The sequence below is a fragment of the Perna viridis genome, chromosome 10 (genome assembly GCF_037379345.1).
Source record: "Perna viridis isolate PV_CMFRI_1.1 ecotype Kerala chromosome 10, ASM3737934v1, whole genome shotgun sequence".
In the NCBI taxonomy this organism is placed as follows: domain Eukaryota; kingdom Metazoa; phylum Mollusca; class Bivalvia; order Mytilida; family Mytilidae; genus Perna; species Perna viridis.
This window is the reverse complement of record NC_142454.1, coordinates 4,563,449-4,635,537: the sequence shown is the minus strand read 5'-3', so window position 1 is coordinate 4,635,537 and position 72,089 is coordinate 4,563,449. Positions and strand designations below refer to the sequence as shown.

Here is a 72,089-nt window from a genome sequence, read left to right as displayed (position 1 = left end):
TAATAGGTCTCTGTGAGGTACATTGTATATTTGCCAATCTGTCTATAATTACCTATAATAAATCCATCATATTAAACTCATAAACAGTACTATGATATAAATTTTATCAAAACTTATGCGTACAAGATTTGAAACGCGCGCACAAAAGTTTGTATCTCGTGCGCACAAGATGCATTTTTTATGTATAAAAGGCACGTAAGGGCTTCCGTAAAATTGTTTGCTTAAAGTTACTTCAATTATGCATGTATGTATTTTTTTTTATGAGATGGTGTAGCTATACGCTTATAATTTTTTTATTCTCAAACAAATTTGCGTCATGAAAAAGGATTTAATGGTTATAATCATATTTTACCTCTTCTATAAATGTTTTATCTTAAAATTACTAAGATTACTAAGTAATGAAATGAATTTCTCTATAGAAGCGATCCAAGTTCCAATAATTATATCCGTTCTGCATTTTTATTAAGAGTCATGAACAAGAATAGAAAATAATCCATTACTTGATTTTTTTAGAAGATGTAATGTTTAAGTGCATGTTATCAAAGATGAATGACATTATCGTAGAAATTACAAGCGTAAGAAAATGTTATATATTATCAATTGCAAATTGAATGCCAAAGGAATTTCCGTTAGTGATAATAGTTACATCACTTTGGAAAGTACAGTATTATTTGGCATATTTAAGGCCCGAGATGTGGTGTACATAGTTGTACATTGTTTCACTGGAAAATCCAACTTCCAACATAAAACATACCACCATATAAGTCCTAGAAATACAACGCGTTATGCCTAAAGGGCGGAGGGTGGTGACTCAGTCATATCAATGTTTTATAAAATGGCATAGTGTTCTTTACTAAATTAAGAATGGGAACTATACACTTGTTAAGCAATGCCATCTCATTTTCATTAGCAATGTTTTGTAACTTTGTATCGCCAATATATGTTCATCGAATATGTAATAAGCATAAAATGTAAGCAAAAGCATTACTTTTTGTTTCAGATATAATATACATGTACTTGCAAAAACCATGATAATACCTTTAGTATCGAGGGAACAACGGAAATAAAAAAAAAATATTATACTGTCAGATTTTTTTTATTTTATTAAAAATATTATCAATATCACGATACTTTCTGTCGTAAGACCAGATATAAAATACGTAATTACAATGTAAGTTATATGTATTTCCTCTTAGTCTTTATCATCATTATAAACTAGCTATGTAAGAAATTTATTGTACCGTTAGGGCGAATAACGTACTTCATGTGTATTCATATTAAACAAGTTATGTTACTCCAGTGGTCTATCATTTAGTCAATAGTAGTATGTCATTAATTAATGAGGAGAACACAACATCTGGGAAAGCTGTGTATCTTTTGTTACCTGCTTTAAACAAATAAACAATACTTTTTTATATTAGGTTCAGAGATTTTTGCCGTAAACGAATGGCTAAATCTATTCCAGCAGTGCTATTTATGCACGAGCAAAATGTGTAAGACATAATTTAACTGCAACGCTGAAACAATATTGAAAAAGCAATGAAAGCGAACTTCAACCCAACTTACTTTTGACTATAATATTATTATAATTAAAGTTTCTTTTTTCGCTATGTTTATTTAAAAGTACAACACGTACATAATAGTAGCTGATACTGCATTCAAAGGTATGAGAAGCATACATTGCACTAGTTGACTTTTTTCTCACATAAACGTCTCTATGAAATACGTCATATCAGGCTTTATAACATTTGACATCAAATGTAATGTTTTCTTGCTTAGCTAATGTTTACGAATGAGATTCACGTATGATGGTGTGGTTATCATTTTACAGATATATGTGGGGGCAAACTTTACAGAAATGATAAGAACACTTTTCTGACCTATTTTCTTTTTAATGTTAACCAAGAATACGACTATAACAAGACAATTAAACTTTCTGTCTGTAAGATAAATAGTTACATGGTACTGAACGACATAATTGACAATACATTTAGACAGGAAATCAACGAATATTCCATTTTGCAATATTGTCATATAAAATTCATTTCTTGCGATTTACTATTCACAAACTGAAAGAAGCATTGTAATTTCTTTTTATACATAAAAGAAACTGCATATTCTACTGATAGAATAATAAAAACAAGAATTATTTGGCCAAAATATAAAAATATATTGCCAAATGATGAACATATGTTCATTGATATTCCCTTTGAAATGCAGGTATGAAACTAATAAACTTTCATTAAATTGAAATATTAGACTCTTTTAAGATTTAGTTCAAATGTTTTTGCTCTGCTCTGTGAGATGATTCAACTAAACCAAATATCCATGTCTTACCAAGACTTTTTCGTCGAGAACTTCTTTTAATATTATCAATGCAGTCAAAATGTTTCTTTTCTTTGCCTTTAATGTAGCATACGCAATAACAAATTGAGAATTTCTGTTTTCGATCTTTGGATTTTCTTGAAAGGTTGATGGATCAACTTAAGACAATACCAGTAATCTGCTAACACTTGCACACCGGGAAACAATAAAGAAATATCTGGTCGTAAATCGTTTAAGATAACTGTGATGTATTATACATAATTGATTCATCTTATCTAGAACCATTTCCTGTTAATTAAAACTTGCCCCATTTTTTTTCTGAATTTCCAACAATGACGTTGACAGATACAGGAAAAGTAAACGTTGTAACGTCGTAACATTAACGTAAACTCATGATCTAAAAATATGGTATCGTTCTAATAACAAGGATGGATATAACAAAAAAGTAAATCATGCATAACATAGAAATGAGCATCTACTTGGTCTGATTGGATTTTTATTTTAACCTAGTTTATTCAATAGTATTGGAAAAAAAGTTAGTTTTGAGATGCAAGTCTACATGGCAAAACGGCAAAGGGTGATTGAATTGCAAATCTGAGAAAAACGACTCTCAAGAGTTTTGAAACGAGATTTGAATCATCGTTATCATAAAAAAAAAACTTAAATAAAATAAGTAAAATGCACCGTGATGCCACAGACGATGGGTTACATCGTTGGAAAAGAAGTATCAAGGAACTTATGCACTATTAGTGAACTTTATTTCTCTTCAAGTTAACAACACAGTTTTGTTTTTTTATTTTCCGAATTGGATATAAAAAGGGTATACTTAACTACTCTAGTTCAAATAAGTGCTTACTTCGAAAATACATGTAATAATAACATAATGAATGAGACGAAAACATTCTGATATAATAAACACGCAATTCATATTGATTTGATATCAATATAAATTGATCTTCATGTTTTTGTCATCTACATTTCACATATAGCTCGTGTTATTTCTATATGATACAAAATGTAATTTTGCAAGAAGTTATTGTGAAGAAAAGAAAATATATATATTATTGTGGAACCCATGAAATATTAATTTTACTCATTATAAACCCTTTGTATATCCTAAGAAAAATAAAACTGCAAATGCTTTCATTTCTATAATAGATTTAAAGTTTAATAATGCTGGGCTATAAACACTAATGAACGAATAATAAAATTTCATTTTTAATTGAAAGGATATTAGGAGAAAAAAATGAACAAAAGACGAATGTTTTCCAAATTAAAGGAAAGTTATTACAAGGTTGAAAACAAAACAACCATATTACCTGTTTATTAAGTTCCTAAAGTGCATCGACTATACAATGATATAAATAGAAAAGTTCTGACCATTCTAATCATCCGTGAAAAATGTATTATGCCTTCCCTGTTCTACGTATTTCCTTTGTATCTAAAGTGTAAACTAGGCTTAAACGTTTACAATTAGTGTTTTATCTTTCTATACCAGTCGTATAAGATATACGTAAAAAAAGACAACAGAAATGACAACAAGTTGAATATGTATTTGATATTAACTAGGACACAAAACACTTTATCTTCTCAACTTGTGGGATAAAAAAATCACGAACCCATTTAAGTTGACTGTTATTCTTTACCATTGTACTGATAGTGATAGTAATGATATCAACCTTTAGAGACTTCAAAGAAAACGACTTGTTTTCAAACACATTACGTAATACTATACTTTTTGTCCCTCTCAGTAGAATCATTATAGTACAAATATGCGTCAGGAATCGTCATTATCGCAGTAGCACATTGCATGTTAAAATCTTGCAGACATAGAATTATACCTTTGATCATTTCCAAATGTCTTGCATTGTCCGATAAGAAGTACATTGTGCATTGTTATACTAATTCGTCGTCTCATTTTGTACATGACTAAATGCCTCACACCATTAGGCTCTGAATAATGATTGACTGACACACCGGGGCTGATTTCAATGTGCTTCAAAATTTCGACAGCCAATTGGAAGGCGTGTTGTTCATACCTATGTCACTTCTACGGGGTATACAATTGGGTTCATATATGTCAAAACATTTCATTTTTGTTATTTTGTGTGTATTAGTTTGGTCATTTTATGCTCTTTATTGTGTGTCTGTTTTCCATATCTATTCTTTGTCCCTGGATTACAGTCTTTTGATTTCCTTAAGAACCTTGGTTCCCTTGATTCCTTCTAAACTATCTTTAAATTTTATGATACAGGTGGTTTATTCTCGAATTTAGATCAACTTCCGACGCAGCACTTTCCATGTCATTTTTATGATTCATTTAAGAACTGTATATTACCATATGAATGCTTTGTCTAATAGGAAGAAGTAACCGAGAATTAAAGGTAAAAACGACGTAGGACAATCTTCGCATAAACAACGTGGAAACTTAAAATAAACAATTTACAAATAATAAATCTTTTAACACAAAAACAACTACAGTGAATGCGAACACATTAACCAAGCGCCACGGACTTCATTAACAACCTGGATGAACGCAGGTGTTGTAGGAGAGTACATCATTTGTAATTCTTGCCAAACATCAATTGAGAGTATTATTCATCATCCCGAATGGCATTTTGTTTTACTGTATTATTGAATAACGTTTTGTATTCAAATGCTGAAGAGATAAATAAATCTATGAAAAGTCATATACCTTGAATGTTTGTTAGAAATTATTTCTAAAATGTTTGATATCTGGCCTAAAGGTACATTCATGATGTTGAAGTAATGTCTTTATTTCCTATTGCGCGTCTGAAAATCTTGCATAAAAAACCAATAAAATATGAAGTATGTGTTTGTAAATGTTTTTGAGGTATAAATTATTCTAGCTTTAACAACTTTTACGGCTTTAAGGAATGCTTCCATATATTTCATAAAACAACTTTGATGTTTCAATATAAATTAAAATGCATTTAATTGCATATGGTTTCCAAATCAATTTCAATTTAATTTCAAATAATGCTGACACAATTAATATATTGGATGTACAATACGAACTCTTAAGTTGTTTTGTCTTGATACGTATGTCTGTAACGAGTCTTTGAAATCCAAAGCACTACTTGATGTTATTAATGTTTTATGTAAAATCGTATAACTTCATGTATTTTTACTAGAATCAATTAACCTACATAAAACAAGATATTTATTTATATATTCAAAATGGACTAATACATATATAAATAAAGACGAATTAATATATAGTAATATGCCAGTACTGTTACTTACACAAAATGCTTAAAGGATATGATTCGTAATGTTAAGATAATTTTGGATTTTTATATTATTTCAAAGGTTTATCACAAAGAGCAAATAACACATTAATAGATATTTGTGTATTGCTTAAGTGCGTGTCGTTGATTAGGAATGTTTTACCTTCGCTTTGGGAAATGGTTTTATGGAGGCATAAGCATCAGTGCAATACAAATATTTATATTTGATGTGTACTGGAAAATACAACATTTTCTATGTATCTATCTTAGTCACGTACGCAAACTGGCAAACCCCAATATCAAGGACCGTTGCTAATTAGATGTTTAATGAAGTGGTCAGTTTAGGTATTTCAGATTTAAAGGTTGCTATAAACCACACGACCTTAAACATAGTTGCTGCTCTGTTTAACATACTATCCCCTTATATAATGAGTTGATTGTTTTTTTAATGTTTCTGGTTTAATTTATATTATTTGAACTAATGGACAACAGTCAACCACATGAATATTTTGTAAATAAAAAGATTTGTACATGTTAATTTGTATAAGATAAATAAGTTTGACTTCTAGCCTGTAGTCTGTAGCCTGTATGTATTAAATAGTGTTGGCGAAATCCTTTACATATTATTGAAACTTAAAATGATTTGTCATCTATTTATTTTTTATTTAATTTATTTTATTTTATGCATATTAGTTCCTAATTACAATTGCTAACGTTCTTGTATTTCAGTTTATCAATAACATGTGAAAAAAATATATCGTTTCAAAGACTTATTTTGTTTAACATTGCATCAACTATCCTACTCTAGCGGCATTGATGTGGAAGTAAAGTAGTGTACATTTCATGACATGATGTGAACATTACAAGTGGAATCGCTTTACAAGGTTTGTCAACTAAAGACAAACTCATTGCCTTGTAAGAGGACTCTGATAATCAGTAAGGTAAACAAGAGTATGTCCAATTTCAAGTATGCATTATTGTAAAACATGTTTGTCCCTGATTTAATTACATGAAAATTAGGTAGGGAAAAACATTTCTATTATTACAAGTACTCATGTAAGGTCAGTACTGCATAGGTTCAATCAACAACTGAAATTCTATATTAAGCACAAACCGGTCGACAACCACTTTTAAACAATTAGGCCTAGTCATCATTTTTTTTTATTTCTTTATTAAAGAACAAAGATGGATCACTCTAAAGTATAATGAGAATACCTATAGAAAGTATATTGTAACATTACTGTAAAACATCAATGGTATCAAATATAAACATTCATTACACAATTCAACAATAACCTGAAATGCTTAAATTATGAAATCTAATTTCACAAACGGAATCAAATTAAATTTGATAATTGTTTGGCACGTAATAGGAATTTATTTCCAATTATTGTTTTGTTTCTTGTGTTAGATTTCCTGATTTTTTGCCTTCAGAAATATTATAACAGAGCCTTCAATATTTGCTTGATTAGTAGATCGAACCGTACTTGGGGATGTCCCCTGCTTATGTTCAGACATTTTTGTCAGATTCTTGGTCTCTCTGGTTTAATCAATTTCATTTCATATCATTGATATGTTTTCGCCCAGTGAGACACCCGCTTTTCTTTTTATAATTTAGTTTAACACATCAAACCGGTGTACTTGATCCATGTTCCCAGTGGAGTCCATTTACTTTTGTTTCTTTGTACGTATTATTTTGGCCCATCAATTATTTCAAACACAAAAATTCTTAAAAGAATTCAGAACCCTTTGAAATCCTTATTTGTCTTAAAAAGAGCAGTGAACACACTTACATGTATATAATGAAGAATGTGCAAATCTATTGGTTGTGTCGAACATTTTATTAAATGGTAATAATATTTAATAAATGTATCATTAAATATTGCATTTGTCAAATGAAGGTATGATAGTTATTCAGTTTAGAATTTTAGATTGTACGTCAAATACAGACAACAAGATTGTTATAGTTTGAGGTCGAAGTTCAGAAAAGTTATACATTATAATGTTCGAGAAAGGTTTGGTTAACGTTTTAAATGACAGTAGTATCATTATTATGATATATAACCAGTCTGTAATGGTTTCTGATTAGGAATTCGCAAATGCAATAATCATGTTTCAGAAACAAAAATTATCAGGAGTCTATAATTGGTTGTTCCAGAGAATACTTTGTGTTTATCTGTCTAACATACGAATTACCTGCCTAACACAGAAAAGAAATAAAATACTCGAATAATGTAAGAAGAAAAGCATATTGTTTAGGGTATTTTTTCTCAATACTTGTATTGATCAATATCTGATCAGAAAGAAAGAATATCGTTTGGCTAGATCCTTTAATCTCAGTTTCCGCTATATAGATGACGTATTATCTTTAAACAATCCTAATTTCGGGGATTTGATACATCGCATCTACCCAAAAGAACTTGAGATAAAGGATACTACAGACACTGTGAAGTCAGCCTCGTATCTTGACCTACACTTAGAAATCGATGGTAAAAGTAAAACTATTGACCAAACTTTACGACAAACGTGATGACTTTTCATTCAGAATTGTCAACGTTCCTTTCATCTTTGGCAACATCCCTTCGGCTCCTGCGTATGGAGTGTTCATATCACAACTCATACGTTATGCCAGAGCTTGCCCAAACTACGCACTTTTTGTATCGCGCTAGAACTCTAACGAATAGGCTTCTGGAACAGAGTTATGTTACTACATGATTGAAGTCATCACTACAGAAGTTTTATGGTCGTCATCATGAACTCGTGGATCGTTATGGTGTATCCATCAGCACCATGAAAACTGATTTATTCAACGGGTCATAGTTTTCCTTTCCTCGTTTGTCTACCCCGGACTTGACTTTTTATGAGCAACTCGGCGGGTGTTTCTAGAAAAGCAGAGGACGCTTACCCTACCGGTGCACCTGGTCCATGCTCCTAGTTTTGAGTGGAGTCCGAGTCGCTCATTTACTTCTGTTACTTTGTATGTATGATTTTAGTTACTTTATGTTCTTTGTTGTTTATGTCTGGTCTTTGTCCCTGGAATACATTCTTTTGATTACCGCTATAACCTTGGTTCCCTTAATTACTCTTTGTACATACGTAATTTGACTTCTACAAAATTATTACAGTTCGTACACTCTTTTGGATGCTTATTGTAATATATTGCTTTATTACGGTTACGTTGTTCATTATGATCAGAATAAACAGTTTTTCGGAACACGACGATTTCATTTGCAATGCATTAGAATCGACCTACAGTACCTGAACCGATTCACGAAACTAAAATTGCGATCGGTCATGGATCACCGATCACTTTCCGATCAGCCATCAATCAGTCAAACTGATTCATTAAACTGGTGATCGCCTCACGTGACCCTAGAGCGGTCAATGTATTTTACGGATTCCGTTGTTCCGTGTGTGAATTTTTACACATATTTACATACTGCAATAGATTTACACATCAATTAATTATTTTTATTTTTATATTTGTGTTATTTTTAACAAAATACAATATGTGGATTTAATGTCTTAAATTTAAGAGAAATTCAATATAGTTGTACATTGGATTCAACGGAAACTCTTAAACATGAACCGATCATTGGTCATCGTTAATCCATCCGTCAGTGATCAATCGGTCATCGATCTGTCAAATAGTTGCCTGGATAGGTTCAGGGACTATTTGTATACATAAATAAAAACTATCGTTACCATCACTCGCACTGTACGTAGAAACTATAATATTTCTATTACATATCAGACGTATTAATGATGTCATTTTTATTCACGGAACCAAAACAAACTTGTGCGTCCTCTTACATAATTAGTTATCTTTGTGGGCGCGTTATCGAGCATTTAATCTTGCACAGATAACTGATGTAGCCAAATTATGAAACTAAGATATATCATTCTCCTCGAAATTAATATTGAGTGGATATTCATGGTACATAAAATTCTAGGTTTACTTTAAGACATCATTTATGTAAATTTGAGCTATGAACAAATTTCGTTAGGCTATATTTAATGTCAGTGCTTCTAATCTCAAAACAAAGGACTCGATGGATGTACTCGACAACTTATATGAAATGTACATAAAGGCTAAAAATGTCTTAGAATTTGACAAAGTAATATCATAGATATGTAAGATAATCTTTTTTTTTTATTCGATGCGCATATTTTCGTCACTTCCGGTTTTATCCAAACGACATACAAAATGTTATATATACACTCATATGCGTATGAATAAATGATGTTGAAATTTAAAATACCGAGGAAAATTGCGAAACAAATAATAGTAACCAAAACAAAACTGGAGTTAAATTTTTCAGTATGACAAATTAAAAAATGTCAAAATCACTGAGGCTTCATCCCTTGTCCTGCACTTGGCAGAGCCTCTTGTTGATGGATTTGGTTTCCAATTTCGAAAGTTTCGATTTTGTGTGCTTCTTGAATGCAATTAAATTTATGATTAAAATCTAACTATTTACTTGATTTAAAGGCTGATGATGAGAGATTACTCCTTAAAACACATGTATAGTAAATTGAAATTTGCAATACATACGATTTGTATTGTTGTATATAAAACAAATAATGAGAATCTGGGGATTTCAAACGTTTCAAAAATGTCAAATTTTTCAAAAATTTCAAACCATAAAAATGGCTGTTTTTTATTTATTTGCATGTTTTGAAGTTATGTTTTTGTAGCATTGTGATATGAGTATTGAACTATGGTATATAGTATCTCAATAAATGATCATATTCACTATAGGTTGTATACTTTTCACAACCTGCGAAATGTTTGTAAAATCTACTATGAAAATGGTAAATCAACTGGTAAGCAATTCAGAGATTTGCCTAGTTGCTTTATTTGTTAGTAAGTGGAAGGAGAAAACATTGTGGGTTTCTATTATGTTGTTAAATGAACATGATGCATCAAATCAATTTATATCTTCAAATTGGCTTAAAGAATCGCTTTCTAATAAAATAAGATGGTGGGGTAAGTTTACTCTGCCAAGAAAAGTATCGATTGTATGGTTAATTTGATAACAATTTATACTTCCATAATCATGAAGAACATTCGTTATTAACCGCTAAAATAAATGAAGCAATACAATTATTATGTAATTGATGATTTTTGCTTTTTCCATAATTCTTTAAAAGTCAAAATGTATGCAGTGTCTCATTTTTGATAGATACTCTTCTTTTTGTACATATACACATTTTTGAATACATACTCAACTGCAATAAATCATGTATTTCGTAATCCTGATTCTCAGCATTCGGTACATTTCTGCATTGACTGAACCGTAATGTAAGCTATGAAAAAACTGGTTTCACCCACCTTTTATTTTGAAATGCCGTTAAAAAGTCAAGACAATATCAGTGGTTTCCAACTTTACGGTTTTAACACTGATATTGCCTAATTTTTAACAAGGATTGAATATTTTGAGTTAAGTTATTCAAACAAGTGACGATGCCTTAATTTCTTGTGATTGTGGAATCCAAATACTGACTTTGAGATTCTATATGACATATGATATGACTCTTGAAATTTTCATTTTTTATTTATTTATTTTATTTATTTTTTTGTTGTTTTATTTTTAATTTTTGTCTCTGATGTGGTTGAAAGAGAAACATGCAATAGTAAACCATATTAATGATGTGAAAGTTTTCCAATGACTCAATGTAGTATGCTTAGAAGTGTATTGTATTTTCAAATATTCATCAGATTGTTACTTTCCATAATTCTGATTCTAAGACTTTTTCTACATTGACTGAACCATCATGCAAGCTATAAAAGCAGGTTTCACCAACGTATTTTTGTAATGCCTGTCAGGACAATTGCAGTGGTTTCCAACCTTCCGGTTTTAACCCTCATATTGCCATTTGTTATACAACTTTTCTTTTGACTCTTCTTTTGAGTTCTGCCAATATTGCATCAGTTAAGTAATTTTGTTATTACCCTTCTTTCTATAGTTAGCTTGGTATTTCAAAACAAAATAAATTTAACATTATCAAATTGATTGTAACAAATTGGCCAATAAATGCGAACGTGGAAATTAGTCTTGAACTATAAATGGCCACTTTCTTTCATTTTTTTAATATGAAATCATCATGTTTTATGCTGTCGTGTTGTCTAGAGTAGAATGGTGTTTAGAGTAATGAACCAACAATCTGTTTCTCATTCTTAAGTTTTTTTGGGGGGTAATTTATTCTTTTCCATATATTAAGATTTTATATTTAACTGGGGTTTTTATTATTATTTAGTTTGTCACATTGTGTATATGGAAAGTGTTTCTCATGTTTCAGCGATCAGACCATATCTCTTGATATAGATGAGTACCCCATACACTTCGGTATTTTTAGCCGATATTCATATTCATATGCCTTAAATTATTATTTTGACTTTTGACTATAGAAGTGACAGCACACTATACTGGAATCACCAACAATGATGCTTTGATAGCTCTGAAACATTTCCTAGTCAGAAGAACTAACGCTTACATCAAAACTGACATCGCTGGATGTATTCTAGACTCGATCCTAAAGATGAACTGTATAGCTTATTCGTTAATTGATCTCTACCAGTTATAGTTGGTGAAATAAATTATCATTAGTGATTTCTATTCCGACATCCGTTTCACCATGTATCGAATCGTGTGTCTGGCGCTACATAGATTACACCCTATACTGATGATAATTGTATGTGGTTTGTGTTATAAAAGTGCATTATTTATTTAAGCTCGATTATCGACATATTTCGTTTTCTGTATCCTTAAAGCTTTATTTACTCTTACCTTTTCACAAAATGATACTGTAATTACTATCAGATGATTTTGAACTCTTTGAATAAATGACTGATATACTCATGATAAAAATGGCATTCATACGTGTATTTTGTATTGACTCCTTCCATCTCTAAAATCCTTATTAGTATATTAATGTGAAGACCTCATATCGTCTGTGACTCTGTATGTGCTTACTTTATTATTATTTCATTTCACTTTTTTCTTTTATATCCGTGTACCGACTTGTTTTAAATTTTTGTTAATATGGATAATGTTAATTCAAAGATTTGAAAACAGCATAATGCACCAAAAAAGCGTATTTTCGTATTTTAAAATGTATGCTTATATTTCTACCAATTGCACAAAATGACGATAAAGGACATAAGAAATATCGGATAAAGCTCAAATTCTGCAAACGTGAATTAGGATTTCTCTTTATTTTTTGATACTTTTTTTCGTGAGAATTATTATAGTCTCACAGAAAATGCTTTTCATTTTTAATTTAAGTTGTAAATCAATTACAAAACTCATATCAAGGTTGTTAATATTTCATTCATAATGGGTTTTTCTTAAGAAACCTGTCAGGCTTGAGTAATTTATTCTCCTTTCAATGTACGTTCTTAACAAATAGACAATAAAGATTCTGAGAAAATAAAAGGAGTTTTACAATTATCTCGAAAGAAGCGTCTGATATCGTCACATCAACAAGGATACCTAATGTTCAAAAGATGTTTTTGTATTTATAAAATTATTATTTAATATGACGTGCATTGTAGTCTCTAGCACAAACAGCCCAGCAAACATATGACTAACGTCAACGATATATATTGCAATTTTATTGCCGCTCATATAGATTAGTTTACCCAATTTGAATGACAACGCAGAAGAATTTTGCTTTTGATCTGCAGTGGTCAACATTTCATGCAACAAATAAATTGCATCTTTTCATAAACATGACGAAACTTCAAAATGAACTTATTAAAGAAAACTTCAAGGCATGGTTAAACATGGAGCCACTGCAATTTTTTTTTTTTTTTTTTTTTTTTTTTTTTTTTTTGAATAATAAATTTATGACAAACATCAAAGACAGCAATCAGTCCTATATAAAAACGTTATACATGTAGGTCAGCTTCATAGAATGTGCTTTTCTTGGCAACGAATGTTCGTACTAAAGGGACAATATTTGTAAATTTTCAAATTATTTTTAATATCATATCGTTTTACATGAAAGTATTTACCGAACTGATAAAAAATCTAGACAGCAGTCAAAAGAAAAAGTTTAAAGGAAATTCCGTACAACAAATGGTAATTTCATAACAAAACAACGGGCAGTTGGACACCACCGCAAATATCTACACGATCATTTTAATCACCATTTGCTCACTAAGGATACAAATAAACGCACTTCTGCATGATTTTGCTAGATGACAAACACATTTTCCGTGCAAAATTATGTCATTCCTTAATTATGCCTTGAAAGGCGGCTTGGGGTTATTCTTGCTCTTCTTTGATAAATACACTATTTCGTTCGTTGCGGTAATCTAAAAATACTATAATAAAAAAGAAAATGTAAATGATGTCAAAATACAATCAATAGTTAGAAAATTGAAAAAATTCAAACACTATGTAGGCAACATAATATTATATAATTATTATTGACAAATAAAGGAAACGACAGCATACACAAAACTAAAGCATCCCACAAGAAATAGTGGAGGTCATCAGATGCTCCGGTAAGCATATCCTGCTACGCCAGCTGCATAGTCACATTGCAAGTGAGTAAAAACCGGTAAGCATCAATATTCTGGTCAGACGTGAAATCTGAATGATGGATATTTTTGCCATCGAAGAGGCAGAAACGTCTTCATTTCGATTAATCAAATTGTGATGACAACCATAAAACTTCTGAAGTGATAAAATCAGCAAAGGAAGATTACAAGTATTACATATTGTGAAGATATAAAAGGTATCATCACTCGCATGTATAAAACGATTGGCTGGTGTAAAATGAATATCTAGGGAATATCAAAGGATTTTGTCCACTAGTTATTATAAGCATAGCCAGACAGCAAACATAATATTTAAGACACTTAATAAGAAATAAAACTATTAAAAACTGAAATATCACATGTATCGTAGTATATGGCACTACAAAGTAATCTGATAAATGGAATGGTGTAATGTTAATTAAATGTCATAGAAACAAATACTTCAAATTCATGATAACAGGTAGAAAAGCCAAAATACTAAATTAAATAAGATAAAACATGCAGGGAAAATAATCCTTGATAGCTTGTCGATTCTTCTTGCTCTTGTTTTACTGTCAATCAATTGGCCAACTCTGGGGCAAAGCTGCAAAATAATAATGTAGTCATTACTTCATAAATGTATATAAATGATTGTATTTCATATTATACAAATCATATTGTTGACACATTGAATAGGCTAAGTTTAAGTTTGATAAGACTGGATCATGCATGAATGATTATGAACTACTAAAACATACATGTATCTTTTCATCCACAATTTCAACTGTTCATTACCTCACTATCAAATGGGTTTTATTGATAAAAATGTCAATATCATGCTATATTTCATTCTCTACAATACAAACTGTTTTGAATAGATTTATGCCATTGGTGTTTGTTCTACTTCTTTCGATTTCGTCAATCGCAATTTCATTATTAGTTTATATTGCGTTAACCCTGGTTACCCTTGATTTTACCTTTACGTTTGTGCACAATATTTTGTTAAAAGATACACGCATATGTTGAAAACTAATTTGGAAACCAGAAGTTTAAATTAAGTCTGTAATCTGAGATTAGTGTCACAGAAATGAAATTTAAGTTGAAAAATATATTTAAAGAAGTCGATTAAAATATATTACAATCGAAGTGTTTAAAAAACCTAACTTACAGTTTTTGATAACTTTCCTTTATCTTCCTCTTTACCCTTTTTCCTGGCCTGAACATTTACGTAGGCGAATTCAAGTAGTGAAGCGAACACAAACACCAAACACACAGACATCCAAACGTCAATGGCCTTAACATATGACACTTTTGGCAGGGATGAACGTGCCCCTGCGCTTTGCGTTGTCATGGTGAGGACTGTTAAAACGCCCAATGATATTCTTGCCGGGATGGCATGTAGATCTAGCCAAAATGATACCCACGATAACACGACTATCATTATACTTGGTATAAAGACTTGAATAACGTAATACCCTCTATTTCTCTCAAGAAATAACTCAGCTTTCAGGCAACTGAACTGACCCGCTAAAATCAGAAGTTGAAGATTGTTTATCATACTTACAAATGCAATGCATGCTTCGTTATGTTTACATTTCCTAATTAAAACCTTTTTTAAGCATGGAAATGAGATGAAAGGTTTTGGTTCATTTAATTCTTTTTTTTTATTTCATATTACGGTCGAGTGAAGCCCGACTATTACATCTTGTCTCTTTGTTTCTGCCTGAAATGTAATTTCCAATTTCATCTTCATTTCCAGATCTTTAATATTCCTTTATTAAAACTGAATTGATTGGAATTAATTTTCAACGGGATGAACAAAACGAATGTATAGGAAATAAGCGTAAAGAATATGTATTGTCCTTTTTTCACCTTGTATGATAGGTTCAGTATGTACAAAAACAACATAAATATACATTCACGTTTAGTTAGTATGCAAACCATGTACCGCAACACACAAAAACATGTACCTTAACTGGCACACACAGAAACATGTACCGTAATTGACACACACACACATATTTTATTGTAATTAAAAGAAGTCATTTACTCACTTGAATTACTTTTTCGGACACAACTTGATACAACAGGTTTTTTTGACAATGTAAATTGAGCTAGCTCCATTTCGTTGAATTCAGTAGGTCTGTTCTGATCCCATTTGAAAATGACGTTATCTGTTGTGTAACCATCTGCAACATAATCATTTTACAATTGAAAAAAAGATTATTCAAACAGCAAAGCTAAGATATGGTTTAAATATAAAGAGTAAACTTCAGAAAATGAGTATCTCTTTATTTCTTACATTTCATTATATTGCTTTAAATTCTAGAATGTTACAATACGTCATCATCATTTTATATAGGTATTAACTTGGATTCTGTTACCATGGTAACATTTTGTACAGTAGAGGCCATGGAAATATTAGTTTTATTACAAGATAAATCATAATGTATTCAGGGTAACACTAACTTAACTATTCTAATTTCCATATTGTAATGATTTGGTTATAATTACATAATACTAACTGAATGGATATCAAGGATTAATACTATGACACATGTAAACCCTTTTCTGTATAATTACCCACTGGTTGTTGTTAATTTACACCTAATTTATGTAATTACTTGTTTTTCAAAGATTGACTTGCCAAGATTTATACCTGATTGTATCCTGATAGTAATTACTAGAATGAGTTTTGTTGTGGTTTATTTCTTTGAGAATTCGCATCCTTCATTGTAATTATTATTCAATTCGTTTCCGATTTAAATTTTGTCTAAAAATTTCGTAACTATTTTCCGAAATTTAAGAAAGGAGATGATGTTATTGCAGTTTTATAATATGGACTCCATTCAATCCCATGTAATGAATTCACGCAAGTTCCATAGATACGCAAGATAAAATACAAGTCTAAAATTACAAATTGCATTGTTATTTGAGCTGTTAGAAGTCTGCAATAATATATGCTACTGAAAATTAATACATTTAGCACAACACTTGATTAATGAATCGTTTTGTTTCGGTCTTACTATTTTCATACATACAACTTTCAATGATAATAGGACATGTTTGGGAGTCCAATGGGTACTTTGTCAAATCCATCTTACAACTTAGTGTAAGTCCTAATCTAAAAAGGAAAGAAAAAACTATCAATTAGTATTTTGATCTTATTACAGCAGTTTATTTATAAGGAATCTAAGTTGGTTTTTTTTTTGTCTAAAGTAAAAAGTGAGTTAGGGAAAAGAAGAGTAGAAACGAAAAAAGGATTATATTGCTACTAAAACAAATCAGTAGTGTTGGTTCAAAAAGGATGTATTCTAAATAAAAAATAATGTTAATCACTTTACATCAAATGGGTAAAAAGGGTAGGTCTTAACTTTCGGCCTAACGGCCTTTAACGGCCTTCATTAGCGAATATCAATCAAAGAGATGTAGAGGAGAGGAGAACAACAACAGAAGAAAAAAGTCGACTGGCCTTTGGTAATATTTAAAAAATCCAAGTGTACTTTATATACTACGGAAATGAATATAATCTGCTAAGAGTTAATTATACTTTACCTTAAACTGTAGAAAACAGTTCCATTTCTAAATAAGTGCATCATTTTATTTGGAACTGTAATATCGTGGAATAATCCTCGCTTCTCATTAGAGAAAAAAGTATCTGGTACCCATATCTTATTCATGATTTTCGGGTCCAACTCTAATGACGAATCATTAGTTAGATGGGCAAATGATAGCCTCCTATCTATCCATTTTTGCCTCAAGAAAAGGTCAATTGAAAAATCCTATAACAGAAGTTCATAATAAGAAAAAATACGAATGACGATATAAAACAACAATTCAATCTGTACTGTCAAAACAATAAAAGGGTACTTCTAAAATATTGTCAAAGTGCTAGTAAGTGCTTAAACAATGATTCAACTTTTTCTTAAAAGGTGTTTTTGTTTGCTGTTATTATTCAGTTAGTGACATTGAAACAAGCTTTATTGCATTGAAATTCGATGGCAAATCTTACACCATAGTTAGCACTGTTAACGTCATATTAAACAGAAATAAAAAAATAAAATCGTGACATATCATTTAAGTTTGTAAAACATTAGTGTTTTCTTTACCATTCCCATCTCACTAACTGAATGCAGATTTGATAGCATGATCTGGATTGTGACTGTTGTGGGGTAGTCTGAAATGTAAATGGATTTCGAATGTTGATATATAAATAACAAATCTTTATATGCATTAAAGCATTTTCCAAAACAGGGATGATCAATTTAACCATGACATCATTTTTCGACCAAGTTTATTTCTGGTCCTTTTCACCTTTTGCTGCTCAGGCGTTAAACCCCAGCAATCAATCAAGCAATCAATCTATTTAAACTTGACAGATTAGCGGGAGGTATATTGAATTGTCTTGTCCAATTTATACGAATATCGATATTTAAATATTATAGAACAATTCATTATGCATTTACTTCATAGCCATATTACATTCAGTGTATGATTAAAAGACATAAACTGTAGAAAATGTGCCAAGACAAACGCTCGTTTATCGAAGTTGAACCGATTGGGCAAATTTTCATTTAAACTTTGGTTTAGAACGCCTGCGTTTAGTATAAAAGTAATAAGAGTAACTTGTCCTGACAATAACATTGATATAAATGGAAGTCCCTTATTATCTCCATGTCTCAGATTTATCTAAAGATCGGCTTTATATCTTTTACTTAAGTGAAAATAGGGTCATTTTTATTTACATCTCAATTTACCAAAGGCCCGTGTTTCAGTGCAAACCGGACTCTGTTAAATTTTAGTTTTAATGTTTTAAAAGTAAAACAAAATATAACAAATATGGGCAAACCATAACTGATCAAGAATTGGAATCATAAGAATTTTTTCTTAGCCTCATTTTTCATTTTACTACTTGTGTTTTCAATGAATGGAAAAACTTACCATGTTCAAAATCTGGAGATATAGTTGAATCGTAGGTTTCGTTATACAACAGATACTTTACAACTTCTTGTCTAAAAATAAACAAATTTTCAGAATATGATAATTACTAACATATATATATCACATATGATTATGATTTAGAATATCACCGGTGAAGCAATGTATTGGCACATATCATTATTAAAAGTTAACACCTAAGACTTTACAATATACAGAATAACCTTATGTACCTTTGATACGGTATTTCTGAGATTTTATGGCTAAATGTTTCTGAATTCTGTCGGTACAGACAAAATATCAAGCAAAATTTTTTTTCAAAAATATGCACTTCATTTCTTGAGAATATAAGTGTTATATCAATTAATATAACAATAATGATGTAATTAAGTTTTTGCTCAACAGAGATTACATAATTTACAGACTCGTTAGCGAATGCTTCTGATTTTTGCTATGCATTTTCTCGTATCTTCACAATGCATCAAATTAACAATAGTCATAGCATGAAAAAGTTTCGACAGCAGTGTATTAACGATATGTGATTGCAGTAAAGAATACGGCGTGGTGGTGCATCGGCTATTATTTCCAATAAGAAGAGTACAGTTATGTCTTAGCAGTCAATATGAATTCTTAACGTAATAACTAAATATCAAATCTTAATCGAAGGGTAATTAGTTTCTTTCTTGCTATTTGTATGGACGTTTTATAGAATAATTTGCGATTACATCGTAGTAAAGAATGGGATTTATTCAAGCCAATGTCCTATGACATTAAAAAGCATAAACAGGTAATACTCCATCCAAGGAAAGCTTTAAAGTGTTTCGTGGCGATAACAGCTTATCAATTGGTAAAAGGAAATGCGAAGAGAAAACTGGTCTTTTGAAGCAGGGTGTACATTTGTTTTTTCATTTAAAAAATAACTGATTGTGACAATTATTTTCATTATTTTGAATTATAACGATCTCCACAAAGTAAGTTTGTGAATAAATGAATCGTTCTGTCTGCCTTTTTCAAAAGTTTAACAATTTCACATAAAGAGTGACGACGAGTCGGCTCAGAGCCATTAAAATCTGTCCAAGCGGTGTGACATATACCTTCGAGCTATATTGCTTATGTGAGATACTATGATAAATACTTGACTCAGCAAGTCGGACAAGAACAAACCAGGGATTAATGAATTTATCCAAAAGTATTCAGCAAGTCGGACTAGAACAAACCAGGGATTAATGGATTTATCCAAACGTTCATGTCTCGAAATGAATCAAAGTTCAAACACAATCATTCAATCAATTGTAGAAAAATTGTGATCAACTGTTCGCAAATATATATATACAGACTGTGGTGTCAGCAATCACACAAACACTTACCGCATAAATAAAATACAGGGCGTATTTTTCTTTGTTTGTTTCGTTTTTTTTAAATTAATGTCTCCGTAGCAAATTACCATCGTCGTGGCTTTTCATTTCACATCAGTATCAAGCTTGCTATAATGTTTGTTTAATGTAAGAAGTTAAATGAATTGTACAACTTAAGTTATTAGTATTAATTATTTCTAATTACGATGTAGTTGCTTAATTTGAAGCAATAATCATATACAGATAGGAATTTATAAGATGCGGGACGTCTTGTGTCTCTTTGATCATGAATTTCAATTGATGACGATAACTGACGTTTTCAATAAAAAAAAATATTTCATCTTACTATATTATACTCAATAAAAGTACATCTATTTTCACTCTAATTCAATATGTATTGATTTGATTCATTACCGTCTACAAGTCAAAGTAAAATCAAAGGAAGCAGTATCAGAACGTTTATGAAAACGACGACAATCTAGGAACAACTACCAAGTATGGAAAATAGACACAATTAAGGAACAATGACCAAGCAGGAAAAAGACACACAATCCATGTATAATGACCAAGCAGGAAATAAACACAATTCATACACAATGACCAAACAGGGAGAACAACAAAAACATGAAATAACTAAAAACAATACGCATATAGAAACAAAAGTACAACGCGGGCTCAACCAAAACCATGAAGCATTGACCAGATGCACCGGTATGGTACACTTCTTGAGACGTGTATGTTTCTCGCACTCACCGTACACAAATGCACGATAAACGCACGCTTCTATCATGCATTTACACAAATGCTCCTATCGTGCGTTTAAACGCACGATAAACGAACGCTCCTAACGTGCGCTTAAACGCACGATAGACAAACGCTCATATCGTGCGTTTAAAAATAATAATTTTAACAAATAATGAAGAAAGAAAATAGGAAATAAAAAGAAAATAAAACTGATTAAATTATACAAATAATAGCAAAAATATATAAAAAATAACAGTTGAATCAAGGAAATAATCAGAGTATAAAAACAAATGAACGCTTTTTGATTTTTGTTGTTTTTTTTTTTTCTTGAATCTTGACTTGTCTTCTAGGTAACTGTTTATTTGTTTGTTTGTTGGGGTTTAAGGTCCGAGCAGAAATATTTCAGATATATTCAGACGATGAACATGAAATTTGGAGAGGTGGGTAGGGTCGGACAATTTAGCCTCTTGTGGCGGAGCTCTATGGTTCCTATTCCGGGAGAATACCACAGTAGGGTTCTTTAACGTGCGAGGAACATGGCATCTTTCCCAACACGGTGCACCAGTATGGTTTGCGGTCAGGTTTTCCGTATTATAGCCTGACAACCCCAGCATGTAACACGCCAGGGATACCCCATTCCACCTCCTGGGGAACACATCCCAGTTGCTCTGTGGGCTGAGCGCCCTAGCCCCCGGCTAGGGTTCTGAGCACTATTTTGTCGCCTTTTACGACAAGCTTAGCGCTGCTGCAGGCCTATTCTTTTGACACCCGGACCAGCACGGGGCGTCTTCTAGGTAACAAATCACAGTTAATGTGACGTAATTAAAAGTTAAATCTTGGTGAGGATTCAATAGTACAACTCCTATGAACGAAATGTTATACAACAAATATTGTTTTGTTTGAAAACTTAAACTGAATGCGTTCCCGATATTGATTTTTTATAATTTATACAATCTTGTATTAATTTTGCGGACAAATTATTATTGGCTGTGTTAATATTCTGTTTAATGTCAGTGAAAAAAAATCTCAATTTCTAAGTCTAAGTTTATTAAATTTTACTGCATCGATCAGTTTTACTGTTAATATTCAAAACAATCTTTATTGATTCTAACGAGAATATTCCACGTGTAACTTTTTATCAAAATGAAAGGTATTGATAAATCAAATGTTTTCCTTATTTGCAACTTGAGAAGTAATGGCACATTTGTAGGTAAAGCAGTAAGGTGAAGACACAAATGTTCTAAATGAAAACACTTCCAAAGACTATTACGTTGAATGTATTCCCTTTTTTGATTAGGGAAAATGAAAAACAAATATAGATATATTAGCAAATCATTTTGTCAAAATATAAAAGAAACAAAGAAACCTTAATCTGTTGGAAAGTTAGAATCACTTAATCAACCACAAGCACAGCGTACACATAGACAGAATAGAAAGAGTGGTCAAGGGAACCGAAGTTATAGCGGTAATCAAAAGAAAGTAATCCAGGGACAAAGACTAGACATGGAAAACAGACATACACAACAAAAAACATCAAGTAAATAAAATCATGCATACAAAGTAACAAAAGCAAATGAGCAATTCGGACTCCACTAAAAACTTGGAACATGGACCAGGTGCACCAAAGCTATTCTGTCCTGACATAATTATGTCTAACAATGGATTTGTTATCACGATATTTGTAGTGCAAACAGTTTCTATAATAGTCTTTATGTTGTTTGTTATTTTTGTTAATTATTAATTCATTTCAGCATTAATTTAGTTTATCTGCACTGTTGATTTCTATTTTATTTTGTTACAGTTGCAGAAATAGATTTCTCCCTAGAATAAAAGAACGTGTTAATGTTGCATTTAATTAAACATTGATAAAAGAAGGTAATCAAGGCCTAATAAACATGGAATAAATGTAGAGGTTTCGTGTAATATTATCTCGTGCCGTGCGGAAGACGTTAAAATTAAATCAATTTTTCTTGATTTAAAAAAAAACATATAACACGTAAATGGTACAAGAAATATTAGTTATTAGCGATTCAAACTTTATGAAAGTTACTCTTATAATGCATTTAAGTTATTACATGTGTATACCATGATTATAAAACGGAACCCTTCAGATTTCATACTTTTATGAATGCATCGTGCAACGTTTATTGTTAGGTCGCGATTTGTTTTTAATATATTTTACACCATTTGAAACAAATACTCAGTCAGCCTGGCTATATTTTCTGCTTGCAAAACTCGTTAAATAATTCCCATACGATGACATTACCAACAGAAAACTTCTGTTATTCATGAATTACGGTTTAGGTTTTGAATCTGGCCTTTGGTGGAATAAAATGTGTCAGTAATATCTTGGTGTATAACGACATATTTTTAAATTTTAATTTATATCACCATTGTAATGAGGAAATAACACTTGATATAAAAAGACTCATGGATAAGTCTTCGTATTAAACCCTGGTTGGTTATTTTTTTCAAACTGCTAAAACAAATATTCACGTGTCATCAGTAAAACAATGCCACGATTGTTAATGAATCTAGAAAACCAATTAATAAAATTGGAAGTAATAAATGAGTATAAATGGCTATTACGAGTGCGAGTCGATTATGAAAATGTAATTAAACATGAGAATTGGAAAGAGCAGTTCCATGTCATGTGTAGCAACAGTTATAATGTTTAACCAATTGTTGATTATTAGATATTTGAAGCATCTTAACATTAATTTTTAATTAAAAAAGCTATTACCAGTATTCAAAACCTGTGACCTCAATAGTGGAGTCGCAAGTACTAGAACATGTAGAGGCTGCAACCAAACCTTTGCTTGAACAAATTGTATCAATAAACTCCAACAAAACATGGGTTTAAATGACAACGGCAGGTCGCACGTCATTGGAAAGGTCAGAAATGGTAAATCGTGGATCATAGTCAGGTTCCGTGGTTCCTTTGATTACTCCTTCCTTTCGTACAGAACTCCTCAAGCAATTTTCACCAGCAAGAAGGCACTAAAATGGCGTGGATGGGACATTTATTACAGAAAACCTTAGAAAATTTAGAACAGACTTAGTCAAGAGCCTAGCGAATTTAAAAAAAGACAAGCTGATTGAGCCATACTGGACTTCTGATGGTCGCATTTTTACCAAAGTCACTACTGAGGGGCGGAAGATTTTAATAAACATTTTTGATGACCTCAACGACCTTATAAATAGTGTCAGTAGTTCCCAAACAATCGAAAGCCGAGTCGAGGTGGAATTGTCTGGTGTTTAAGACAAATTACTTTTACAGAAAATTCAGTTTTTTTTAACTGAAAAGTTTTATTTGTTCGTATTGCATGCTTATTATATTTTCTTCTTCAGATTGTCCACTTATATACCTTCATGTAAGCCAATGGTGATTATGTTATCCAAACCACCCGTGTACAAATTTCACTAAGTTGGGAAATCCGCTTCAGTTAATTAGTAGGCATCAATTACAAAAAATGATTTTTTCCCTTAATGATGTTAATTACAGATCAATGTTGAATTAAAATTTGTATTAGACATGCATGATCGAGTAAGTAGAATTCATGTCCTATCTTAATACTTGCAAATTTGCTATTCCCTTTTTTTCTCATTTCCACATACACATAATTTAAAAGTGTCTTATAATTCCTTTTAAATCAAATGGTTACCCATATGAGTATCGAATAATTAGATATGCAAGCCACGCTATTAAACACATGTAATTGACATTTCTAGCATACAAGCAATAATTTATATAAAGTTATCTATCTATTTATATAAATGTATTTAATTGATCCTATTATTTTAATTCTGTTTATTTCAACAGTACCATTACTTTGCTGTTGTTTACTATTTGAACCCTGATTAAGCCTTAATTTACGAGTTTAAATTCTGAAAGGGAACTTCATTGAGTATGTACACGCAAAGCACAATGCAATAACTTCAGCTTTGTTGTTGTTATTATTATCATAGTTTTCTATTTTGCTCTTCTATTTTATTTTAGAATATTGAAATTAATACAAAGCACATTTCATATTACTATAAAAATTGTAAATCCCAAGTACACAATGCAGTTAGCAATTTCCAAAATCATATCCTCGATGTTTTTTTAATAGATGTAACAGTATGTTTTCTTTTGTTATTTTCCTTTTTATTCTCAGTTATTTTTTTTTTTTATTTTGTTGTGGGAGCGATTATTTAACACATGTAAGATCTTTTTATAAGATCTGCAGACCTGGCGCTTATGGCTCACATGTCCACACCAAACTTGAATTCCTGAACACATTTTGTGAAAAATTTGATATATGAACAGTCACCGAAACTCACTTAGATCCCAGTGTAAAAGATGAAGACATTAATCTTGAATCTTTTTCAAACACTATAATTCGCCGTGATCGCAATAGCTTTGGTGGTGGGTTAGTTATCTATGTAAAAGAGCATATCCGTGTACAAAGAGTAAATATTTTAGAAAACCAAACTGACGAAACGCTTTGGGTTAAAATCAGTGCCAAGGGAAAAACATTTCTAATTTGTAATATATACCGTCCACCCGGAACGGAGTCTGATTTCTGTACACGATTAAATTATGCATTAAGGACGAGCTATCTGTTTGAATGAAAACATCGTAATTACGGGCGATCTAAATTCTGACTTATTGGTGTCCAATAATAACTATACTCGGCGTCACATAAATAATATACTGTTAAAATTTAAATAAAAATATTTTCTACGACTTTATTGACACCTACCGTCGTTTAAATTGTCTTAAATGACTTGCTCATTCGTTTAGCCAAACGGCTTCTCCCTAAACAAGTCGCTTATTAGCTTAAATCATGCGTAACAAATCCTTACAGGAAAATCCCATACTAATATCCGCCATGTTGGTTTCTACGGGACGATTTGTTTACAAACGAAGTTCGTAAGTTCCCGTCGAACTCCGGTGACAATCGTCTGCTTGGTCAACTTCTCGGTATTGTACGTTGTTCGCGTAATATAAATCCGAGATATCCGAAATAACGCCGAAATGCATTCTGGGTTCTTCGGTTTTTGGACAAACCATTTAAACGTAAACAACATCTAGCAACCCGATCACTGTAAACATGGCCGACTTTTTACAATGTAAATATTGGCACCGAGAATTCAAATCTGAGCGGAATTTAACGATTCAATGTTTAGGGAGAAGTCGTTTGGCTAAACGAATGAGCAAGTCATTTAAGACAATTAAAACAGCGGTAGGTGTCAATAAAGTCGTAGAAAATATTTTTATTCAAATTTTAACAGTATGTTATTTATGTGACGCCGAGTATAGCTTGTTGATGTAATTAATATGTTCAACTTGAACAATATTATAAGTAAACCAACGCGTGTAACGGCAGCGAGTAGCACTTTACTTGACCCGATTATACTGAGCGATACAATGAACTGTAGTTTTTTCTGATGTATTAGATATACCTCGCGATATTAGTGACCACAAAGCGTCTGCTGTTTTTATAGAATGCCCGTTAAAGGGCTCAGGTCCTGTTCAGAGAACTGTTTGGTTATATGACAAAACGGACAAAGATAAAAGGTACATTTTCATCAAAAAGGGATGATTTAGATTGGAATGCACTCCTCATAGACGAAGTAGATGTTGATGACATGTGTCGTGTATTTAATTATATTTTCTCTCCGTTGCAAGAGAGTGTATTCCAACAAAAGTTGTAACAGTTCGGAAAAACGACAAACCCTGGTTAACAATGACTTAAGAAGAGAAATACGAGTACGCGACCATTTACGAAGGAAGGCAATTAAATCGAAGTTAGAGAAAGATGTTCTAAGTTACAAGCGACAGAGAAATAAAGTTAATAATAAAAAGAAATAGCAAAAGAGAATTTGAAAGTAATCTTGACAATTTTATTTTGGAAAATGCAGGAAACCCCAAACCCTATTGGAAAATAATGAAAATGCTACTGACATCAGGTAAAGCTACTAATAACATACCCCAATTACAAAATATAATAAATGATAGCAATCTAAGTGAAATGGCATATTCAGATGAAGAGAAATGTACGCTTCTGAATAAATATTTTTGTTCTATTTCAAAATTGAATGACGAAAATCTTTAGTTGCCAGACTTTGTCAGTAGAACAAATAATCATATTTTTGGTATCAGGGTTGAAGAGCAAGAAATTATTGATATTATTCAAATTCTAAAACCGAATAAAGCATCGGGTCCCGATACCATTAGCCACAAAATGCTTAAACTATGTCCTGAAAAAAATGCAATCCCACTGAAAATTATTTTTAACAAATCATTGGCGCTCTTCAAATTTCCATCTTGTTGGAAAATGACTAATGTGATAGCAATATTTAAAAAGGATAAATCCTCGTTACCGTCTAACTACAGGCCTATTTCATTAATTAGCTGTGTTGGTGAAGTAATGGAGAGGGTTGTGTTCAAAAATTTCTATAAGCATCTTCATAAGAACAAGTTAATTTACAGTTATCAATCTGGATTTATACAGTTATCAATCTGGATTTATGCCAAAACATTCCACCGTCCACCAGTTGTTAGAAATGTATAACTGCATTCTAAATTCTTTAGGGAAAAAAGATATTAACTGCTTTGTTTTCTGTGATTTTTCAAAAGCTTTCGACAAAGTATGGCACAAAGGATTAATATATAAACTAAAATCTTATGGAATTCGAGAAGATATTCTGAAATGGTTACAAAGCTACCTGAGTGATAGGAAACAAAAAAGTTGTTCTAAATACATCAGTCTTGTCAGAAAACAATCTCACATCAGGTGTGCCTCAAGATTCAGTACTTGGACCTCTCTTATGATATTGCTGAAAATCTTACCTCTTTATGCAGACTTTTTTGCAGATGACACATCATTTAATTACTCAGATCGCGATAGTGAGCAAACAAGAAGGTCATTAGTCGTGATTTAAACGAGTTGGAAAAAATGGGCAAAAACTTGGTTCATGACTTTTAATGGTAAAAAATTGAGATTATGTTATTCTGAAATATCGAAATACCGATGTTTAATTTTTCTTTAAATGGAGTTGAAATTCTAATAAAAAAATCATCATAAAAACGTAGGCATAACATTTACTAGTGATGCAAAATGGTTATTGCATAATGAAAAGATAATAGCTAGTGCAAAAAAGCATCTTAACGTATAACGAAAATTAAAATTTCAGGTGAATCGTAACATTTTAGAAAAAACTATATTTATCTTATATTCGACCATTATTAGAATATGACCATGAAGTATGGGACAATTGTAATGCTTCACTCATTGGAAAATAAGAGCAAATTCAAACGGAGGCAGCAAAAATTGTAACTGGATTACCAGTGTTTACAAAAATTGAAAACATATATAAAAAAGTGAAATGGGAGACACTACAAGAACGTCGAAAACGTAGACAATTACAAATGCTCTATGATATCGAACAAAAGCATGCCCCACCCCCCGAATATTTGTGTAATCTTGTTCCACCTAAGGTACAATCTATTTCTAACTATCCATTGCCGTATTGTAGATTGTCTGTTACGAGGGAATCCTTCCTTCCAGCTACTATTAAGGAATGGAACAATCTCGACATTAAGAAAGATTGATTCAATATCCAAATTTAAGTCGGTTTTAACTAGGAATAAGGACCGATCCATTGTACCAAAATGTTTCTCATACGGGCCTAGAAAGCTAAACATACTGATAACCCAACTAAGATATTCTGCATCGTTTCTGAATTATGACGTGCACCGAGTAAATATCATTACAGATCCGCTATGCAGATGTGGTACTAACATGGAAGATGATGACCACTACTTCTTTCATTATCCTGTATATATAGCCCAAAGACAAACTTCGGTTAATAATTTAAGCTGTCTCTGTGATACTTATGCACTTAACACTAACATTTTACTATCTGGAAGCCCTGAATTAACATATGAAGAAAACATTTGTATTTTTCAGCAGGTTTTTCAGTATATAAAAGGGTTGTATGATTTGTGAATCCAGTTGATATTTATTTATTTTATTTTTTTTTTTTTTTTTGTAGATCGTCATCATCACTTCCCTTTCCCCAAAATAATTTTCTCTCCAGTTGACTTTTAGTTACACTCATTACAGTATTGCATATATATATTGCTATAGCATGCTCTCTTATTCTATATGTATTCTATATGTATATATTGTATTTAGGAAAGGACTAAATAAGTAGGATTTACTTTTGTCCAATCCATTTTGTTTTTGAGCAAATAAAATATGTTTAAACCAAATCTTTTTTATAATAATGATGCATATAATTTAAAAAAAAAAAAGCATTTGTCATTGAATTTTTTTAAATGTATTTATTTCTTTCTCTATAGACCCTTTCGTGTTAACTGCGTAACTGTGGATTAGTCGATGGGCATGTTTGCTATATACTACTTGTTGATATAAGATAAGGGAAGAATTTTCCTTCAGGAAGAGTATATGAGGTATGCTTGGTAAAAAAAGTCTCGTTCACATTTCAAATCAAAGATATATAAAGACATTCTGCTTTTCACTATATCATTAATTTAAGCATACGTATATCATTCTGGAATAATGAAAAACGAAGCCATTTATGTATTTATTTATTTTTGAAAGTTAATAATTTGCAAAATACTGCACGAACTGCTGTTTTGAATATTATAGAAAGGTGATTTTTTTCTTAAGTATTGAATGGCAACTGTGGTAGTTTACGATTGCTAACTTTGCTAAGGAATATTATTTATAGTAAACTTTGAATAATTCTCGGTAACGTTAAAAGCAAAATTTGCATGCATAAAATATACATCTCAATTAAGAAATGCATTATTTTTATTGTTTTTATGTGTTACTAAATTATTCTAACAAACATTGTACGGTGGTGTATAATATATCTTTTAGGTTCATAAAACTCAGCAAATGATATACAGATAACTTACCTTGTCAGTTTCTCACAAGATATTAGAACACGGCAAAACAATAGTACAATAATTACAGCTGTATCCATTAGCAAGTGAAATGAGTGTGTTGTATCCTACTGTATTGATCAACTATTATAATACAGTATTTCTTCTTCAGTTGATACAGTATTCACGTATCGACCGTTACTTAAATGATGTTAAGTAAGAAGAAAGTTTGTGTACAGCATCAGCTGTTGCAGTGTGAACGCGATCATGTTTATAAATTGTCTCCATTGACGAAAGTCAATTGGAGTTACTTCACTTCGTATATAATTACATTTCAGGTGTAAATTATGTCACAACCTATGGACCCTGATTGACTTATATAGTTCAGGAGGATCGTTGCTGGTGAGAGTGACAATGCCCGGAAAATCGTTTACTGAATTATAGAAAATGATGCTATTTTGTTATAAACGAATGATGTCTTCATTATTTACCTTTGTATACCGGTTGAATTTTGACTACAAACACTTTTGTAATTTTGTTTTCCATACGATTTAACTACTCTCATCTTGCACATTTTCTTTAAATCATTCGAACGAACTCTTGATATTTTGTTCTATTTTAAGTAATTGAATAATATTAATCGCTGGTGTTTAAAAAAATCATCATGAAGTTTATAAAATGTGCATCTTTCTCAAATATTGGAATAAACGGATGAAGTAATTGTTACATCTTAGAAAGTGACACACGATGTAACAAATATACACCACTTTTTACTTAGTAATTTTGACCCATGAAGAAAACATCTGTATTAACGCGATATCTAAACAAGTAGAACTAAACAGAATGGAAAGTTTACTAAGTGGAATTAATGGTAAAACGCATTTGTCTGTAAATCTAATCATTAGTTGTCTTCTAAAGCCTATAGTTGTGTTCGTTCCAATCGATTTTGCCAGGATAATCAATAACAAAATACATGTAAACGATTCGGGAGAAAATAGCCAAGTTATATTCCAACTGTATTCAGACCACCGCATTAATTTTGGTATTAACAGTCGTGTATAACGTTTATTGCCAGTTATCTTCACTTATGTTTAGGTCTATAGTGAGCCTGAACTAAAGATATTCTCAAAGGGAATTTTTAGGTTACATATAATACTATAAACTATAGACTTATCAGTAATAAAATCCGACCTATCCAGTATTAAGTAGTCATACTTTGCAATGTTACACTTATTATTCAAGTGTGGTGTTTAGAGACATGTCTGAAGGCTCAAATTACAGTCGTGAACTTAAGCTGTTATATATTTCGGGGTTTGTTAATAACGTTATTGTGTTCCACTCAGGCTCGAACCAACGCTTTTATGTATGGATTATAAAGGCAACTCTTTCGGTGTACCTGTGTATTATACTGTTTTGAGGTCGACTGCATTCTGTTCTAAGTTGTGAAGGTTTCCTCGTCGTTTATTGAAGACCAATGGGTGAGCTGAGCTTATTCATCCCATTGGGGTTGTGGTCTCGTTGACATATTCACCATATCCAATCTCGTTTTACTTTATAGTCATTGATTTGAACAAAGTATAATTATGTAGTAATTTGACGCTAACAATCATCCAAATATAGCTTAGCAGTTAAACTACGATTGTTAAATATTTGTTTTATTTGGCCTTAACGAAGCCTTTTCATTGTTATCTTTTTTTCTTTTTTGTTTTGTATGTTCTGTTGCATTTTAAGTCTAGGTTTGACATTCGGTCGTGTAATAAATAATATTGATATAAATCTTTTTTAAGGTGGACTGTAGATTGTTCTTGGTATATGGTAGCACGACTGTACATAAATAATAGTGTTTTAAAATTTCCCGACCGTGCCTAAACTTATTTTTAGATCTGCATAGCCAATTAAAGGCCGTTCCCTCAGAGTGGGTCAAACTTGTACACCTGTTGTTGCATTGATGGGGAATTTTTCATACCCTGGTATGCTTACTGAAACCTGTTTTATTACATATTTTGTATAAATGTATTATATGTGTGTAACCTTTCATGAGCTTTAGATACATCACTTGGCGGGTGTTTCTAGAAAAGCAGAGGACGCTTACCCCGCCGGTACACCTGGTCCATGCTCCCAGTTTTTAGTGGAGTCCGAGTTGCTCATTTGCTTTTGTTACTTTATGTGTATGATTTTGGTTGCTGTATGTTCTTTGTTGTGTATGTCTGTTTTCCATGTCGGGTTCTTTGTCCCTGAATTACATTCTTTTGATTACCGCTATAACCTTGGTTCCCTTGATTACTCTCCCGCACAACTGTTCAAAACGTTATCCTGTTCATCGACGATGTCACAGTCGATTTGATGGAATTGTCAATTGAAATGCATCAGGAACTTTTTCTCTAGTCCTTTATAATTTGTCTTTCTTACAAAGAAAACTTTGTATATAATTCATTACTGGTATAAGATTTCGGGCTGATAATAAGGATAATATCAAAAAGGCCATGTAGTGATCTATAAGTAATTATTCGATGCACGTTATGATATACATTTTTGAGAAACCAGACGAGTATTCATTATTTGCCTTTGATGTGGATCTCATGTGGATTAATCAGTAAGTGCTTAATGTATAAACGATCCTTTTTTCTGTATATCATAAGCCCGCCTTTAAATGAATAGAAATTCATTTTTTTTCTTATTGACCACTTAAGAAGCATTCGTCAAAACAAAACGCTACATCTCTACCTATTGAAGCTTCGAAATGATGTCAAGACACCTGTTTTTAACAGACCCACATGTTATTTTATCGAAACCTTCAGACATTATCAAGAAAACTTACTTCAGGTTGTGGTAAAACAATGCACTCTACGCCGAATCCGGAATTGTTCTATCGTTAAAATTGCAAATATTTGGAATATATGTTGTCGGTTCCCACAGATGAAATTATCCTAATTCAAACATTGCATAAATGGTAAATGATATGAAATCCGTTTTACTAAAAAGAGGCCTACTCAATGCTTCGCTGACACTTAAGGTCTAAGGCAAAGGTCTTACTCATACTGTCTGTATATATCCATCTACATGTATTAGATTTCCAAAGTCATTTTATAAAACCCATTAGACCAATTACCGAACTGATAAAATCTAGGCAATGGTTCTAAAGAATATTAAAAAGAAAATCCGGATAAGAAATGGTACATCAGGTAAACCTGGAAAGTCGGAAAGCACCGCAATGGTCTTGATATGATACAGGCATTTTCAAAACGAATGGTGAGTGAAACCAGGATTCATAGCAAGCTTAACCGCCTCTTCCATTTCGGTTAATTATATTCGGAATATTTTACAAATGACAGAATAAAATTGGCACCAATCAAAATCGGTAAAATCGGTAGTCAAAACAGTACGAAATATAACTATAAGCATTACTTCTAGTATAGATTTATAACATAAAGATTATGTAGCTATTTACCGTGAGCGTTTACTTCTTACAATAATCATGTATAAAACCAATGAACTTAATCATTAACTTGAATCGTTGTTGTGTATCCACCTGCACCATGAGAACCAATTCATAGTCGTCCCTTCAACTTTAATCTCCACTTTATGTGACATTTGATGAGCTACTCGGGTGGGAGTTTCTAAAAACAGAGAACGCTTATCCTACCGGTACACCTTGACTATGCTCCCAGTTTGTATTGGTGTCCGACTTGCTCATTTACTTTTGTTACTTTGTATGTATTATTTTGGTTATTTTATGTTCTTCGTTGTGTATGTCTGTTTTCCATGTCTGTTCAACGGGTTGCTCACTTACTTTTGGTTCTAGGTGTGTGTTATTTTGTTTATTTCATGTTCTTTGTTGTATGTGTCTATTTTCTTTGGTCGTTGGTCATGTTATGTATTATTTTTTATATTTACGTTTTACTCTTGGGTTCCTTGATTTATCTTTAATTAATCTTCCAGCTATATTATGCTATGCAAGATATGATGGATGAAATTAAAATCTTTAATGGGAAATAAGTAAAGGATTTTAACCACACAACCACTTTTCTATAACAATGCAAGATCCTATAAATAGAAGCATAATAGCGGTTATGTATCGGCTTTTTTCGCAAAGTGTGGTATAGAATAAAAAACATGTTATAAACAATCGACGATATCAAATTAATTTTAGTGCATGTGTGTGTGTGTGTGTGTTAAATATAGGATATCTGTGAATTCTAACTTTATAAATAAAACAAATCACGTGATATCGACATTTAATACTAAACCTTTTTATATCAGCAGTTGATATACATGTTGTTCAATATCAAATTGCGAGTGTATCTGTCCTTAAAATATGTTTGAAGCGAGACAACTCAATTTACTAACCAATTATTATATAATGTAGGTTAGCAGTCATACAGTATCACATATACTTTAGTCCGAATAGTTTTGAGTGAACAGTTGCTCACGAAATAGTTGACACTATCACCCAGAACAGAAAGTTAAAAACTAAATAGGCTACAGGGAAAGCAACTCTGCATATTTGGTCAATCTGCTTTGCTCTTTGCATGTAAGGTCGATTTTTTTCATCTTTGTCTGGGTCCTGTATATTTCCCTGCGACTGAAATGAAACACTTGAACTGATAACAAATTGTATTATTAATTATGTCAATAAATCTCGTTATTCAGTTAACAAAAATGTATTATAATTACATGACCAAATAAAAGATGTTAAACATTTGAGTTGTATGTTGCCTAGCTGGATCCTTGTGACTGAATAAAAACTTGATATACATATTGTAATATAAAATATGTTCTTAAATGGCATTAGTTGTTCATTTACATTTGTTTCTTTGTATTGGTTATTTTATGTTCTTCTTGTGTGTGTCTGTTTCCCATGACTGGTCTTTGTCTTCTGATTTCTGCGGGAATCTTGGTTTCTTTGATTATTAATTGTATTCTAATGACAAGACCGAAGAAAAGATTTTTTTTTTTGTTGCTCTTAAAAAAAGTTGAGTTGACGTGTATTTGTTGTAACATTTTTATCTGTACTGATGAAGGCGTACATGTATGTACATGCAAGTTTTAGAGTCAGGCATATCTGTACATTTAATATCACTAGGATATCTAGTGCATGCAATCTAACACAATCCCATTAATTTTACATATCCAAGTTACGATGAGCAAAACTGTATTGAACACATCAAAAATGTTAAATTAGTCATGATTCACTTTAATGTTTAATCAATACCGTTGAATTTTAGCTTCATCTCAAATAATATCTGCTTTATAATATCTGCCAACAACGCTAATCTTGTTATAATGCTAGTCCTCTTGTTGATATATCTATGCTATTCTGTACAATATCAACATTCTCAATTAATACATTTGTATACACTTTTTTTGTTCCTCTTGAAGTTAAGCACAATGTAAAACGTTTGCTTCGCCGGTCTGTCTATTTGGAATATTTGCATCAAGTCTTGACCATAACTCCCATTGATACCGGTATTCGTTACCTGTATACCTGTATACCTATTTATACTCAAAATTAAACAATTCGACTGAACTACATGGAAATAAATCATATTTTATATTCATATTTGTGCAAATGTGTACCTCTCTGTAAGGTTCTGCTTTTCCCTTGGCTTTCTGAGACGCCCTCAATAGCGCTTCCTTTATTCTTGCCAGTACATTTACAATTGAAAACTCAACCATAGCAGCAAATACAAAGATAATTTGAAACAAGCTCCAGACATCAATGGCTTTTGCATAGGACACCCTTGGTGCTGAACGCCTTGAAGCTGAGGATTGAGACGCCATAGTTAGTACAGTTACGGCGCCTAGAGACACGCGGCCAGGTACAGCCAGTGGATGGAGCCAAAATGAGATCCACGACAAAATAACAATGAGCATGTCTGGTATGAAAATTTCAATCATATAAAACCCGATGGTTCTTTCAAGTTCAATTGTCATCACCAGACAGGAAAATCCTTCACCTGAAATCAAATTTTAATTTTGGTTGTAAATTCAATAAGAAGTAATAAATATTAGTGTCTACAATATGTAATCTGATAGGATTGTTCACACTTGTTTAAGTTATATTTTACAATTATCAATAGTTCAATAGTTTACGGTTTTTTTTTCTGTTGACTACATCTTTGTATTCATGTAAATTTCTGCTTTTAATAAAGCGCATAAAATGTATATAACTCATGTATTGATACCTAGTATCTGTTTAAGTCAACATGCAAACATGCCTCAAACGTCACAATGAACGGATGTACTCTTCTTAAAAACAAAATCTGCAATTTCTATTTCTTTCAAACAAAAGGTTTGTGTTATTTTGGCCTATTCCTTACTTGCTCTCCCCCATACATTATGATTGGACGAACAATTTATAGAGTGAGCATCGGTGTATCGGTGATATCACTTTTCTTAGTCAGCATTGTCTTTGCTTCCCTAATTCGAATGCGCAAAAAAATAGTATAACATTACAAATTCGTGTAGTTCCTGTAGTAGAGGGTGTTACATTATCTTCTATAGGCATCATGTACATATAATTTGGTATGTATGTATGATAAGTTAGTCCAATGATTTATTTTTATTTTAGAACTATGTATTTACAAAGCATTTGATAAGGAACATGGTCATTAACGAAAAAGACACATTTTTACATTTTTAAAAATGATTAAGATCTGAACAGTTGGTAAGTGAAACGGTAGCAATTTCCATTAAAGGAGACCACTTAGATTGACGGATTGCATGTAATAAAATGAATGTTTTAAATGTGCGTTCGAAATAATTACTTTCTTCAAAAATTGAGTTATGACATATTCTTCTTGAAGTTTTTGGTTTATCGTCCACATGATAAAGTGGAAGGTTAAAGTTCTCAACGACCACTGGGTTGTTCTCTTTCCAGAAATATAACAACTCCGTAGATGTCAGTCCATCTACAATAAAACAATGCATTTGTAAAAAAAAAATTACAAAAAACAAAAGATGACACAAAATCGTATCTAGTCAATTTGGGCGAGATGTGATACTGCAAGCTCCACGCAGCAGCAGGCATTTGTTTCCTCTCTTACTTACCGCTGCTGACAAGCATTTCGAAATTCTCGGACATTTTTGTTTTATCAAATCAAACACCGTTTGACAATCAGATAATGTCGCATAAAATAATTCTGTTTTTCCCGACTTTGCAAGATTCTTGCATTTTCTGCGTCTAGAGTAAATTTCGAACGTCAGACTTCTGTTTGAAGCTTGGTGGTACGGTTGTCACCTTGAAGCTTGGTGATACGGGTGTCACCTTGAAGCTTGGTGATACGAGTGTCACCTTGAAGCTTGGTGGTACGGGTGTCACCTTTTAGGAAAAGTATTTAAATTGGCATTTTATATATTTGCATTTCATTTATTTGCTTTTTATATATAATAAATGAATAAGAAATGAAATAATTCCTATTGATATACAGTTAAAACTATTTGACACCAAGATAGAACCAATTTTATTGTATGGTTGTTAAGTTTGGAGTTACAAGGATCTTCAGATATTAGAGCGGATCCATTTTAAATGTTTTAAGAGAATTTTAAACGTTAGGACTACTATATCAAATTTAATTGTGTATGGGGAACTAGGGAGATTTCCTCTAGAAATTCATGTGAAGCAGCTGATGATTTCTTTCTGGTGTACACTGATAAAGAGTTCAAAGCTTGGTAATTCTTTATATCCGTTAATGTTGAAACTAAATAACTAACACATGTGACATTTTTAATGGATAGATTACATTGAAACAGTTTTTAATCAGACTTATTTTGGACATATTTTTATTAATCAGTCAGATTTTGTTAACAAGAATATTTTATTAAGAGTTTTAAAGGACAAATTTATCACACAATGGCACAGTGAGATTTCACATTCATCTTGAGATCTATTTCATGGATCATTAAAAGTAGAATTTGGATTGGAAAAATATTTATTAAAATTAAAACAAAATCATAGAGTTAAGATAACAAAACTAAGGTTATCAAACTTACATATTCCCATAGAAACGGGTAGATGGAAAAATGTTCCTACGCAAAACGGAAAATGTCATTTATGTAATACTGGTGATGTCGGTGATGAGTTTCATTACTTACTTATATGCAAATATGACCATTCAGTTTCTCAAAAATGTAAACTTATTCTTAGTTACTAATTTAAACATCCAAACAGATAGAAAATGATAGGATTGCTCTCTATATGTAATATTGAGGTGTATTAACGGTGGTCGTTGTTAATTAAGCTTTATTGTTCTAATTCCAGAATTATTTGTTATTTATTGTTTTCATGTTTGATGATGATGGATGGACTTCATTTCTGTTTAATAATGTTATAAAGTTATTTTTCGCATTTTTTTAATGTATATGTTTTAATTCATATATATATAATATATTAGGTATAAAATATGTTTCAATTTGTATTGCTCATGTTACATGTATTCCATGTCTGAGTTAACTAAATAAAATCTTAAATATTAAATCTTGAAGCTTCGCTTGATAATGAACGTATAGGTCGAGATATAACATTCATTCAATACATGAATACAGCAGGTAAGCTTACCATTCATGAAGGAGTAATCAAGGGAACCAAAGTTATAGCAGTAATCAAAAGAATGTAATCCAGGGACAAAGACCAGACATGGAAAATAGACATACACAACAAAGAACACAAAGTAACTAAAATCATACATATAAAGTAGCAAAAGCAAATGAGCAACTCGGAGTCCACTTAAAACTGGAAGCATGGACCAAATACACTGGTAGGGTAAGCGTCTTCTGCTTTTCTAGAAACACCCGCCGAGTTGTTCATAAAAAAAGGCTTGTCCGTGGTAGACGAAAGAGGAAAGGAAAACTATGACACGTTCAACAAATCGGTTTTCATGGCGCAGATGGATACACCTTAAAGATCCACGAGTTCATGATGACTACCATAAAACTTCTGTAGTGATGACTTCAATCTTGTAGCAACATAACCCTGTTCCGGAAGCCTATTTGTTAGAGTTCAAGCGCGATAAAAGATTTCTGCGTAATTTCGGCAAGCTCTGGCATAACGTGTTAGTTGTGATATGAACACTCCATACGCAGGTGCTGAGGGATGTTGCCAATTGAGAAAGAGAATCAGAATATGTTAGATAGATAATAAACGAAGTTAAACTTTATCTATAAATGTAAAACATTCATGACATAACAGAATTGAAGGATAGCAGTTTTTCCTAAGTGTGCACCATGGGCATTGATGTTATTTCAAATAAACCGAGAAAGATGTGGCAGTCATTCCTCATGATTTAATTTTAGTATCAAATCCAGTGTGTATATCATCAAAAAAGTAGACAACTTCACTGTCAAATTACAAAATTTCGTCGATGAGAAATGGACAATTTTTGTTATCAAACTGCACTACACGAAATATCACTGAATACGAATCATAAAACTTGTGTTAATAATACAATACTAAGGCAGTTATTGAACTAATTATATAATTCCAGTTTGATTTTTTTTTATTATTATTATTCGCGGTAGTAAAAAATAACGAACTGATAAAACAGTTAAACCTAGATAGTAGTCGAAAGGAACGTCCGTATATCAAACATTCATAAAAGGACCCTACTGAATAATATACACTTACAGCTTTCTAGTTCAACAGTACATGTCTGTCTGTCCAAAGGATAAAAATAAAACTGCATGTTACATGAAAACTTCAATTGTAATCTGGAAAATCATTATGAAACGATGAATTCTACTTCAAAGAGAATATTACGCAAAAAGAAAATGAATTAATTAGCTTTATTCAATTTATTTTGTGGTTTTATATTTTATGGTCAATTCATTTAATTTTTCAGCAAAATTATTCACGAACTAGCGCATGATACAATGTTTTTATGACTGCCCACAGCACTTAGTTAAGAAATAGACACAAACCTATTAACAGTTGTGATTAAACATATGTAGTTCTGTTCAGGGTTAAAGTTATTCCTAACTAGTCTGCGGTAATAATACAAAAAAATAATAGGTTCTACAAAATAGGTTTAAATGTTATTGTGATAAACCATAGGATGAAAAACGTGGTTGTTTATATTTACCTTAGGCTGTAAATAACACTTCCATCATGCTTTATATGGAACAGGGCGTTTGGTTTGGTAACGGTATGAAATACTGCTTGCTTTGCCTGTGGGAAGAACGTGTCTGGTGTCCATAAGTTGCTGATATCGTCCTGAGTGAGTTCTATAGTTATATTTGGGTAATCAAATTTCAAACGATGATCCAACCAGGTCTGATGTAGAAAACATGTTATAGAAAAGTCCTGAAAAAGAAAACATCATTGTCTATATCAATATATAGCTTCAGGTTGTTTACTTATGCCTGTAAATATCATGTCGTTGTTTAGGCATACACTGAACTATTGGTGTATGCAGTACATGTGAAAAAAATCTTTGTTCAAATGGGTGGGTTAAATATAACAGAATTGCAGGGCGCATTTTGATTTGTTTTGACTTAATTGTCAGTATACATGTACATGCGTCGATGTCTACACTAGTAAGTGCAATTTAGCTGGAATCAAACACGGAAAATTATAAAGTTTATTATGAGTTCAATCATACCGGTAGATAAATTGCATTTTTTGGCAGTCTTCCAACCGCGGGGATACATGAAATGATTTGTTTGACATCAGAAGGGCGTGCCTTCAATGGCATTTTCCCCTTTATTCACGTTTGAATATGTTATCACGTCTGAACCCTGATCTAGAGTTGTTTTTGATAAATTTTAGACATTTCTGACATTCGTACCATTTCATTTACATCGACATCGTAAAGATCCTGAATAAACATCTGCACTGTGACATTAGTAGGACTTCCGTTGGTTGATTCTGTTTACGATTTAAAAACAAAACAAATTGTTAATACTACGATGAACAAGTGTCTTAATGCAAAGACAATGGCTGGGTAAATAGACGTTAAGCTAGGTGTTTCAAGAAAACCAATGCATGCGTACCCTGTTACATCCGTACATGTACTCCCAGTTTTTAGTATAGACCGAGTTGCTCATATATTATTGTATTATGTACCTATTGTGTTAATTATGATACTTAGTTTGCTCCTTTTTTTCTATCTTTTGTCTCCTATATAACTATTTAGTTTCACTTTGCTTTTCCTTAACAACTATGACAAAATCAGAAAAAAAGTTTAGGTAGCAATTATCAGTATACATGCATCAAGCAGCCTTCAACTATGAGTAGAACTAGTACAATTAGTGCACTAGCACTTGTGTTACACTAAAAATGTAAAGAGACTTTATAACTCTTATTACGTAATGTTCCATGACATTTGTTATTGAAAGGACAAAAGTTATTATTGATAACATTATCAATAATTAAGTAAAAAATTATGCATATTTCCATGTGCAATATGTAAATCTCATTTAAACATCAAAAAGTCATATCAATCGAAATAAGCAGGCGACAATTAGGTGATCATTTACCGTTTTATGATTAAAAATCCCACTGAACCAACTAGAGCAAGATATGTTCAAATGTACGGCTAATTGTCATCTTTATTGTGTCAAAAATACTTCCGTCGTTGCTCACCTTATAAGTATTGGAATCATTACAACTTCCGGCGAGAGTCGGCATGTAAAAAATCGAGGTATTTTTTTTTTTTTTTTTTTGCGGAGAGAAAAAATTTCAAATTATACCTTTTACTTTCATATAGTCGAATCAAAAGGGTATAAACTGAAAGTAAATTATCAAATTTGGTCGTAACACAGAATGGAATGCACACGCGATTGTGATGGAATGGTAAAGGCAAAAACTCTTAAATTGTAACTTGAGAAATTCTTTAAAAAAATGGCAAGGTACCTATTTAACGTTATGACTGTTATTCAAATGCATTTTTTAATTTAAAATTGTAAGCTCACATACTTGTATAATTGATATAAACTTATTTCCAGGATCGGAGTTGATAGAAGTAATACATGTAACACTTCTTTTACATGCACTTAAGAAGAATAAAATTATCCCAAGTTTCATATATCAACTTCCTTTCACATTTGACAATAATTTGTTTGAATTCTAAATCTCTAATGCTGTTTATTCATATTGAATGTAACATTTAAAACATAAATACATATCAGCCTGCTGATACCTTCGTGAGAGAAAATTTGGATCGTGATCATTTGTGTACATCTTCTCAAACCTAGGGCGGTTCCCGTCACCTAATATTCTATCTATTAATGCTGGGTCATTTTACATACTTTCTTAATTTGTTTCAGTATATTAATATTAAGATGGTAGACCTAGGATAAGGGACATAATTCTTGAAATCAGTGACATGTTTGTATCATATTCAATTTCACCAAAGCCTATCAAGCTTTTGTTTGAAGCAGAATAAAATAAATCCAAGTTAATAAGATGCTTACTTAAGATGGATATAAAATGCTGCATATAAACGTTTAAATGATTTTTAAGAGTTGTGTCTTTTACCCTAGGTCTACCTCCATAAGCCCGCTGATTATTTCTTTCAATTTTTGTCATTTGTAATGGAACTTATTTCCGTAAAATACTACACCCTACTCAGATTGTCCCAATGTTGTTCGGGTAAAAAAACGTTCAATACACACATTTATTATTATTTAAGATCACGTGACTTCAGGACATGAATGCGTTTTTTCTGCTCTTGGAAATTTCTAGATTGTGGATAGTTAACATCTGAGATGATATATCATGACTTCAATGCCGTAAATATTTAATTCACTTATTATTTCATCAATCTTGAGAGATTGGTTAACATTGGTAGTGTTATTTGCCCGTATTTATATTCATATCTCATAAATTTCGTATTTACTACCGACAAGTATAGAACTGTTCATAGAGCCCTGGCTAGATAACCCTGGGGGTATCAGGTCGAATATGAACTATATTCATTATCACAGTCAATAAAATTAGACTTTGGACTCATGGAGTAAGAAACAGTTGACTGGTAGTAAATCTGACCCCATGAACTCTTTATTGGCTATTAATTGGTCCAAACAAAATGTCTCTAAAAGATACTTCTAGTCTTCTTGAGGAGAGCAGACGAGTATTGAATGAACAGTCCGATGAATATCTCACTTCTAGTCTTCTTGAGGAGAGCAGACGAGTATTGAATGAACAGTCCGATGAATATCCCACTTCTAGTCTTCTGGATTAGAGCACACGAGTATTGAATGAACAGTCCGATGAATATCCCACTTCTAGTCTTCTCGAGGAGAGCAGACGAGTATTGAATGAACAGTCCGATGAATATCTCACTTCTAGTCTTCTGGAGGAGAGCAGACGAGTATTAAATGAACAGTCCGATGAATATCCCACTTCTAGTCTTCTTGAGGAGAGCAGACGAGTATTGAATGAACAGTCCGATGAATATCCCACTTCTAGTCTTCTTGAGGAGAGCAGACGAGTATTAAATGAACAGTCCGATGAATATCCCACTTCCAGTCTTCTTGAGGAGAGCAGACGAGTATTGAATGAACAGTCCGATGAATATCTCACTTCTAGTCTTCTTGAGGAGAGCAGACGAGTATTGAATGAACAGTCCGATGAATATCTCACTTCTAGTCTTCTTGAGGAGAGCAGACGAGTATTGAATGAACAGTCCGATGAATATCTCACTTCTAGTCTTCTTGAAGAGAGCAGACGAGTATTGAATGAACAGTCCGATGAATATCTCACTTCTAGTCTTCTTGAAGAGAGCAGACGAGTATTGAATGAACAGTCCGATGAATATCTAACTTCTAGTCTTCTTGAGGAGAGCAGACGAGTATTGAATGAACAGTCCGATGAATATCTCACTTCTAGTCTTCTTGAAGAGAGCAGACGAGTATTGAATGAACAGTCCGATGAATATCTCACTTCTAGTCTTCTTGAAGAGAGCAGACGAGTATTGAATGAACAGTCCGATGAATATCTCACTTCTAGTCTTCTTGAAGAGAGCAGACGAGTATTGAATGAACAGTCCGATGAATATCTCACTTCTAGTCTTCTTGAGGAGAGCAGACGAGTATTGAATGAACAGTCCGATGAATATCTCATATTAAATCTTATTTTACAAATAGTTACGGGAATGGACAAAAAAAATGGAGAATGTTAATAAATGGATGAAAAACATTGATCAAAGAATGAAAACAATGGAAGAAAAGATGTAAACACGATTTGCAATCTCAGTCAGAATATAATGTCAGTCACCAACAGATTGAAAAGACTAGAAGATAAAACTGGCAAGTATGAATAGAAAGTTTCAGAATGTAAGGCAAGCTGTACGGGTATACTTAATGTGTTTGAAGAACTAAACGCGGGAGTTAAAACCAACACTCGCAATATTATACACCAAGATGCAAGAATAAAAAGTCTTGAAAATCAGCCAATAATACAGCCTGTGGTTCAACCAGTTACTGAATGTTTGCGTGATCAAGACCATGAAAGCCGAACTGCTAGATCTTAAGTGCAGGTCGGTGAAAAACAATTTAATCTTCACTGGATTGCAAAGAACGCGTGAAGAAGATACAGAAGAGAAGGTCTGCTAAGATCCTTTCTTCAAAATGAGCTTGGCATTAACTACAAAATTGAGTTCGGGAACGTTCACTGTATTAAGACCAATGGTAACTACAGACGAGCACCGAAAGTAGCACGTTTCCTTTACTATCGAAATTTAGAATACATACTTAGTGTTGCACACAGGCTAAAGGAAAACCGTACGGTGTAAAAGAACAGTTTCCTCCAGAGATTGAAATGAAAAGGAGATAGTTGTATCCGGCGATGAAAGAGGCTCGAAGACAGAAGAGACAAGTAAAAATGGTCCGAGATAGGCTGTATATAGACAATGAACTATACATTGCAGAACATGTAAATGAACAAGTAGCGACTGATAACAACACCAATGAACAACGCCGACAATCGGATACTAGCCCGCCGAGCAATAGGCAAAGACACAGTCTGTCTCTTCCATCTTACAACCGAGGCCCAGACTAGAGGGTTAGTGCAAGAGGACTACGTGATAGCGGAAGTTTAAAGAAAATAAAACTATGTTTTTTAAATGTTTGTGGCATAAAGCAAAAACTTTTGTTCAGATTTTATTGAATTAATACTTAAATATGTTGTTTGTATTTATGTAGAGACAAAACTAAATGATATTGATTCATTGACCATACCAACAAATTATATAAATCACAATTACATAAATACAGTAGCACGTTTCCTTTACTATCGGAATTTAGAATACATACTTAGTGTTGCACATAGGTACATTGTACGATTTTTTCATAGAACTAAAAGAGAGAAAAAAAACATAGATGAAAATGAAACTTTTGATTTTGAAAATATTGTCAACAACTTACCAAGTGAATTGAACGAATTACTTAGTGGCGAAATAGTTAAAAATATTAGAAATCTAAAAAAATGGCAGAGCCTGTGGAGTTGATGATATTCTTAATGAATATCTTAAAACACTGTTTTGGAGCTAATGGCTGTATACTTAAAGATGTTTAATTCAGTACTCAATGCAGGTATTGTACCAGAACTTTGGTCACAAGGAATTATTGTACCTATTTATAAGAACAAAGGTTTGGTATCGGATCCAAATAACTATAGAGGAATTACACTAAATTCATGCTTAGGAAAAACCTTCTCATCCATTTTGAATGAAAGACTTACTAAGTTTTCTGATGAGATTTAGCTCTTATCTGAATTACAGACTGGATTTCGAAAGGTTATTCTACTGTTGACATTTTTGTGTTACACTCCCTTTTAGCTATATATTTTTCAAAAGGTAAAAAACTATTTTGCACATTTGTCGATTTAAAAAAAAACATTTGATACAGTTTGTGTCTGTGGCTAAAAGTTCAAAAAATCCAATGTAACAGGGAAAATATTTTCAGTCATTTTCAATATGTATCAGAATATTAAATCTTGCATTTGGCATCAAGGTAAACTCGCTGCATTTTTTTAACTGTGGATGTTGGTGTAAGACAAGGAGAAAACTTGTCGCCGTTTTTGTTCTCATTTTTTTTTAATGATCTAGAAATCTTTTTACAAGACAATGAAGTACGAAATCTAGATTTGATAGAAAGTTCATGCTCAGAAATGTTTGATGTATATGTAAAAATATTTGTGATGCTTTATGCAGATGATACAATTACAATACCAGAAACAAAGGAAGCTATGCAAAAAAACTTTGGATGTGTTTGCTAATTACTGTAACGAATGAAAGTTACAAGTTAATACTGAAAAGACAAAGGTTGTTGTTTTCAACAAGAAAGTGTAAACAACATTTTCAATTTCAAATATATACCAAAAATATAGAAATAATAGAATCGTATACATATCTTGGCACGGTTTTCAATTACAACGGAAGTTTCACTATCGCAATAAAGCGTCTAATAGATCAAGCCCAAAAAGCTCTTTTTGCTCTCTATAGGAAACTAAGAAATATTCCACTGCCAATAGATTTACAGTTGAAGTTATTTGATACTTTGATATCACCGATACTGTTATCTTCCTCTGAGGTCATGGGTTTTGAAAATAAGCAAAACATGGAAAAGGTGCATCTTAAATTTTGTAAAAATATCCTTAAACTGAGAAGCAGCACTCCAAATTTTATGATTTATGGAGAGTTGGGTATAATTCCACTTGAAATATTTGTTAAAGTAAGAATGGTTAGTTTTTGAGCAAGAACTATGCAAATAGAACAAAAACTGTCAAATCCAATGCTTCGGCTTATGATAAAATTGCATGCCAATAATCCAACCAAAGGATGAGGGTACATAAAACGCTGTAGCGCCTACTATAAGAAATAAAATTATCTCCCTTTCATAAACTCAAAATTGTTCCATTTGTTAAAATTAAAACAATTTGTTTCATCTTTGATCTTATAAAAATCAAAGGATAAAAATTATTTTCATTTATAAATGAAATAAACAGAGTTTAAATCTTATTAAATGAGTGCATGTTGAATAAAGTTAAAAACAATTACATCTTGGTGTTATGTTTTACGCTTTCAACTAGACTTATAGATTGGAAACAAATTGTCATAGAGGAGTACAAGTATGTGGGATTAATTTTCTTGTCTGTTTATTGTTAATTTGTTGGAGTGTGCGTGTTTTTTTTTTCAAATTAATATGTAAGATGAGAAGACTTCCGATAACACAATAATTTACCATATCATACATGTACTGTTAATATTTTATAGTTATGCATTCTAGAATCGGCCAGAAAAATGTTAGCGCTTATATCTGCGCATGAATTAAGCATTGAAGCTTCAAATTAAGGAGGCGTACAATAAACTTATCTCCAGTGCCCGTGTAATAATTGGTTGGGTAGTTTCGAATTGCAGTCGCGCACTTAGTCCTGTAAAGAATATCTGCGTTAATACCTTTACTTCTACATTTTATAAAACTTTAGGCAATAAATCATCTTTGTCTGCAGTTCCGTAAAATAGCGTTTTACTTGAATCAAACTTGTATAAAATTCGATGATCGTCGCGCCTTCGAGTATTTTCCGCTGAATACAGAATCAACAGAGATGAGGCAGATATACAAATAATATGTTACCGTTTTCTCGTCAACTACATGTTAAGACTGCATGAGTGACTATATATATATCTTCAGAACTAGTTAAAACTCACAAATATTTCTCATGCTTAACTACAGACAGACAGACAGACAGACAAACGGACAGATCACCGAGCAATGTGTTAAATGTTTTCTGAGTACAATAGCTGAAACATAATAAGCACGTACATGTACAAAATTAATCATTGTTGAAAAACTTACATTACTTTTAGTTACACCAATAATTCTTATAACATTTGCGAAGTTTTAAAATATATACATGAGAAAAGTAAAAGTGGAACTTTTTCATTAGAATTTATGATTACGAATAGTACTAAATTAATATGGGAAAGTTTGAAATAAATGGATCTATGTATGTATTAGCCGCTTTCGGCTACTTTCGGCTGGAGCCTCCCAACATTTCATCATGTATTCCGTAATCGCCAACGGTCTTGTCGGTCTCCCGGTGGGAGCTTAAAACCTGCAGCTTTCGAAATTTTCGTTATTCATCAGTCGTAATGATAGGGATGAAAAGGGAAGTTAAGAAGCCCAGAAGTGACAAACTTCAATTATGGATCAAAATACATGTACCAAGGGGTCTCCTTTTGTAGAGTTTCCGAAAATTAACATAAATGCAAATCGTATCTCCGCTAAAATGCTTGAAAGCCTGGCATATCTTAAATTCAGGTTCGAAAAATAATTTCAATAAATGTCACGTGGATATTCATACCACTATACTTCAGATAGTTCACGATCAAGCCATGCTTATATAACTTGACAACCTATGTCGCACCCCATGAAATCCACCACCCGGGACGCGCCTGCTTTTGTTTTTTTTTTTCAAGATTTTCAAGAGGCGGATAACAAAATTAGTACATAGTAACACAAGACGCAGCTGACTGAAATAAAAGACAGCTTCTTTCACACAAAATATAGACGCTTAAATTTACATTAAATATTCGAAAAGACGCCAAAAAACTGAACTGCAGACAACAATTAGCACGACAGGACCGCTTGGCACAAATATTATATTAGGCCTGTCGTAACAAATTTTAAAACTACATGTAGGCTATTAAGCACAGATATTTACACATGAACGTGAAAAATTTACATGTACATTCATGTTCCTCCTGAGGGGTGCATCAAAGAACTTCATCAGAAAACAGTTTGATCAGTGGTGGATTCCGAGTTTTAGGTAAAAAGGGGGAACAAAAAAAAATTCTTGACAGGATCCACGGTGAGGGTCACGTAGTGAGTGTTTTTCATGATTTAACACACGCAATTTTTCAACATTTTTTTTTCTAAAGTGGGGTATTGCCCCTGGCCCCCTGGTTCCGCCACTGTTAATATGAATACAGGTATTTTAATCAAGTGTCTACATGTTTTTTGGCGTATTGTGTAGGTGTACACTAAGTACGAAAGAAATGTTGAAAAATTTACTTTATATACAAGAAACTTAAGCAGCAGGATTTTATATACACAAAATGCGTAAAATTGAACAAACATTTTGCATACATTAACTTTGCAATATCGAATACATGTAGGGACATGTTTGATATATGCACATTGTAAATGTATATGTACAATTTTTTCCCGGGTAGAGAAGGCAGTCTTGAAAGAACTTTGTTCTATAGAAATGTGCTCAATCTTTTGAATAAATAAATATCCTAAGCCTGGATTTTTTTACAGGCTAACAAAGCAAATGGCTTTTAATTTTCCACTTTCAATATAAAAGTAGGAGCGAGTAAAAAGCTTTATTCGCGCTTGATATTATAACAGTGTGTCCCACTTTGCCGGATCGCATAAGGGAATGAAATGCGTTGTGACATTTATTATAAAATTATCTTTAGATATCGTGCTACAGGTTTCTATATATTAAACACTAATGCTTATACGAGTTTATTTAAAGCATCTCATTTTTGTACTACATTCAACGCAAAAGTAAATCATAATGTAGAACAATCTTTTATCGAGGAGATTTTATGGATAATAGCGCAAACGAATATTGAAAACTATTACCTTCAAATCCATAGACTCCCACTTAAAGGACAATGACGCGGTTCGAAGTAAGTGCATGTCCATAGCAGTGGCTATATCAATATCGACATATGATCAAAGATTATTTCAGACTTTATTTCATTCTTCCACATAAAGTTGAGATAGAAGCTTTTTTTGTTAATATATCTACTCTACTTGCTACAGTGTATTTAGGGTCTTAGTTTATATTACACGGATGGACAGGTGCTTAATCATGTGACAGTGAGCTAGATCACATGATACATGTACAGGTCAAGTTGGACTTAGCCATTTTTGAAGCGATTTTAAGCGTGATTTTTTAAAGGTTTTTTTTTTTTTTTTTTTTTTTTTTTTTTTTTTTTTTAAATGCACACAGAGATACAGCGTTAACCAAAAAATCCTTTTTCATGTAGAAAGAATGAATAAATGCACACTTTTAGTTTCAATATTTTTTGGTTAACGCTGGATCTCAATATAAAATAAGTGGCAAAAGAGTGGAAAAATGCTATTTTATTTACAGAATAGCCTTCCAGGCGGTTTTTGTGCATTCGTTTCTCAATCGTTACTTTTTAAATTACGAACTTAATGCATAAAATTGAAAATTTACAATATGAATTGCATTAGTATTTAGTTTTCTTCCGAATTTGTGATAATTTTTTTACCAATTATTTCAGTAAGCACAACAATGCCTTATCGACCCTCATCCTTTAGGTGGATTAACTATATTAAATCTATCTTTGATAATACGGGTCTTAGTTACTATGGAACGAACTCGTTAAAGTAAATATTAACTGGTTTAAGGTCACAGTTAAACAGATAGTATGTGATCAATTCTATCAATCTTGGTTTGTTACAAATGGACAACATATCTCGTGGTGAATTCTATTCCACTTTTAAACATGAATTCAGAATTGAACCATATCTTCTCAGATTGTCCCCAGCAGAACGTATTCATTTGACCAAATTAACATGTTCCAACTTAAGACTACCAATAGAAACTGTGGTTGGTCTGGAGTCTCACGGAGTCAAAGAATATGTAATCTTTGTAAAGAAGGGGTGGGAGATGAATTTCACATATTCTTTTAGTGTAATAATCCAACGGTTAAGTATTTAAGATCTCGTTACATCCCAGATTACTACTCAAAACAACCGAATATGAGTAATATGGTGAGTTGTTGTCTATCTGTAATGTTCAATTATACAAGAGTGTGCTTTTTTACGAAAAATTGCTAATATCATATGAAAGTGAATGTGTTAAAATATAAATGTATTCACATAGTTTATTATATTGACTGTTCTGTGTATTATGTCTGTGTATTTGTCTTATTTAAATGTATACACATGTTTATATTTTTTTATTGTCCTCTTGTACACCTACTGTGTCTGAAGCCATCAGTAAAATCTTGTCTTGACAATAAAAGTACTTACATGAATTCTTATTATCCTTGCATCTAAGGTGTAAAGTATTTCTTAATTACGAAATTAATTAATCATTAATTAGTCAGTAGGCATTTTACTTCATAGAAATTCAATTAATTTCAAAATATGCTCCGTTGAATTCTGCTAAACAATAAACTTCGGAACGGTAAAAGTCACTATGTAAGATCCAGTGGTGATGGAGTAGCAGGCGACGGGAAAACACCTAGTATATATGTATGTTCCCCAGTATGTTTTGATAATTTATTATCATTTCGGTTTGTACCGGTGTTGAGACGTGCCTATGTATACTTACCATTATTGTCAAGTCCAGGCGGTGTTCGTGTGTCGTATGTTGAGTTTAGCAAAAGACTGTTAATAATCTGTTTCCTAAAACAACTACATTACTGTAATTCACACTTATATAGACGTGATGTTAATTAACGTGTAGTCGTTGGTTGTACATGTATGTTACAAGTAAATTCTTAGTATGATGCCCAGTCATTCAAAATATACAGTTAAAAAATACACTAAAACAAGCTGCATGATGATTATTATTCGAAAACAAAAAAAAAAAAGAATTCAAAATCAACAATAAACAATGAACAAATACATCAGAAGAAAACGTATGGAAATTTATGCCATTATAACAAGAATAAAGTTTATCTAGTGATTAGTGATAACCCGAATTTCCGTAATTGTGTTGGTCAGTATATGCGCTTTACTACGGGGTCATGACAGTGACACACAAAAGGAAAAAAATATACTGTGCGCACAATATCATTTTTTTTCGCGCAGAATATATTAATTACTTCGATTTTTTTTTTGCGCACATTTTTTTTCTTTGTATGTACCTATCATTGCTCCGTTCCATACATCTTAATCGAACGGTATCTGCATTTTGTGGTACATACCACGTTACAGTATGCATATGCTTAGTCATGCAAAATGATTGGGTTGTGATAAGTCCTAAACTTCCTCGGTTATTAATAAATCATCTAAGAAAAATACTTACTTTAAGGAAACAGATCCAACATGTGATGTCCATACCACCAACAATGCTAGCGTAAGCAACATAAAAAAACGGATAAACATCTCATAGACGTGTAATCAACTGAAACGAAATATATATATTACATTCTGTCCCTACCCGAAATGTTCTCGCTTCAACTGTAACCATATACACTATATGGAATACAATTTTATCAACTGTTAATACAGATACAAAGTAATTATATAGTAGTTCTTACGCAGTTCTCATGGACCGATGAATCAGGTACTGTCCCACCATAAAATCATGCAAGAACTGATAAAAGGTCATTGTTTCCATGCCTCTAGTTACATAGACAAGAGATGTTCTCATAAGCCTAATATTTGAAACAACTACAGTGGTGTTGATATTGTTCATTTCGAAGATAGAAAAAGAATGGACATTTTTTAGTTATAAATATGTATGTAAACGTTATAAACTTTTCTGTAAAAATTACATGTTGTATATATATAGAAACATTAACTTTTTTCTGATCAATTAAAATATTTAGGTACTTTCTGAATGACTTTTGGTAATTAATTTTATTTTTCATTTTGTAGTTCTAATTCAAAATGTGCTTTGAACCCGCATCTGCATGATTATTAGACAAAAGTGTACACGTGCTTAAAGGGCATTGAAATGATATGCATTAATATCGTAAATATTAAGCAATTAGTGCGACTGAACACATTAACATTTTATCATCATAGCGATATTAATATGGTATTGTTGTAAAGTATCAAACCCCACGATACTTTTCAATTTTGTTATTTTTATTGGACCATTTATGGATTTTACCACCCGACAATCCTTTTTCATAAAATTTAGCAGCTTAACTAAAACATTAAGAAAGAAGTTGACGAAGAAGGATAACTCTATCATAATCGTTGCCAATAAAAGCTACCGAGGAGATTCATAAATCTTTTGACTCATTTTAACTTCTTTGTATTTACAGTAGTAGCTTGAAGCATATGCTATGAGGGACAGATCAACAAAATGTATTTGTATTAAAATAACACTTGATTTACGTGGTAATGCACCGCTATACTGTTGTATTCCAAATGTGTTAATAGCAAGACCTCCTATTACACTCGCAGTCTACGTTAAAAGTTTAAACTCTGACAATCAGAGTATACTAAATACAAGTACATCATTTCCGACAGAACTTTATTACGTGTACGACATTCATGTTTCGAAATACATATAAAAGACGTCGCGTTTTAACCAACGAATGCTCCTAGAAGGGTGCGATGTGGATTCAAAATTTTTTGTTCCGACCCTGTCAGTGAAACTGCTCTGTGTCAAAATACTCATTCTGTTCATTTGTCAAAGAGAAATCAAGGGAACAAAGGTTATAGCGGTAATCAAAAGAATGTAATCCAGGGACAAAGACCAGACATGGAAAACAGACATATACAACATATAACATAAAGTAACTAAAGTCATACAAAGTAACAAAAACAAATGAGCAACTAGGACTCTACTAAAAACTGGGAGCATGGACCAGGTGCACCGGTAGGGTAAGCGTCCTCTGCTTTTCTAGAAACACCCACCGAGTTGCTCATAAAAAGTAAAGTTCGGGGTAGACAAACGAGGTAATTAAGTGTAAAAACAAAATATGCAATATTATCAGTAATATTACGCATCAGATACATTTCAGCACCATATATTGCTGACATATACGATTGTAGCAGTCGAGCTCAAGATCGATTTAATATAGAGTTTAACATACGGTTATAGTCTGCAGCAGATCGAACCACATGCGTGAAACACAATGTACGGAAATCGTTCAGTTCAGATTTAACAAGTTCAGTGGACGGTTGTTTCCCAAGCATAACACAGTATAAGACACCTGGGTCATAATAACCAACTCAACGTACAGATCTATGGGAAAGTTAACGATTATAAGATCAAAGAAAATATTACGTATGACTACACTCGCACGATGAATGCATCATTACGTCCAAAAATGAACGGTGACATAGGTTACAGTCTTTAACCTCAGTATCAGGTACTGTGACGATTAATTTCGCAATACAAAATGCCGTTCTTAGGTCAAAGGAAGACAACGGACAACGTGATATGTCAGCAACAGATATGTTCGTATGCACTTGATGGAACCTTGAGAATTCACGATCAGAAACCACACGGTCATGCCATAAATCATATTGGACAGAGTTAATAACGGCAGTCACTATGTTTCTCCATTGAGATTTACATTGAAAATTACCAAAGTTCAGATATGTATCTAGGAATTCACAAAGATTGTATTTTTGAATAATCTGTAAAGCGTCCGGAACGAAACTATTTCGGGAGTTGATATTTAGTTAACAGGTAAAAAGTCTTGTAAGAAAAATTTGTTTCGATATGCTCGTTGGTCCACTCTACAAAGTTTCCAAAAAAGGCAGTTTTCGTTTTTCCACTTCGCATATTAATGGGTTTACTCCTAATATACTTTCACACATATCCGTCCTTGTTCGGGGCTTGAACTGCTGAATGTCCTTTACAAAGAAGTGTTGGAGACGATTAATCTGAATAATATCTCGATTCCTCAAACCAGACCAAAATTCACAGCCATATAAACATGTAGGCACGACGACAGATTTATAAAGTTTAAGTATTGCTATTGGATTGATGTTTTCTGTTCGAATGTTTGTAATTGTAAAGTACGAATTGCGACCTTTCCTGCATGCGGAATTGATTCTAGCTATAGAGTTTAAGTTATCACACACCTCAATGCCCAGGTAAGTATATTTATCCGTTATAGGATTGTTTGTTAAGTGTCCATTGAAAGTTCGATTTAAACCTATTTTTGCTGAAACACATAATGCATGATTTTGTGGCACTAAACTGGAATCTCCACTTATTAGCATAATAAGAAAATATATCAAGCATCTGTTGGACTTTAATCGGCGAATTTGCTACGCAAATAATATCGTCGTCTAAGTATGGGTCAAGATATGAAGCTGACTTCACAGTGTCTGTATTATCCTTTATCTCAAGTTCTTTGGGGTAAATGCGATGTATCAAATCCCCGAGATTAGGATTGTTTAGAGATAATACGTCATCTATATAGCGGAAACTGAGACCTAGCTAAACGATATTCTCTCTTTCGGATCAGATCAGCTATAAAGTCAGCCTCATATGAGTGAAGGAATGGGTCGGCAAGTAAAGGAGCACAATTTGTTCCCATTGGAATGCCGACCGTTTGTTGAAAAATACGTCCTCCACACTGGACAAACATGTTGTCGATTAAAAATTCTCCCTCTGTATATTAGGAAGATGATTTGGAATTATTTTTTAAAAAGTATAAGGAATCTCTACCAAGAACTATATATTTGTATCTAGGTGTACCATCTTTGTTGGAAAAACGATGTATAATGTTTTTAAGTCGGGATTTTAACTGAGCATGGGGAATAGAAGTATACAGTGTTGAAAAATCATAGGTTTTCACGCTATTATATTCAGATAATAGTCTTGAACTGATTGTCTCCAAAAGATCTTTCGAATTTTTCAGGATCCACATTGAATTAATACCACTACGGGAGTAAATCTGTAAACAGTAGAGTAGATCTGTAAATCATTTTCACAATTTACGCAATAGAGGTGATAAAAGAACTGTTAGTGTCGATTCTTCCTCGACTTTAATCTTGTCCTTAGTCCTTGAAGTACCCTCCTTCGCCATATCAGAATATTTACTCTAAGGCAGCGGAGTGGATTAATGTAGCCTGACAAGTAAATGAGGTCTATGGTTGATAATCTAGAGAGATACGAGTCAATTAGATGTTTTTTTTATAAACTTAGGAAGACAGTTGATCTATTACGAACAATTAGTTAAGATTTTTCTCAATTAATGTTTTTTTTTCTTCTATATAGAAAATAATTTAACATAGACGCCAACTTGACATCATGTAATATTTAGTTAATACATATGTCTTAAAAACATGATTAACTTGGTAGATAGAGTTATTCCTCTTTCGTCTCGTACATTTTATTTGCATTAACTCGCTCAGACAAGTTATTAGTGTAAAAATTATGTCCTTATACATGTCATATATAACTTATTTAACACGTTGCACATGCATGTTCTTGTGGAGCTAATTAAAAAAAATAGTAAGATTTCGGGCAAAGTATTTTTCTAAACTAAGTTCACATATTGCATTTTTTTCAATGGTATTATCGCATTGAATAAAAACATGATACAAGAGAGAATGATAGAGCACTAAATTGAAAATTGACCAAATCTCAGTAATACATGACATGTACATGTATCTAAAATTCCATAAATTAAAAGTCTGTCTCGGGCTCAAGAAAATGAAGATAGCAGAAATGGTAGATTACATAATAATATACGATTTTTATACGAGGCCCAAACGAAAACTCTTAATTTTATTATTATTATTTTTTTTTAGGGGGGGGGTGTAAATGACTTTTTGGAAATATATTTGAAATAAAAAACAGAATTTAAAACATTCCCTTTAAAAGGTGTGTCAGAGAAAACCAAGCAGAACTTAAAATAACTTTAAAAATACAACAATAACGAATCCTAAATACACGTAATTGTACACTTTCCCTTAATATATGGTAATTGCGGGTTTCTACGGTATGCGGACCGATGGTATAATACCATAACATAACATTCGGCCCGTCTCTCGACGGTACATGTGTATATTGAAGGTTACAGACCACCAATTCAACCAATGAGCAATGAGCAAAAATAGTCCTACGCAGAAATTACCCCTGTTCCTCATAGTGCTGTGAAAAAAGTTCATCTTATTTAAAAAATTGAAACAGTTTCTGAAAGGAAAAACATGTCTGTACATTTTATAGGTGCATTTTGCTTCTTGTGATGTGAAGTCTAATCTCCATAATGATTTCTAAATATACCCCTATCTTGTGAAAACACTGGGATTTCCCCTGCTATTTATAGACACTTCACTTCCGGTGACCAGTACTGCACGGCAAGTCTGCTAACCCCACATGCCATTCTGAGGATTGTGAGCTGACATATGTAGAAGCATGCTGATATATAGTCCTCTGCAGGTTAATGTTAAGGTCAAGTCCAGAGAAGCCATTGAATATTGTGAAATTTGCATAGAAGCCTATGGGAAGTGGAATTAGTGGTTCCTAGCCTGAAGGGTAATAACAAACTGATAAACTCTACGTAATAGTCAAGAGGAATACTCAAAAAGGAAAGTATGTATAACAATGGCAATATCAAGGTAAAAACCGGAAAATTGGAAACAACCGCAGTGGTCCTGACTTGGTTCAGGCATTTCACCGCAATGGTACTGACTTGGTACAGGCATTCCACCGCAATATTACTGACTTGGTACAGGCATTCCACCACAATGGTCCTGACTTGGTACAGACACTTCTGATGGAAATGCCGAGTTAAACCCGGTTTTATAGCGGCTATGTTTTATCATTAATCAACTGTGTAAATTTTGTTTAAAATAATCCATTCAATACTAAATATCCTAAAAAGAATCAATTACTTGTAATGTATGAAGTTGTGGTTTTAATGATTAAATTATAAGAGCTTGGTGAAAACATTAGGTATATTCATTAATATTATCATAGTTACAAAGCACTTAGATATGGAATAAATGTTCATGACACAATGATCCAACAATACGCTGCACTACCTAGAGTACAGAAATGTATAATTATACAGTTAAGAATTTCATAATTTACACAACTGGTTAATAAAGGTCTCAATTATACAGCTGTCCGAAGTCAAATGCACCTGTCTTTCGACATAACACAGGACCAAAATAAAATACTTTTTATAACCCTATAGTATTGTAACTTCTATGGTAACATCGCAAATCCAGTGTTCTAGACCACTCCGGCGTGTGTGCTTTTTAAAATTCCTCCGTATCTGGGGAGAAATGCGATTTGTTTTGTATAGTAACTTGCATTCAGTTCAAATGGTGTAAGGGTTTACTTATTTTTTATTTGGTTGTACAAAATATTTCCAAACGTCGAACAAAAACGTGTTAGGTCGTTGGTTCGATCCATGACCGAATCAAACCGAAGACTTAATTTTGATCGGAGTTACTTTTTTTCTATTTACCATGTTTATGTAGCAGATAAAAGAAAGAAAATATTACGAGAATGGATTTGGTAAATATGTCAAAATGACAAGTCTGTGTGGAATAGTATGTACCATTCGGGATGTTAGTAAGACCTAAGTATGATAATTACATGTATATAAGACATCAGACTAGAACAGGGTCGACAATATTGTTCCAATATATGTATGAACTACATGTAATTATTACAGTCCATTGGGTTGATCAATAAATCAATCAGATATTTGAAAATTATGCAGTTATTTATTATCTATTCTTATTTTATATATATATATATATATATATATATATATATATATATATATATATATATATATATATATATATATATATATATATATATATATATATATATATATAAAAAGTACGTACAGTATACACTGTATATATGTTTACGATCAAAATTTAAGAAACACAAAAAAAACAAACCTGTGTTCAATGTTTCCTTCCTTAAAAATGGTGGGTTAAAACTTGTATTACCTTTAAATGATGGAACCTTTGATAAAATTTCCTGATCTCTTGCATTATATTTCCGCTTTATGAATTACCTGTGAAATAGCTCACCTTGAATTTACTTTTTTTAATTTAAAGGAAGTAATGTTCCTGTGGTACGAATGTATAATATACTTTGATCACTGTTCCTTATAGTGCAAGCATATTTTATATTAACAATATACCTTTCTTTTATGGAACAGCTAAGATTATTCCGCGGAAACAGAAAGAAGCTCTTCCTTACATGTATGTAAAAAGTGGTTATGGCGGTTTTCCTTGACCGGGGTGGGGTATGCGGTACAGACTTGTTTGGCTGCTGTGGTGGGCTAGATTTGTTTCAATAGAACTTGTAAATGTTATCTAAGTTTACAACATTGTATAAATTCCATTTTTAATAATTTCAAATTAATATTTTATTCTCTCTGAATTTAACATATATCAGTCATACAAAAATCGTATTAAGAATATGCACGCCCTGATTTAAATATGGATGCATTGAATTAGATGTATAAAATTCCCAAAGTTTATCTTCCGTCCACTTTTTTAAATTTTATATTTTTATACCTTTAATTTCGAAGGTTCATGTAGTTAGTTGATGCAAATGTAGCTGCACCACTTGCCACAAAAACATTTTGAAGCTATAATCCAGAAGCTATAATCCAGGAGCTATAATCCAGAAGCTATAATCCAGATAAAACTACTATATTAAAGGTTGCAAAAGAAAACAAAAGAAAATTGGCAGACAAACTGCACATCTGACTCCTATATTTCTTAATCATGAAAAAGTTGAAACGATGAGATGTCCGTCCGTCCACTGTTCATTAAAGTTATACTTAATCAATATAAAAAGGATGGCTCGTGGAATTTTCGGTCCCTTTTTTCTGAAAACTTCTGACAGGTAAGCATCAATACATCGTTGTTCGTTGTTTCATTTTTAAGATTTGTAAAATACCCACCCATTCCCACCCTGAACTTCTTTATCTCAGAGTACATTTCAGATTTAGCTTGTATGCCTTAATTGTGATGCCTGATGATGTATGTCAATAATGGTGTCTACCCGACGCGGCTGTACAATTGATATGATGCAAGGAACCGGTCATTCTTTCCTGATAGCGGAAGCGCGGCACAAATTCAAGTCACCTTGAACTTTCGTCTTGACCACTGATCCCAGTAATTCAACTGCGCCGAAAAACTTTAATTACTTCAGAAGCGTGTGTGTATTATGAACTTGTCATTTCTTTTGTACCATCATGATGTATAACGAACTTATATTGAAGAACAATGGTTCCTTGCGTGCTTATAGTATTCTTTCGGGTGTGCTATTTTTGCTTATATTGAACAATTATTGTGTGCTTTTCAAACTTACGTTGAATGATTGACTTTCATTTACTTTTAATGAATTTCTTTTTCAAAAGTAATATACAGCTGCGACCAAACAATGTCATGTAAATAAGTTAATAAATATAAAACAAAATGTATTTTTTTTATAAGCATTGCTGTGAATTGGCGATGTTGCGGTCGTCGTCGTATTACACCACAATTATGGTGTTTGCAAAATGAGTCGTTTTCCCCTACTTTCGATCTACAATAAAAAAACAACTCCATATTTTGCATTCAACATTTACTGCAAAATTTAAAATGTTTGCCTTCCGATTTTCAGAAAACGATGTTAAAATGATCTCAAAGTATAAAATATACAAGAATCGAACGTTCTCGTGTGAACACCGGAAAATCAAACTTAATGTGTTATCCATACGCTGGGAAAACAAAAATAGATGGCAGTTGAAAGTGTTTGGATAATATAAGTACAGTGATAAAACGAAGTAATAGGTGTATGGTGAAAGATAACAAGTGTTTACTGTTAATGTATGCATATATCATTTATGTGAACAGAAGTCACGAGAAAGAAAATTATCTTTGAAATACTTTTAATTATTTTAAATATTTCATAATTCTAAAACAATGAGTCATAAGTCGTACATTAAAATGAACGTTAACATACGTTAACGTCCATTTGTTCGTTATTATCTGCTAATGTTTTCAAAATTCCTTCCTAAACTTAATATATTTTTTTTTTTTTTTGTGGGGGTGGCGGGGGGAATTCTTAATTTTCCATGATATTAGGATTTCTTTTCAAATAACATAGTTAGTATGAAACGACAGTTTAGTTTGTAACAGGTCCACTTTGTACTGAACATTTTCAAACAATCTTTTCGTTTACAATTTTATAGCATTACTATATTCCGAAACAGAGACTTACAAAAGTGGAATCGGATTATCTTTCTTAACACAAAATTTCATGCATTACTACGAGCTGCTTCACATGTTTACATTTAATAATGGAAATCTTGATTTCAAACGTTAAACTTTTTGATGTGATCATGTTAAAGTGCATATTCAAACACATCATTGCATGCATGCACCAAACGGTGTTTGATATGTTTTATTGATGATGAGCTCTAATTATGATTCCCAAGAGGGATCAAGTAAATATGTTCTTTATAGATTGGATGGGGTAATATGGCGAAAAAACAAAGTACAAGGATCGTTCTGTCACATATATATAGACAAAGGTGATATGGATTACTGTTGTTTGATTCATACCTATTCTATATCTACTTGGCGAAGGTCACCCCTTTCTATACCATCGACGAAGGCAAAACAAAAGTAGCTTACATCATGCAAACCAAAGAGGTATAGCTCAAAATGTTTAATAATAGGGTATGTAAGTCTTGTCACATGACTACGTTGTTTTACGATATTAGGTCATAATCTACCATTCAAATGCATAGAGATATGCCATTTACAGAGAGTTGAGTTCAGTATTTAAACCAAAACATGCATTTATGTAAAAATAGCGATTAAAAGTTACAAATATCCAGTTTTACATCGAAAAATGTTAAGAAAAGCACAATATAGAAGATTTTGCACTGTAAGTCAGCGTTTTGAGATCCCGGAAGTAAACAATAAGATACAGATGGGTCTCCGGATTTCAAAACGTTCTACATCGCAAATTCATGAATGAAAAAATGAAACTAGAATTAACGAGACTTACAAACCCTATATCTTTGCAAAAAAATCAACTAAAAATGAACAATTCCGATTCATTTTCTAGATTCAACATTAAAGGTAGTAGATCAATAGAAGTACAGATGATACCAGAACGCGAAAAATACCGCAATCAAGATATTATTACTTAATGCATCATTACTACAATACCATTCCAGAATGCCTTCAGTAGTGTCCCTTACATGTGCAGATCCAGAAATTATGAAAAAGGGGTATTCCAGGATACAATTTGACCATTTTATGCCCATAATTTACGCGATATTACCAATTATTCCACAAAGGGCATTCCAATCCTCCGACTGCATTGGACCAGCACTGTATTGCCTTTTACTTTGACGAAGATGAAGTACATAAGATGATTACCCTAACCAAATATTGCCCTGCATGAGAACGTTAAAAGACTACAACAAAACCCGGAAGCTGTTAAACCTGTACCAGGTACTCCGGTTAGTAAAACCCTCTCCGCTCATCATAAATCACCTGTCAAACTACTCAAGATATTTCTGGTAAAGACTACAGAGAGACAAATATAAAATCCAAGAATAGGCTAATATGTCAAGAACCATCATAGTGTTCAAACGTTCAAACGTCCAATAAAGCTGATTACGGACCACGAAAAACAAATACAACAACAATTGAAGGACTGAGATTTCATCTGATAGTTACTGATTTAATTTAGAAACAATCTGCAATCCTTGGTTGGCCATTAATCAAGCTATCAATATAGAAGTATAATATTTCTATACAGATCATTGTTTTACTTATTGAATAGAACATATCGTTGTCTGACTACAACTTCGATTAAAACTTTGGTCTCCGACGTCATTAGTTGATACTTTCCACTACTAATTCGAACAAAATACGTTAAAAACAATTAAACGTAAATATTTCTTTCTCGCACAGGGAGGCGTTTATCATATATGATTGTGTGTCAAATTCTAATTAACTCCTGAATGGGTTCTTGTCTGAAGAGGAGTGTACTGATTTTCTAACTTGCTTTAAACTATTACTACTGCGGATGTCCGTAAGAACTATAAAATAATGTCATTATACAACCCAATATCTCCACACGTCACGAAAAGCAGCATGATTTGTTCTGTTCTATAAAATTATTCCCAATCTTTCACATTTCAATACTGTTTTGTAAGTATCTTTCGCCTCCTAATCCGCATATTACTTGAGTCAGATGGAAAGTTTTTGATAATATAAATAGCAGAAATATGGGAGGGGGAGTAATTTTCAAGATGTGAATGTGGTGTTCAATTGCACAATGTTCCTTATATTATATTCATGGTGTATTGGTATGTTGATTGCTGCTCAAATCGTCACCCTGAAAATCGATTTCTCTCTTTCATTTATTTAGTTTTTTTAAGACTTTTACATACCAAAGTTAAAGAGAAGAAGTATAATCTAAAGGGAAGCCCTAATACAGTAAAAGTTATAAAAGGTACTTTTAACTTACATTTTCGTGGGCATTTATAGTACGTTTCTACTTAAAAAGCATGAAAAATTTCGAGGAAGCGTATGACTAAATCTGATAAATTTTCCCCTGTAGTTTCTATTTAATAGACAGGATTTAAGTACAAAAAATCTATACATGGACAATGTTCATTGTACTGGGGCAGAACATCATGAAAGTCACCGCCATTTCTAACATAGCAACAATTTATGACATCGACTATCACTGTGTAGCATTGCAATCACCTACATACTATCATAATTCTTGTAACAATTCCCATAACACGAAAATCATTATCAATTTATAAGCTGAAGATCGAAATTCTTTCTTGAAACATGATTAAGAGTCAATTATCTCCCTTGGTGTTTAAATATGCATTAAGAAGTTGTAACGGAGTTTACAGGGTTAATTAAATTTACACCATTCATGAAGAATGAACATGAGCAGGAAATCACTGCGGGTATCAAACAGTTTCCGGTTGGAGACTATGTATGCAATTATATTCACAGTTCATAACATTCTCGGAAACAACTACACTAAATTTAGAGAAGGTGTAGAAGAACAGCATTTTAAGATGTAAAAGGAAGTACAACAAAAACAGTAAAAACAACCCTTAACTCTGTCATTTATTGTAAAAGAGTAAAATATTTTTCTCAATATGTTGCTACCTATTTGTTTTGAAGAAAATAGAAGTAGAAGACAGCGATTGCATTTGATTAGATACATTATAAAACAAACTGAAAATTGTGTAAATTGAATAAGGCATGCACACGCAGTGTGTGTAGATTGTTGAAGTTTGAACGAAAACAAAGTTTAACACTTTCCGAAGCACCGCTGTATGTAAGAAAGGGAGAGAAATAACAGAACTGCATTCATATTGTTAATGCATGATCACAAAAAGTCACGTGTTATAGACCGATCAAATAAAACTAAGGAGATAATCAGTTACGCGTACACATGAACTGGAGAAAAGAGCAAAGCTGCCGACAAAACGGTTAAGATTTGTCAAATATTCAGTGAATTATGAAGCTGCACTGCCTACATTAATGTATATCAATGTGTACATTAAGTATACAAGACAACAAGAATACATAATATTTTTCTCATAATCAGATAAACTGAAATGAAAACTTAGCAGACAGTCTAGGAGCTTTAAGGTATTTTAGATGCTTCTTTTAGACCAGAATATTTATATAACATACATGTCCGTAATACTTTGATTCTGCCTATAAATCTCTGTATTTTTTAAAGAATTTGTTGATTACCTTTGGTATTGTTAATAACGTATTGCATCAAACTCAGGCTTAGATTCCTTAACATTCAAATATTATTCTTACTACCCTCGTTATTTCTGACATGAAGCTAATCAATCAGAATTTTATGAGGAACAAATTACATTAGAGAGATACTGTATAAATATTGAATACTCCCTAGTACCTATATACTTCGGTCTAATCTGTTTCTGGAAATTTATGTCCACTTTGGGGTATCTATAAAAGAATGAAGAATGTCTTATGTAGTGCATCAATCATTGTTGTAGAGACGATAAATTTTCTCTTATTATTTTGCTGAAGAACAAATAATATTTTATACATAAAATGGAATGCTAAATTCGCTTTGACTCGGTCGAACACTTGTTGAGTGCATCAATCGCTGTCGATGATTGTTTTAGACTTATAATATGCACGATGTTTCATATAAATTTTAAATATGCCAGTCAACAGTATTGCGTATATTCTTCCATGTTAAATGTTTGAAGACCCTGGGAAAACTTTTGGTATTAACGCAGGGGATTCCTTCCAATTTAAAAAAGTAATCAAGGGAACCAAGATTCTAGCGGAAATCAGAAGAATGTAATCCAAGCACAAAGACCAGACATGGAAAACAGACACACACAACAAAGAACATAAAATAACCCAAATAAAACATGCAAAGTAACAAATGTAAATGAGCAACGCGGACTCCACTAATAACTGGGAGCATTGATCAGGTGCACCGGTAAGGTAAGTGTCATCTGCTTTTCTAGAAGCACCCGCCGAGTTGCTCATAGATAGTCAAGTCCAGGGGAGAAAAAAGAGGAAAGAAAACCTAAGACAAAGTAAAACAAATCAATTTTCATGGCGAAGATGGGTACACTGTAATGATTCACTAGTTCACGATGACGATAATAAAACTTCTGTAGTGATGACTTCAATCTTGTAGCAACATAACCCTGTTCAAGAAGCCTAATTGTAAGAAGTCTAGCACGATACAAATAGTCTGCGTAGTTACGGCAAGCTCTGGCATTACGTATGAGTTGTATGAAAACTCCATACGCAGTTGCTGAAGGAACGTTGCCACAGATGAAAGGAAAGTTGAAAATATGGAATGAAAAGTCATTGCGTTTGTCGTTTAGTTTTGGTTAATAGTTTTCCTTTACCATCGATCTCTAAGTGTAGGCCAAGATATGAGGCTGACTTCACAGTGTCTGTAGTATCGTTTACCTCAAGTTCTTTGGGGGTAGCTATGATGTATCAAGTCCCCTTAACTAGATTTGTTTAACGATAATACGTCATCTATAAAGTGGAAACTGTGATTAAAGGATCTAGCTTTAAGATGTTCCTTCTTTTGGATCAGAATAGCTATAAAGTCAGTCTCATACTATTGACAGAATATGTCAGCAAATAGTTTCGAAATGTTCAGGATCCACATCGAATTCATACCACTACGGAAGTAACAAGTGGTGTAGTAGGACTGATGACCCTTTTTGACAGCTGTGAGTATAGTAGTTAAAAGTTTTGAAAGAGGTTTGGTGGTACATTTTGCAGATCCAGCAATGTGGCGTTGTTTGTGTGGGTTGTTGTGTTTAGTAATCCAGTACATGAAAGGTAGATCACAATCATCGTCCCTGGTAGAGAGACCAAAACAGAATAGCACAGATGTATGGTTTTCCACCATTCTTTCTTTGGAGAGTGTGGTAGCAGTATAGATCTTATCACTGCTATTATTTTCTACGTCTACCTCTGATAATAAACATTGGATGTAAAACGTTTTGCAACATCGGTATCTTTGAAAACTGATGTAGCATTGACACTCACTGACCTACTTAAATTACTTTCACATATTCCAAAATGAAAGACCTCACAGCCTTTACCCAAGCTGACATAGAATAAATGTCTTCTTGTTCTCGTTTTATCTATTTTCTTGCATAGTCCTCGACGGCATCCATAAGAACTTTAAAGTTATAATCCAGTATTTGGAGCGTGGTTTACGGTACTTGGGACCTTTAGAAAGGATATTACGCAGAGATTGGTTTTCGATGATGGTTAAATCTCCCGTAACGACGGGACCAGAAGGACCATATTTAAATGGAGAGTTTTTGCAAGAACAGTCAGGTGGTTTAGCCTTGAAGTCCTTAATCTCGAGGTCCTGCAATAGCCTTTTATAATTGAAAATATTGGAAATAATAGGTGAAGTATAGGATTATGAAATTATAGGTGTTGATTTGTCTTTGAAACATGGGGGAATTTTGTTCGTACCGTTTTGTGATGGAGGACGTTAGCCAAATTAATTGGATCTATACTTTTGTTGAAACAAAAAGCAAAAACAGCCCAACTAGCAAGAACAGGCCCTTGGGTTTTTATGCAAAACTTCAGCACAATTATTCATTATTTGTCAAAGTCTCTCCAGACTAATTTCCTATTATACAAGAACATAACGTGGCCATGTGACTAAAGGTTATCAATCATAATATCATTTACAAAGAGTAACAGATCATTTAAACAAAGAAGCCACCGTTACACTATGAACTAGAGATAGTCCCTGTTATACCATCTAAATATTTATTGAACAAGAAAGAAAGTCACGCCATCCATCTAGAGATCTGATGAACGTAAAAGGAACTATTACACCATGAGCTAAACATCTATTGAATAAAAAAGCATTGCTACACATTGAGCTGGAGATTTAATGAATACAAAAGGCACTATTACACCATGAGCTAGAGATATATTGAACAAAAGGCACTGTTTCACCTTGCACCTGAGCTAGAAATCTTTTGAATAAAACGCATCGTTTCACCTTGAGCTAGAAATCTTTTGAATAAAACGCATCGTTTCACCTTGAGCTAGAAATCTTTTGAACAAGAAGGCACTGTTTAACCATGAGCTAGAGATCTATTGAACAAAGGTCACGGTTACACCATGAGGTAGAGATCTATTGAACAAAGGTCACGGTTACACCATGAGGTAGAGATCTATTGAACAAAGGTCACGGTTACACCATGAGGTAGAGATCTATTCAAAACGAAGGCACTCTAAGACCATGAGTTAGGGATCTATTGAACAAAGGTCACGGTTACACCATGAGGTAGAGATCTATTCAAATCGAAGGCACTCTAAGACCATGAGTTAGGGATCTATTGAACAAAGGTCACGGTTACACCATGAGTTAGAGATCTATTCAAAACGAAGGCACTCTAAGACCATGAGTTAGGGATCTATTGAACAAAGGTCATGGTTACACCATGAGGTAGAGATCTATTCAAAACGAAGGCACTCTAAGACCATGAGTTAGGGATCTATTGAACAAAGGTCACGGTTACACCATGAGTTAGAGATCTATTCAAAACGAAGGCACTCTATGACCATGAGTTAGGGATCTATTGAACAAAGGTCACGGTTACACCATGAGGTAGAGATCTATTCAAAACGAAGGCACTCTAAGACCATGAGTTAGGGATCTATTGAACAAAGGTCACGGTTACACCATGAGCTAGAGATCTATTCAAAACGAAGGCACTCTAAGACCATGAGTTAGGGATCTATTGAACAAAGGTCACGGTTACACCATGAGGTAGAGATCTATTCAAAACGAAGGCACTCTAAGACCATGAGTTAGGGATCTATTGAACAAAGGTCACGGTTACACCATGAGGTAGAGATCTATTCAAAACGAAGGCACTCTAAGACCATGAGGTAGGGATCTATTGAACACAAAAGGCACTGTTAAACCATAAGCTAGAGAACAATAGAACAGAAAAAGCACGGTTACAACATTAGCTAGAGATCTATTGAACAAAGGTCACGGTTACACCATGAGCTAGAGATCTATTGAACAGAAAAAGCACGGTTACAACATTAGCTAGAGATCTACTGAACAGAAAAAGCACGGTTACAACATTAGCTAGAGATCTATTGAACAGAAAAAGCACGGTTACAACATTAGCTAGAGATCTATTGAACAGAAAAAGCACGGTTACAACATTAGCTAGAGATCTATTGAACAAAGGTCACGGTTACAACATTAGCTAGAGATCTATTGAACAAAGGTCACGGTTACAACATTAGCTAGAGATCTATTGAACAAAGGTCACGGTTACAACATTAGCTAGAGATCTATTGAACAAAAGGAACTGTTACACCACAAGGCTAATCTTTCTATATATGTAGTACAAACCTTGAAGTAAACACTTATTTAGTCGCTAATATTGTTAGCAATTTCTTGCACCCGTAATTTTTGTACTTAATATTTGCATATGATTTGCATAAATATGTAGTTATACGCCACTAAATGCTTCAGATCCTCGCCGTGTTCACCACTATAGCGTCATAGTTCAAGCTTCATACGGAATAAATATGTACCTCTTAAGTTTTATTCGCGTGTGTTCTATGGGTGTTTCGTGCTTGTACCAAAACGGGAACTTTACATGAAATGATCGGTAAGATTAGAACATTACCCATTTTCCGATTCAGGTACCGAGGCTCGTTACAAGACTATATAGGTTATATACATTAGCATGCCCCAATATTTATGAATATTCATTGCCAGCTGCTTAATCAGATTCATAATCTGGTTCACTGGTCAATATCATAAGCACCCCAAAGATCGCTAAAAACGTACTTTTTTTAAACATATCATACACATGTCTATGCGTGTTTTTAGCTTGTGTTAGAACGGGAAGTTCACGTTAAAAGATAATGATAGGTTAGCATTGAATTTATGTAATATTAGCAAGTTTCCGATTCAAACACAGGCGTTCGTTACAATTGATTATTGAAAGGACATATATATTATCAGGACACCGATATCAATATATAGCCGTTCGGGTCATAACGGTTTCGAAAGAGTTAGCAATAATATCAAGGGAACCAAAATTGTAGCAGAAGTCACCCAATTTTAGGGCATATCGCATTTGTACCATTAAGGATGTTGAAAGTATGCCAACATCAGTGACAGTGAATATTTGACGATTAGGTCTTTGAAGACTTCAGTCTTTGATTAAATTTTAAGATCACATTGATTTCTAATCCTGACAAGAATAATTTATTTGAGAGTAGTTCTGTACATATATATATATAAAAACTCTATCAGTTGATAATGCTAATCAAAACCATTTCATTTTGGTCTTGTGTCTTTTCACTGCAAATTCTACATGTTCTGATACCTTAAGCTTGACTAATTATGACAGACCGAACGCATAAAACAAAATAAGTGTCTGTCTAGTCGCCAAAAAGGACAAATATGATCCTTCAGGATTAATTAATAGGTCTATACACCTGTGTTATTTTTTTTTTTTTTTTGGATGAAAGAAAAAATAGTATTATATATTATGTCCTTACAATATTCAAGGTGACCCGTGCAAAGGTTAAAACCTTGATTAGAGAGTGAATAGGTTACATGTGGAAAAATTCGAGTATTTTATGACCATGATTCATTCCCTGTTATTATCATTCACTCTTGGTTATGCATACTTGTATACTTTTTCCGTATTGTCAACACAACAAATTGACACTTTCGATGTTTTCTTTCTTGCAATATAGGGTACTGCTAATGGAGAAAGACATGCTTCACCCACCAAAGCAGCTGATATCATCCCAAGGTATTGAAATAGGGCTTTAGTTTCTATATGCTTATTGATTTGTTTATTATGTTCTGTTTTAAATTTAGTTGTATTCACTAAGTTTTATAGCTGGATCGTCTCCGTTTTCTTTTTTCATGTTATGACCGTGTCCTTTGATGTTTGTTTCTCTGAATTGTTGCGATATTTAAATACCTTGGTATTTTTATAGTTCCATTTTTTCGATATTAATACATATCTTGCTTTTGTCCAATCGCAGTGCTTTTGTTAAAATAAACTAAAACTTTAAAAAAAAAATACAAAGAAAAACAAAACATTCTAACGGAGTCATATATATCTCTTTTATATATGTGTAATTAATCAAATCTAATAATGTTCTGTATTGAGGTACAAAATCACGTTATCTTGAAGAAAAAGACAAACACAGAAATATTTCTACCATCTGACAATAGCCCTATCATATCCACTGATATAATTTACAAACGATTGTTGTCCATTTATCATGTTATCAATAGTCTGGCACAAAAGGCTTGCAGAGATTTCCTGAAATATGACCAAACTTATTGAATCGGACATTTGATTTCAGATGTACATTTTCTACTCAGACAAACGACCAGTTTTATTTCTATCTCATAAGATATCAATCTTGGCGTTATGACGTTCTTATCACATTATGAAGTTATTATACAATATTTTAATACACATTTAGTAGCTATTTACTAAGTATTGTCTTTCTCTAGAGAGTTTTTCGTTTTTCTCGAGAATAGAATAAAACTTCAGAGCACGGTAAAAGCCAATTTATTAAATTAACAAAGGAAATTTGGTATTCTAAATATATACAGTTTTTCCGAAGGACTTTTAAGGTATAAATATGGTAAAAAAATTAAAAACACACTGTTCAAAACATTTTATATACCGGTAATATAAAGTTCTTTCTACATGAAAGAAAATGTTTATTAAGTATTATAATTATGTTATTTAAATCCTTTTTTCCTACAAAAAGGTGTACAAAAGTTAACGAGTTATCCATTGCATATTTCCCGCAAATGTACATCGTTATTCCTCATTCCTCCGGTACATACGTATGTCAAACGTCAAACGGGAATCAGGCTGTGACGGATTACATCATTTTATAATGCTGATGAGATCAGAACTAACCTCTCACAAAACTGTCCAAGAAATGTCAGATGAACAGTTCTATGACATATTTAGAACAGGTAAATGACAGTTCTTTAGCCAGCCCTTCTGACGGTTCTAGCAGAGTCGGCTCTCGCAGAGTTGGTTGGCTCTGATAATAGAATCGTTCTCGTAGAGACCGCTCTAGTGCAGAATTGTTCTCGTTGAGACGGCTCTAGTAGCAGAATTGTTCTCGAAGAGATGGCTCTAGTAGTAGAATTGTTCTCGTAGAGATGGCTCTATAATAGATTTGTTTTTGTAGAGATGTCTCCTGTAGTAGAATTGTTCTCGAAGAGATGGCTCTAGTAATAGAATTGTTCTCGTAGAGATGGCTCTAGTAGCAGAATTGTTCTCGTAGAGATGGCTCTAGTAATAGATTTGTTCTTGTTTGTTTGTTTGTTTGTTTGTTGGGGTTTAACGTCCGAGCAGCAACATTTCAGCTATATTCAGACAATGAACATGAAATGGATGATAAAATGAACATGAAATGGAAAAAAAAGGATTGGTCACATGGATAATAGGGTCGACAAATTTTGATTGCCACTGGAAAAAGGGGGATGGGTAAGGTCGGGCAATTTATCCTCCTCTGTCGGAGCGCAAAGGTTCCTACTCCTATCGAATACCACAGCAGGGTTCTTTAACGTGCGAGGAACGTGGCATCTTTCCCAACACGGTGCACTACTATGGTTTGCGGTCAGGTTTTCCGTATTATAGCCTGACAACCCCAGCATGTAACATGCCAGGGGTACCCCATTCCACCACCTCGGGCACACATCCCAGTTGCTCTGTGGGCAGAGCGCCTAGCCCCTGGCCAGGTTTCTGAGCACTATTTAGTCGCCTTATACGACAAGCTTAGCGCTGCTGCAGGCCTATTATTTT

At 32.7% G+C, this 72,089-nt stretch overlaps 2 protein-coding genes across 10 annotated transcripts; both read right to left on the bottom strand.

Annotated features, from left to right (window-relative positions):
- Nucleotides 1-12,939: 12,939 nt before the first annotated feature.
- LOC148604226 (glycine receptor subunit alpha-2-like) lies at nt 12,940-30,271 on the bottom strand. 2 transcript variants are annotated; one of them, XM_088550032.1, is made up of 8 exons: nt 30,079-30,271; nt 19,048-19,118; nt 18,216-18,283; nt 17,662-17,888; nt 17,148-17,230; nt 16,161-16,295; nt 15,275-15,633; nt 12,940-14,710 (listed from the first exon to the last, which is right to left on the bottom strand). In XM_088550032.1, exons 1-8 carry the CDS (start codon nt 30,144-30,146, stop codon nt 14,576-14,578), a joined length of 1,146 nt encoding a protein of 381 aa, XP_088406158.1. In that variant the 5' UTR covers nt 30,147-30,271; the 3' UTR covers nt 12,940-14,575. The 2 variants fall into 2 exon arrangements, with proteins under 2 accessions (XP_088406158.1, XP_088406159.1); XM_088550033.1 differs by lacking the exon at nt 18,216-18,283 and having other exon boundaries at nt 30,079-30,099.
- A 3,997-nt stretch (nt 30,272-34,268) lies between these two features.
- On the bottom strand, nt 34,269-58,724 carry LOC148604225 (glycine receptor subunit alpha-2-like). Of its 8 annotated transcripts, none has more exons than XM_088549505.1 (9): nt 58,657-58,724; nt 52,064-52,162; nt 51,365-51,438; nt 40,827-40,906; nt 40,122-40,342; nt 39,668-39,750; nt 36,813-36,956; nt 35,623-36,002; nt 34,269-34,627 (listed from the first exon to the last, which is right to left on the bottom strand). In XM_088549505.1, the coding sequence occupies exons 2-9, from the start codon at nt 52,141-52,143 to the stop codon at nt 34,472-34,474; spliced, it is 1,218 nt and encodes a 405-aa protein (XP_088405631.1). In that variant the 5' UTR covers nt 52,144-52,162; nt 58,657-58,724; the 3' UTR covers nt 34,269-34,471. The 8 variants fall into 8 exon arrangements, with proteins under 8 accessions (XP_088405631.1, XP_088405634.1, XP_088405630.1 ...); XM_088549508.1 differs by lacking the exon at nt 40,827-40,906 and adding an exon at nt 51,061-51,083 and having other exon boundaries at nt 58,606-58,679; XM_088549504.1 differs by having other exon boundaries at nt 58,606-58,679.
- Between the last annotated feature and the right edge of the window lie 13,365 nt (nt 58,725-72,089).

Bases quoted from the DNA above. Each gene is read 5' to 3' on its own strand.
- LOC148604226 (XM_088550032.1), bottom strand. From the start codon at position 30,146: ATGGATACAGCTGTAATTATTGTACTATTGTTTTGCCGTGTTCTAATA. The intron at 18,284-19,047 runs GTAAGTTTTTCC...TTTACATTTCAG, and splicing joins ATCTCCAGATTTTGAACATG to ACTACCCCACAACAGTCACA. The intron at 17,231-17,661 runs GTAAAGTATAAT...TTTCCTTTTTAG, and splicing joins ACTGTTTTCTACAGTTTAAG to ATTAGGACTTACACTAAGTT.
- LOC148604225 (XM_088549505.1), bottom strand. From the start codon at position 52,143: ATGTTTATCCGTTTTTTTATGTTGCTTACGCTAGCATTGTTGGTGGTA. The intron at 51,439-52,063 runs GTAAGTATTTTT...TAGTTGTTTTAG, and splicing joins GTTGGATCTGTTTCCTTAAA to GAAACAGATTATTAACAGTC. The intron at 36,003-36,812 runs GTAATTATTTCG...ATTTGATTTCAG, and splicing joins TAACTCAATTTTTGAAGAAA to GTGAAGGATTTTCCTGTCTG.